Source organism: Cyprinus carpio, chromosome A9, assembly GCF_018340385.1.
Source record: "Cyprinus carpio isolate SPL01 chromosome A9, ASM1834038v1, whole genome shotgun sequence".
In the NCBI taxonomy this organism is placed as follows: domain Eukaryota; kingdom Metazoa; phylum Chordata; class Actinopteri; order Cypriniformes; family Cyprinidae; genus Cyprinus; species Cyprinus carpio.
Genome location: NC_056580.1, coordinates 17,252,059 through 17,313,528, shown reverse-complemented (window position 1 = coordinate 17,313,528; position 61,470 = coordinate 17,252,059). Strand labels below are relative to the sequence as shown.

Sequence of the window (61,470 nt, the reverse complement as noted above, 5' to 3'; positions counted from 1 at the left end):
AAGGGTCCTGAGCACCACTATCTGTTTGCTTCTTCCCTTTAACATTCTGTTGATGTCTTTGTCTTTTCTTCTGTCTGTCTCTCTGTGCATTTGTCTGTCTGTGCAGAGGCTCTCTGTTTTAGTACTTTTTTTTGGTCTTTTCTTCCTCTTCTTCTGTCACTTTCCTCACCCTCTTCCTCTTCCCCTTCCTCCTTCTCTTCCTTACCCTCTTCTTCTTGTTCTCCTTCCTCTTCACTAGTTTCTCTCTGTTTCCTCTCATTTTTCTCAGTTGTTATTTTTCTTTTCTTTCAGCTTTGTTTCTTCCTCCTCCTCTTCCTCTTCTTCTTGTTCTTATTCCTCATCGCTCCCATGTTTATCTTTTTTAGTATACTTGTCTTTATGTTCTGTTTCTTCCTCCTCCTCTTCATTACCTTCACCCTGTTCTTCTTTTTCTTCACTAGTTTCTCTCTGTTTCCTCCTGATTTTTTCTATTTTTATATTATTCTTTCTGCTCTATTTCTTCCTCCTCCTCTTCCTCACTCTCTTCTTTCTGTTCTTCTTCCTCTTCACTAGTTTCTCTCAGTCTCTTCCTGTTTTTCTGTTTTTACATTCTTTTCTTTCTGCTCTGTTTCTTCCTCCTCTTCTTCTACTTCTTCACCTTCCTTTTCTTCCTTATTAGTTTCTCTGTTTCCTCTGAATTCTCTCTGTCATTTTCCCTTGTTTTTCTCCATCCTCTTTGTTACGTACGCCGCGCTTCGTAATTTTTGTTTGTGCGTATGTTGTTGCATATGCTTGGCGTGTATGTTTGTGTACTTTATTTGTTTCAGGTGTGAAGCTCGATTGGAGCGTCCGCCTGTCAATCAGCTGACGTAGGATGCTGACGTCTGGGATCGCGCCACCAATCGCCTGTCGCCGGGTAGTTTTATGAATGGCTCTAACTTCAATGGCGGGGGGATGAAAACAGACTCTGGGTTGGGAAAAGAGTTGGCACACGCTGTGAAGACGGTTCTCTTGTTCGAGAGACCAGTCTGAGCGACTGACTATTGTTCGGGGCTCGCTGCTTTTGTGATCTTGCAGTTAGATCAGTTCTCTTTTGTTTGCGCTTGAAGGCGCACTGTGTTGCCCTTGGTAGACTACGTGTTTGCAGTGCCTGCTAAATGTTTGTTGCTGTCATGAAATCTTCATCTCAGTTCATCGTTTAACATTGTGTAGACTGATGGGAGAGGTTGTGAGCCAGGTAAGTAGGTCGCGACTTACATTTGCACACGTAGTTACGGAGATGTATTAGATGCCCTAGTGTTAGGAGTGGTGCTAATTATGTATGTTTTTGTTTTAGTTAGTATAGTTTAGTTATAGCGTCTTGTACGCTGAAGATGTTTCTTTCTACCTTTTTTGTTGATAGTTAGTTTAGTTCTTTAACTTTAGTTAAAGGGGCTTTTTGTTATATTCAGTTTTTTGATTTAAGCACCACTCTTTTGCTCCTTCCTCTTCCCCAGATTGTCTGTTGCTCTGGTTACTCTTGTTACGTTGTACTAATTGTAAATATTCACTACTTTATTATTCTTCATTATTATTTTTCCCTTTGTTACTACTTCACTTTATTGTAGTTGAAGAATTAAAATCTTTCAACTCAGTTATGGATGGTTGTCTGTTCCTTTCCAATAACAGATTCTCGTCACTATATTGACACACATGCAAAACTTTTGTTACGTCTAATAATATTCCTAGACAAATAACATCAAAGGGAACTTACTTGAGCATTATTTGGGGGCTCGTCCTAAACTTTTATATTGCTTATGTTTTGTGTGTGTGTGGTGCGGGGAACTGCGCTGGAAAGGAATTAGTGCATGTTGAAGTGAGTATGGTGGAATATTGGCAATGAGTACTTTTGATTTGCAATCATTTATTGCTGATCCAACTTTAGAAATCTTTGATCGATGTAGAAAAGACGATTTGTTGCAGATAGCTGAATACTATCGCATTCCTGTGGTGAGGCAATCTCTAAAGCACATTATTAAGAATGAAATTTGGAAACACTTGGTCGAATTAAAAGTATTTTTATTTCCAGATGCGGATAGTGAGAGGGCTGGCATGTCGGCTGTGGAAAAACGTTTGACTAGTGTGGGAAATGTGGCGGAAGCAGAAGATGAGAATGCTGAGGTGGAGGTTGAGGCCGAGCCCAAGGCTGGCTTACCCCCCTTCTACCCACTTTCTCCGCTTTCCGTTGGCTCTGGGGGTGATGCGCGACTGAGGGTCCGCCTAGCCAAAATCCAGATGGAAGCGCAGGAACGGGCTGAGACGCGCCAAGCTGAAATTAAGCTACGCCTAGAAATCCGTAAACTGGAAATTGAAGCTGAGACACAGGTGAAACTGCGACAGCTCGAGTTGGATTCAGCGACGGTTGTCTCGGGCCGAACTGTGCAGCCTAATCCTGTTGTTTCAGTAAATTCAGAAAATTCTGTGAGTGATGTTTCGACCACTACATTTGATGTTAGTAAACAGATCGCTTTAGTGCCTCACTTTAGAGAATCCGAAGTGGATGCGTATTTCGCTGCTTTTGAGCGTGTGGCTGCTGCACTTCGTTGGCCAAAAGAGGTTTGGTGTCTGTTACTACAATCTCGATTAGTTGGAAAAGCACAGGAAGTCTGTTCTGCACTAACCTTAGAAGAAAGCATGCAATACGATACCGTAAAGAACGCTGTTCTTCGTGCATATGAATTGGTGCCTGAGGCATATCGGCAACGTTTCAGGAACCATAAGAAGTCAGCTCAGACATTTGTGGAGTTTGCCCGTGAGAAGGGAATTCTTTTTGATAAATGGTTGTCTTCTAACAACGTGCAAGATTTGAGTTCGTTGAGAGAGTTAATGCTTTTAGAAGATTTTAAGAATTGTCTATCGGAACGAGTAGTCACGTACCTGAATGAGCAAAAGGTCACTATGTTATCACAAGCTGCGATTCTTGCAGATGAGTATGTGTTAACGCATAAGAGTGTGTTCGCTTTACCCCCGACCAGAGAAAATGGTGAGTTCGTTTTCAACTCAAAATTCAAGTACCCGTGCTAAAATCAGTTCACCACAGAATAAAGAAACACGAGAATGTTTTTATTGCCACAAGACGGGACACCTTATTTCTGATTGTTTAATGCTGAGACGTAAGACTCAGGCTCAGCAAGGACAGTTAAAGCCTGTTACTTTTGTGAAGACTGTGCGTCCTAAAGCGGTTTTAGAGAAAGATGCGATTGACTCAGGGTTTAAACCATTTTTGTTGAAGGGGTTAATCTCCGTAAATGGTAAACCTGGAGAGCAGAAAGAGGTACAAATCTTGAGGGATACAGGATCGATTCAATCTTTTGTAGTCTCTGATGCACTTCCTTTGTCGGACTAGACGTTTTGTGGGTCAAGTGTGTTAGTTCAAGGGATTGAGATGGGTGTTGTAAAGGTACCGCTGCACCGGATACACTTGCAATGTGACCTGGTCTCAGGTTTTGTTAAGGTGGGGATACGTTCTTCCTTTCCTGTGAAAGGGGTTGCATTCATTCTCGGGAACGATTTGGCGGGAGGTAAAGTGTCACCTGTGCTCGAAGTCGTTGATAAACCTGACTGTTTTATTCCTGTTGGTGATATATCTGATAATTTTTCGGAGGTATTTGCTGCTAATGTAGTTACGCGTGCTCAAAAACGCAGAATTGGAGATGACATTGTTTTGGCTGACACTTTTTTGTCACCTGTGTTCACCGAGGGAACTTTTTGGGTCAGGTCCAAAAGAATCTGAAAATGTTAGACATGACAGACATTCTGATACGGCAATAGCTGAGTCTGAATTGTTAGCTGAACCTATTTCTCATGAAGGAATTAAGACTGCACAAAGAGAAGATCTGTCGTTAACTAAATGTTTTTCTGCTGCGGAAAGTCCTCAACCTAATAAAGTCAACGCGGCTGAATACGTGATCGAAAATGGGTTGATGTTAAGGAAATGGCATCCTCACAGAGATGGGGAGAATGAGTGGGATGTTGTATGTCAAATTGTTTTACCTACTGTCTATCGAAAACAAGTGTTGAGCTTGGCACATGATCATGATTTAGCAGGTCATTTGGGGGTGACAAAAACTTACAACCGCATTCTCAAACATTTTTTTTGGGCCTGGCTTGAAGAGCGATGTGTCTCTAAGTATTGCCGCACATGTCATGAGTGTCAAGTGATGGGCAAGCCCAACCAAAAGATTCCACCAGCTCCATTAATTCCGATCCCTGTCATTTGCGAACCGTTTGAGCATATAATTTTGGATTGCGTTGGTCCCTTGCCGAAATCAAAAGCAGGCAATCAATTTTTGTTAACTATTATGTGTTCTGCGACACGATTTCCGGAGGCTGTTCCCTTGAGAAGAATAACTGCGCCTGTCATCATTAAAGCTTTGATAAAGTTTTTTTCCACGTTCGGATTGCCAAAAATCGTGCAGACAGACCAGGGTACGAATTTTCTTTCTAATGTTTTTAGACAAGTGTTGAAAACTTTGGGTATCTCACATCGGATCTCGAGCCCGTATCATCCTGAAAGCCAGGGTGCTATTGAACGATTTCACCAGACGCTGAAGTCAATGTTGAAAAAGTACTGTCTAAGCTCTGGTAAAGAATGGGACGATGGAGTACCATTAGTGTTGTTTGCAGTTCGTGAAGCAACTCAAGAATCTCTGGGGTTTAGTCCTGCAGATTTAGTCTTTGGTCACACCGTACGAGGGCCGCTGAAGGTGTTGAAAGACGGAATGTTGAATGACACTAAGTCATCTCAACAAAATGTGCTAGATTACGTCAGTCGGTTCCGAGAACGACTACATAATGCGTGCTCATTTGCACGAAAATCGTTGTCCACTGCTCAGGAGGGCATGAAGAAATGGTATGACAGGAAAGCTGTTGTGCGTGAAATTCAACCTGGTGACGAAGTTTTGGTACTGTTACCAGTACCAGGTTCAGTTTTGACTGCTCGTTTCTCTGGTCCGTACAAGGTATCAAAGAGATTGAGTGAGACTGATTTTGTAATCCACACGCCTGACCGCAAACGGAAGTTTCGTACATGCCATATTAACATGTTGAAATTATATTGTTCTCGAAAGGTGTCTGAGAAATCTGTGGAAGAGAAAAAAAAAAAGCTTGTTGCTGTTCCTACTGATGTTCTAGCTGCTGCTGTTGTTGCGGTGTCTGATCCTACGATAGTGAAGGACGAGGTGTTGCGGTTTTCTCTTGGTGAGTGTGATCCTGATGATGGTGTTACACTTCGTAATGATTTATCAATGTGTGGTAGACTTTCGAATTCTGAGATTTTAAAAAAATTGTCTGAAAACCTTGAGAATTTGCTTGAGTCACAGAAACGGGACGTTATGAGGCTAATTCAAGAATTTCCCATGCTGTTTAGTGATGTGCCGACTCAAACGCATGTATTGCAGCATGATATTCAAGTGACGTGTAATTCTCCCATCAAGCAACATGCTTATCGTGTGAATAGTTTGAAACGTTCTGTGATGAGGACTGAGGTTGATTATTTGTTGAGGAATGACCTAGCTGAACCTAGCTATAGTCCGTGGAGTTCTCCTTGTCTTCTTGTTCCAAAATCTGACGGTACATTCAGGTTTTGCACAGATTATCGAAAAGTAAATTCTGTGACTGTACCGGATAGCTATCCTCTTCCCAGGATGGAAGACTGCATCGATAACTTGGGTTCTGCTAGGTTTGTGACGAAATTAGATTTGCTGAAAGGGTATTGGCAAGTGCCATTGACCGCCCGAGCTGCGGATATTTCAGCTTTCGTTACTCCGGATAACTTCCTGCAGTACCGGGTTATGGCATTTGGGCTGCGAAACGCCCCAGCAACTTTTCAGCGCCTTGTAAACATTGTGTTGTCAGGAGTGAGAAATTGTAATGCCTACCTTGATGATTTAGTAATCTATTCTTTTGATTGGTCTGAGCATTTGACTGTTCTTCGGACAGTTTTTGAAAGATTGGCTGATGCTTCCCTGACAATTAATCTGGCTAAGTGCGAATTCGGTAAAGCAACGATCACCTATTTGGGCAAAGAAGTAGGTCAAGGTCAAGTTCGCCCTGTTAGTGCCAAAATTATCTGCTATTGCTGACTTTCCTATTCCAACGACAAGACGAGAGTTACGTCGTTTTTTAGGCATGGCTGGTTACTACAGAAGTTTCTGCCGAAATTTCTCCACTGTAGTACATCCTTTAACCAGTTTGTTAAGTCCAGCGAATGCTTTTATTTGGACTGATGCGTGTCAACAAGCTTTTGAAGGTGCAAAGTTGTTGTTGACTAGTGCACCTGTTCTTGCTGCTCCGGATTGTACACGTTGTTTTAAATTGGAAGTTGATGCTAGTGCTTTAGCCATGGGAGCTGTTCTTATTCAAGAGGATGATGTCGGTTTTGAGCATCCAATTTGTTACTTTTCTCGAAAATTCAACCGACATCAGCGAAATTATTCTACCATTGAGAAGGAAGCTTTGGGTCTAATTCTGGCTTTGCAATTCTTTGAGGTTTATGTGGGTTCATCTGTTCTGCCTGTTACTGTGTACACGGATCACAATCCGTTAGTGTTCTTGTCCAGAATGTACAATCACAATCAACGTCTTATGCGTTGGTCGTTGATTGTGCAAAATTATAACTTGATCATAAAGCATAAAAAAAAGGGTTCAGAGAATATCATTGCTGACACCTTATCTAGAGCGCGCTTACTAATTCATGTTTATTCTTAAGTTGTTGAGTGTTACGTACGCCGCGCTTCGTAATTTTTGTTTGTGCGTATGTTGTTGCATATGCTTGGCGTGTATGTTTGTGTACTTTATTTGTTTCAGGTGTGAAGCTCGATTGGAGCGTCCGCCTGTCAATCAGCTGACGTAGGATGCTGACGTCTGGGATCGCGCCACCAATCGCCTGTCGCCGGGTAGTTTATGAATGGCTCTAACTTCAATGGCGGGAGGATGAAAACAGACTCTGGGTTGGGAAAAGAGTTGGCACACGCTGTGAAGACGGTTCTCTTGTTCGAGAGACCAGTCTGAGCGACTGACTATTGTTCGGGGCTCGCTGCTTTTGTGATCTTGCAGTTAGATCAGTTCTCTTTTGTTTGCGCTTGAAGGCGCACTGTGTTGCCCTTGGTAGCTTACGTGTTTGCAGTGCCTGCTAAATGTTTGTTGCTGTCATGAAATCTTCATCTCAGTTCATCGTTTAACATTGTGTAGACTGATGGGAGAGGTTGTGAGCCAGGTAAGTAGGTCGCGACTTACATTTGCACACGTAGTTACGGAGATGTATTAGATGCCCTAGTGTTAGGAGTGGTGCTAATTATGTATGTTTTTGTTTTAGTTAGTATAGTTTAGTTATAGCGTCTTGTACGCTGAAGATGTTTCTTTCTACCTTTTTTGTTGATAGTTAGTTTAAGTTCTTTAACTTTAGTTAAAGGGGCTTTTTGTTATATTCAGTTTTTTGATTTAAGCACCACTCTTTTGCTCCTTCCTCTTCCCCAGATTGTCTGTTGCTCTGGTTACTCTTGTTACGTTGTACTAATTGTAAATATTCATTACTTTATTATTCCATTATTATTATTTCTTTTCCCTTTGTTACTACTTCACTTTATTGTAGTTGAAGAATTAAAAACCTTTCAACTCAGTTATGGATGGTTGTCTGTTCCTTTCCAATAACAGATTCTCGTCACTATATTGACACACATGCAAAACTTTTGTTACGTCTAATAATATTCCTAGACAAATAACATCTAAATAACGAGGGACGTAACACTCTTCCTCAATCTGTTCTTTCCATTCTTGTTTTTCTCTACAAGATGTCTCTCACATTTTTTCCTCATCTTCAGCTTCTTCTCTTTCAGTCTCATCTCCACTTTCTTCTCCTTTACTCATCTCTCCATTACTTTTGCTGCTGTGTCCGCTATTGCTGTTGTCCTCTTCTTCTGCCTCCTCTTCTTCACTGTCCTCCTCTCTCTGTTGAGCGCTCTCTCTTTCTTCTTCATCTTCAACAGCACTGTTCTCCTGTTCATGCTCAACACCCTAACTTTCATCTTCTTCCTCAGCGAGACTCTCTTCTTCACCTCCCTCTTCCTTCCTTTCTTTCTGTCTCACTATCCTTCACATGTTCCTCTTCCTCTATTTTTCCATCACCACACAACCACTCACTGTTTTCATTTGAAAGCTTGTTTTGTACATCTTGTGCACTCTGCTGTTTGATTATCTGTTTCCTCGATTGCTGATATGTGCTGAACTGTGCTGTCCTGGTCCACTTCCGGTTCTAGCAAGATATTGCTTCCTGTTGTGTCCGGTTCTAGCAAGATATTGCTTCCTGTTGTGTCCTTGGACACTGATGCATGCAAGGACACCTCACTACTTGATTCTGGTGAGGCTTGAGAAGGAACTTCAGTTGCTTTTATCAGTAGAAGTGAAGCACTTGCTATAGCCAGGCCTGGTAGTGATGAAACTACACTACCCATAATGCTCTGCTCAGTCTGAAGCTTCCTGTCTGGCTTTCCAGGTTCAGCTGTTTTTCTGGCTAATTTATTTTCTTTTAGTGGTGACTGCTTGTGTTGTGGTGATGAACTTGATGGACTTAATTTACCAGATGATGATTCAGTTTCTTTTGTGGCAGAAGATTTATTGGTTGCTGATTGGTTATTGGACCATACACTGGAAAATGAGTGGCCTCTTTCTGGAGCTAAGCTTTTAATAGATGGAAATTCATGTTTCTGTTCAGTAAGCACTTTATCAGTGGGCGACTGACTATCGTTATGATCAGACTGCAAGTTGGAAGCTGATTGGAAGTTTGTGTTCTCAGACTCCACAGGATTTCCCTTATTTGCTTCAGATATTCGTGTGGGTATGGAAACTGATAGAGGGTCGCGTGTTTTGGTTGCTGTTTCTGACATAGGGGCTCTTTCCACATCTGATATCTTATTTTTTGCTTTCTTTGGTGTAAGTTCACTTGGGCTTTCTTCTGTGTCTACATCATTCTTTTCTTCACCTTTTTTTTGGGGTGCTTTAGCTGGAATTTTGACTGGTGTTGGGTTTCCCTGTTCTTGTGTGATGAACAGTGTTGATCTGACCTCTTGAGCATTTCCAAGGGATGGCTTGATGTCTCTTTGAGCATCTGCCTGAAGTGTGGATTCATCTTTGCTATCCTCTATGGCACTGGAGGGCACGTCTTGAACCTTGACTGGTGACTTGACCCTTTTTGTAAACCCCACTTTTTGATTTTGGGAGATTTGACCTTTTGAACTTTTGTGGGCGTTGTTCTAACTTGTTCAACTTCCTGAACTGTAGAACTTCTGGAGAAAGTCTTTTGAATTTCAGTTGGACTTGACTTGACCTCTGGAATCTGCGTATTGAACTTTACCATATTTGTCTGCTTTTACAATCTTGTCCCTTGGATCCCTTGGATATTAGTGCTTCATGTTTCACTGCTTCAATCTTTTTCCTTAGCTGACATTCTGTCTGAAGATAATCTCTGCTGCTTGACTTTTAGAGTTATTATTTGTGCTCTGGACAGGTTTTTTGTATGTTTTGGATTGCATTTTGCTTTGTGATGCTGTAGCAGAAGAATGTTCCTCCACCATGGCAGAATTCTTTGGATCTCCGGACCTTGGCTTCTTGTGTTTTAGATTACTTGGTGATGGAGATTCTGTCATTGATGAATGAGAAACAGAACTGTGTTCACAAGAAAGACGGCTGGTCAATACTGACAATCGGAAGTGTTTGTTTTTTGCTTGTGTTTTTGGGTCATTTAGAATGACTTTTTTGATATACTATTTCACTATACTACATACAGTAATTGCGGTAAGAGGTATTTGAATCATAGATAGACAGATAATAGACTGATGGAGAGGGAGGACTTGGAAGAACATAGAAAATTAGAAAAATATGAAAATATTTACATGGAGATGTCCTGGCTGGCAGTGTGATTGAGGTAAAAGCAGATTCCACAGAGGTATCAGTTTTGAAGCGTTTAGGAGTGTCTGTCAGAGATCTGGGTTGTAGGATGTTGCCTGTCAGGGCTAATGCAATAAAGCCAGTTGTAGGAGGAGGAAAATTGCAAAAACTCTGCACAAAACCTCTCATAAAACACACACACAAACACACACACACACACACACACACACACACACACACAAAACATATTTTTACATTCTCTTTTCTATTACGAATATATCACACACAATTATATAATAATTTCATACTTTTGCACAAATAATTCAATCATTTAAATATACAGCTTGATTGGAAATGACACATAAAAGTGTTTTCATTACACATCACATTTCTCATATTTCATCATGCTCCTTGAAAAAAAAGGTACACTAATTATTTGGAAATAACTTTATTTGAAGTAAATTTGTGTGGTGTAGTGAAAATGGAAAAACTGTGAGTGAGACAGCTTTATTATATATATATATATATATATACATATATATATATATATATATATATAGATATATATATATATATATAATATATATATATATATATATATATATATATATATATATATATATATATATATATATATACATATATATATATATATATACGTGTGTGTGTGTATTTTCACAATAAAATATTTCACTATTTGTTTAGCTAATCATAGTTTTAAAAATAATTAATATTTTATAATAATTTTATACTCTGGTCAGAGACAAGGATAAAAGAATTAAAAAATATATTAAAATATTATAATATATTACAACATAAAATATATATTCATAAATGGCAAATGGCAGGTGTAACACCTGTCCAGGTAAGAGTAGGTAACATCTTCATCCTCTAAACAAACTTCTTTCATTTCCTTTTGCTGTGGCTATGCGGACACCAGCATGTGGCCAGAACCACATGCCACCTACAGCACAAATATAATAATAAACATAGCACTTTCCTTAGTTCAGCATACAGAGGAAAACATGAACATGATAAGGAAGTATTAGAGAATTTACAGTCATGACAGAGTAATCAAAAAACCTCTGGACTGAACTGATTGGTGAAGTTCTTATCTCCAAGGCCCAACTTCTCATGACGGCCATCTCCAAATGTGTAGAGAACACCACTATCTGAAGCAAAAAACAGAGACTGTGTACATTTAAATACTATATGAAAAGTGTAAATACCATATATATATATATGTATATAAACCATAAGTATATGTGACCCGGGACCACAAAACCAGTCATAAGGGTCAATTTCTCGAAATGTAGATTTGTACATCACCTGAAAGCTGAATAAATAAGTTTTCCATTGATGTATGGTTTGTTTGGATTGGACAAAATGTGGCCAAGATACAACTATTTGAAAATCTGGAATCTGAGGGTGCAAAAAAATAAAAAATACTGAGAAAATTACCTTTGAAGTTGTCCAAATTAAGTCCTTAGCAATTAGGTTTTGATAAATTTACGGTAGGATGATCTTTACTTAATATCCTAATGATTTTTGGCAAAAAAGAAAAATCAATAATTTTGACCCATACAATGTTTTTTTGGCTATTGCTAAAAATATACATATATTAAACATAATAATATATACACATATATTAATGTTTAAAAACTGTTAAATATGAAGTAAAATAATAGAATGTGTATGTAATTACTATAATTAACACATTTATCTAATGTGTCTAGTTGTTTCATTCTGTTAAAGACAGATCTGAATAAGAACACCACAATCATGGGTAAAACACAAATCAAGGAAATGTATCCTTTGCATTTAAATATTATAATGAGAGGAGTCGTTCTGGATAAAAGTGGCATGTGTAAATGTAATGTACGTTCAGTACATGTTTGATAGTAAATGACAAAGAAAAACCTTCTTTGGTTTATAATAAATAAATAAATATTTATATATTAAAATAAATAATAAATTGATGTATTTGTAGTTAAAATCTATTCCGACCTTTAATAAAAGTTATTTGCAGTCGTCTTTGAAAATCCACTCACAAGTGAAACACAATGTCAGTGGTTCAAACATTAATGAGAAGAAAATATATATATATATTTAAATGCAAATTTCAGCAAATACAATACTTCAGATTAATCACTTTAACAACCAAAATCAATTAATTGACCCCAACCCCAAATGCCCAAACTCCCCATGGCCAAAAGAATATAACTCATCCTCATGTTTTACTTTCTCAGAAACATCATTAACATATAAGATAAATAATGAGAGAAAAAAGGAAAAGAAAGATAATTGTAAGTGTATGATATTATATGGTGTGCATTCAGTGTATTTGGAAAAGTATTTGCATTTGTCACTGCAGTAGATAACATCATATCAAAGTTTCAATTTCAGTTTTTAAATGCCACTTGGTTTGATATTTTGTTATCTAATGGATAATATAAAGGAATTTTAATGGATTTGCATTCCTGCAGTTGAAGTTTCCAAATGTTTTTAGGACACTGTTGTGTATATTTCCATCACATTTGTAATTTGTTAATTTGTTTTCATAATTTTAATCTGTTTTGCCCTCCCTGGCCACCATACTATATAAATGAATAAGAAGGTAAATAAGAAAACCGAACATGATCTTCATAAAACAACATGCATCTCACCTTTAACACAGATTGGTTTATTTACTGGTCCTTTGGTTTGTAGACCAAGCTGACCTCTGTTATTATTTCCAAACGCAAACATATGGCCCCGCTCTGGAAAGAGATAATTAAAGAGACATTTATTTCAAAATATAGCTACAGTTACAAAATTACAGGGTGAATATAGAGAGATTACAACCTGTTACAAAGACTGAGTGCGACTGTCCACATGAGATGTGCACAGGTAGCCAGAACCTGCTGGGTGCATTGTTTGCTATAATTTTTCTAAAGGTGAATACAGCACCTGTTTCTGCAGTAAGGAAACATACGTTCAGTACAACATTTCCCCTCAGTCACAGTTGTTCACATGGAGAAAAGATCAAACCTCCACACAAGCTCAGCAATACGGTCCATTAAAAATCCTTAGAAAGCTTCCAGCTTCCCAGAATAGTCTGAGTCTTAAAAGAACTAGCATCTAAAATACACAAATATAGATACACACACTGTGAGTCTTACAAGAACGTGCTTGTAAAATACACATAGATAGATAGATAGATAGATAGATAGATAGATAGATAGATAGATAGATAGATAGATAGATAGATAGATAGATAGATAAAAAGGCACAGCTTACTGGTATTTCTGTGTTTGTTTCTCCTGTCATCACCTCCTAAAAAAAGAAAAATCAGTTTGCTTTTTGTTGTAACTTTACAGTTATTTGATTATTAAAGAATAGAAACATGTTTTATATTGATGGAATATTTTAAGGTGTGGAGAGTGAGAGATAGAGAGGGAGAGAGTTTCTCATACGATGGCCAGGGTCTGTGGAAGCGGGTGGGATGAAAGAGTACGTGCATGAGAGCTGTCACTCACCACGCACAGTTACTTGTCCCGCCCCCTTTTCATCCCGCTAGTTACGCCCTCAATGCTGCATGACAGCTAGCGCGTGGACATGATTTGATTTGGTTGTGCTGCTTTGAGCTCTGTATACATCAGTAGAATGTTTGCTTTCAAAAACAGAATATATCATAGTCTGAAATTTGCAAAATGTTGCCAAAGCAAGAATTTTCGGTGAGTCGGAAATTTTGCCATAAAAGTTTGCTGCTGTCTAAAATTTTGAGTGACATTGTATAATAACTTTCATTACCGATATTAATTATTACGTTGCATTATGCTTAACAGAGAATTAATTAATTACATAGTCCTGAATGAAATTAAAGTTACAAGCTGGTCAGTTAAGTATAAAAAATTGGACTTTCAGTTAATACTAATTAATAAAAGAGTAGTTGGCTAATAACATGGACATTTTTAACATAACAACACACAACATTTAACATTTTTGTTCAATTTCTATTTTGTAATTAGGGAACATGTATTCTTTAGACTCTGTTTTTCTTTTTTTCTTCTTTTTTAAAGTTTTTAACCATCTTAAATAATCTTTGTGCTTGAAAAATATTTGTAATATATACTATATTCTTTCAGTTTATAAAGTCATAAAATCTGCTTTTAGAAAAATTTAAAAATGTTGTTTAAAATGTTATTTTATTGACTATTTTTATAAAGTGTATTTATTTATTTAGCACAATTAATAATAACTATCTATCTGTATCGTGTATTTCATGTCCACAGAGTGGGAAAGGCAGCTTTGGACAGTGTTAAGCTGAAGGGCCGCAGCTTTCTAACACTGAAGGATTTTAATGCAGAGGAAATTAAACATATCCTGTGGGTTTCTGCTGACCTTAAGAATCGAATAAAGCACAGGAGCGAGGTACTGCAAAATATACTTTAACTAAGTTACTGATCAATAATCTTCCCACTTTCAGGACTTATATTATAAACAATGTTCATTTATTCCTCTTTTATTTACAGTATGTCCCATTACTTCAAGGCAAATCTATTGCCATGATATTTGAGAAGCGGAGCACTAGGACCCGCATGTCCACTGAAACAGGTGCCATTCAAAGTTTGAGCCTGTGAAAGGGCTTAAATTTATCAGTGCGGTCTCTGAACAAAATGAATGAATAGGGACGGGTACAGAACAAAAGATTTGACACATAGACAGTTTCTCTCTCTCTCTCTCTCTCTCTCTCTCTCTCTCTTTTAGGATTTTCTCTGTTGGGTGGCCATCCATGTTTTCTCACACCCCAGGATATTCATCTAGGAGTCAATGAGAGCACCACAGACACGGCCAGGTGTGAATTCACACACATTGCAAATACTGTGTGAACTCAATTCACTGAGGCCTTGACATGGTCTGATATGTGGGTGCGTTTGTATGGCAGGGTGCTCTCTGGTTTGGCAGATATTGTGTTAGCTCGGGTTTATAGTCACTCATCCCTGGAGCACCTGGACAAAGATGCTTCTATACCAATCATCAATGGCCTGTCTGACCTCTACCATCCTATACAGATTCTGGCTGACCTACTGACACTACAGGTACTCACTCACTGACACATTCGTACACATAAACCCATGTACATGCACTCATGTGTTCTTTTTCACTCTTACAGGAGCACTATGGCTCATTAAAAGGCCTTACTTTAGCTTGGATAGGTGATGGAAACAACGTTCTTCACTCCTTTATGATGTCATTGGCTAAACTAGGTGTCAATCTAAAAGTGGCCACACCCAAGGTTCGCCTCTTTCAGATCTGTTTTATATATGCATACACAACTATTCAAATGTTTTTTTTAAAGAGATTAATACTTTTTTTTCAACAAGGAACATTAATTTTATTGAAAGTGAAAGATATTTATGTTACAACAGATTTCTACTGTATATGAAAGTTTATTTAAATTGTAATAATATTTCACAATATTACTGTTTCCCTTAATTTTTGATCAAATAAATGCAGCCTTGGTGAGCATAAGAGATTTCTTAATAATAACAAAAGTAAAACATTTAAAAATCTTACAGACACCAACATTTTGAATGGTAGCATACATATCTAATCTAATCTAATCTAATCTAATCTAATCTAATCTAATCTAATCTAATCTAATCTAATATTTATTTATTTAACTTTGCCCCACTCGAAAATGTTGTTCATTTCAAGATTTTACTTAAATTAACCTTTTGTCTTTAGGGTTATGAGCCAGATGCTAATGTCACTCAAGAGGCTCAGCTTCTGTCTAAGCAGGTATAGACTGAGAAGTCATGATCAGCTTTACTCATAAGATCTACAATATAATTAAGCATTTTGTTTGCTTTAACTACCATGCATTTGCATTATATGTTTGACTATGTATGTTAAATGACTCATCTTTAATGATTGTCTTTAACAACACAATAAATTTTGACATCATTTTATTTTATTTTTTTATGATCACTAGCTCGTTTACAGTATACAATGTTAACCTAATTATGATATTCATGCTGTAGTTTGGTACCAAGTTGCAATTCCTGACAGATCCAATGGAGGCAGCACGGGACAGTAATGTGCTGGTTACTGACACTTGGGTAAGCATGGGCCAAGAGGAGGAGAAGAAGAGGAGACTAAAAGATTTCCATGGTTACCAGATCACCATGCAGGTAGAGAAATGTCCATCAACTTTTTTTCTGGTCTGATCCGGTCTATTTTTGTAAATAGACAGACTTTTAATTCCATTTTGGAAGGTTTTATGTTTCTGGTGACTGGTTGACAGACAGGAAGTGTGGCTGCACCAGACTGGACATTTCTGCACTGTCTCCCACGTAAAGCAGAGGAAGTAGATGATGAAGTTTTCTACTCGCCACGTTCCCTTGTGTTCACAGAGGCTGAGAACCGCAAGTGGACAATTATGGTAAAGTGTATGTGTAAACATGTGAGTATCATTAATGCATTTATGTTTGTAAAGTAATAGTTTCTGTATGTTTTCTCCAGGGTTTGATGGTGTGCATCCTGACAGACTATACGCCACAAATTCCCAAACTCAAATTTTAAAAAAATTTGGGGGAAAAACACTAACAACAGAATACTGTCATCTACCTGCTTTTGTATGATAAAATTGTAATTTTTCATATTTAGCACTCTTGGCCAATGGGGGGTTTAAGAAAGAAATAAGAAACACAGAAATAAACAATTGTATTAAATTCATGAATCCTTTGATTTAATGTGTGAAAAATACTTTAAATATTTAAATATTTCAGTGATGCAAAAAAAATCTTTAAGACCTATAGAGGGTGCTGTGACATTGTAAGAAATACATATGGTATCATATTTGATATATTCAGATTTCTCTAAATTACAAGGGGTTGGATGGACACTGCATTAAGTTTTCACAACAGAAATAGGTTGCAAAATGCACTCAGCAAAAACAACAACAATACAATTAATTTTCAGTCTCTATATAACTGTCACTTTGTCTCTTACAGTTTCTATGTATTTATGGGATTTGGCATTTTTGTCACCTCAAATCACTTATAAACATTTTACATAACAGATAACTCTTTAAGTCATCCCTTGCATGTCTAACTCTGCAGGGCAACAATACAGTCCAGCAGTGCAAGGTGATTTAGAGTGAATAGGTGGATATGTTTAGGCTGGGAAGTTTTTAGACTGTGAGTGAAACTATCAACAATTGAATTAGGTGAAGGCACACTGCAAGAAAAAGAGACAATGTTACAAAGAAATCACTTTTGCAAAGCGTACATTTAAATGGTAAAAGAGAACAAGTCATTCTCAGGGTGAGGCAGAGAAGAACCTAGAAAAAGGGTGGAGATTAAAAGAGTAGAAGAACAGGTTTCTAAACCATCCGAGACATTCTCGTCATTGCAAAGGTGTTTCGGCTTCCCTTTCTTTGACTTGGTATGTAAAATGATTTAAACTAAAACCTTGCTGTGATCTTATCTCCTCTAAACATTGTTTGACCCTCTTCAGCTGTGTCCTTATTTGGCCTGTTTGTTTTCATTTTTGTACATATTGAATTGGGTTTCAGACGTGATTGCAAGATAGATAGACAAATAAGAAATGAAACATTGTACATTTTTATCTATCATAACTATGACGTTAGTAGTAGATAATTGGCGTCCTAATTGTTGGAAATTTGCATCTGAATACTTATTTGCGTCCTCTTGTGTTGATATGTTGAATTGGACCAAACAAATCCCCTCTGGGCATTTAGATTAATTCAACAAGCCAGAAGGGACAGTTTCAGAGCATTTTACATAAGCACTTCAAAGATTTGAGTAAAAGATTTAAATCCATAAAAGAGAGTTCAGAAACATGCCCCTAAAACCCATTTGAAGGAATAAATAAACATCTTGTCAACTTTTCAACTGTATCAATAGGCACATAAGTTTGGCGCTCAGACCACTGAGTTTATCAAAATATATACAGCTTGGATTTTTTTAAGAGGAAAATGGTCTTTATTTTAGGAGTCTTAAATGAGATCTCATTTAATTTCTTTTTACAATTCCTTTAAGTATTAGCTTTGCTTAGCTTTGTCTCAGCTTTTAGATCTTCCTTCTGAAAACACAAAGCAATTTCTGACCAGTGTTGGGGGTAACGCGTTACAAGTAACATGAATTATGTAATCAGATTACTTTTTTCAAGTAAGTAAAGTAATGCATTACTTTTTACTTTACAAGAAAATATCTGAGCTACTTTTTCAAATAAGTAATGCCAGTTACTTTTTTCCCATTTATTGATTGAAAGATCTCCTGTCCCCTTGATGAGAAATCGAGAGCAAGATGTTACTTTAGTTCTATAATAAATGTGAACATGCATTAATTTATCTCACATACTCACGCACAAAAAAATTTAGTTTTCCTCAAAATTAATAAAAACACTTAAAAGCAACTCAAAATATGACTCAAAGCTGCAATTATTAAATGTTAAATAATACAAATATCCTTTATGTATTTAATCCCATTTTATTAACCAATTTGCTGCTGACCTTCGATGATCCGCTTCAGTCATACTAATAAGCAAAAACTGAACAAGATAAACTAACATTTTTATTTCTTTTTTTATTGCTGAAGAGTATTTAACTTCTGTGTTACTGTACAGACGTGAATTTACATTTCCTTCAGCCTGAGGCTTTCAAAAATAAAACTCTTTTAAAATTAAAAAAAATAAAACCTAGCCAAAATAAAAGAAAAAAAAAAAACCAACACAAAAATTGAAAAGTAACACAAAAGTAACGTAATGTATTACTTTCAATAAAAAGTTACTAAGTAACGTAATTAGTTACTTTTTTAGAAAGTAACACAATACTGTAATGCATTACTTTTAACTAAAAAGTAACTTCCCCAACACTGTTGCTGACAGAGTAAGAATATCAAAAACTATAAAATGTATGTGGTTCATGGCACAGCTCGAATCATTCCATGTCAGAAATATCTGATGAGAAATGTATGAAAAGTTCATTTTGAAACCTTTTAATGTTGAGACTTCAGATTTGGTATCTTAGAAAATCTGAGGAAAGCTCGAGATGTTAATCTCCTTTAAAACAGAAGAGTCTTTATGAGGAGAAATCTGTAACAAGTTGGAGAGTTAAACAAAAGTCCAATTTTCCTCTGTATTTGATCTCATTGTCACCTGGAAGAAACAACTGAGATATAATCTTATATCTCATTTGTGATGAAAACACTGAAAGTCTTCCCTGAAGGGTTCATTCATATTTTGCTTATGTGGCATGATAATGACTTTAAACATTAAAAGGCCTGTTCAAAACTAAAGCATGCAACTTTTGGCCTCAATGTTACTAATCAGAAAATAATTTAAAGATTACATTTTGTGAACAAGAGACAAATGTTATTTATTCAAGTCAAAATCATTTACCCTTTTAATCTTTAATCTTTCTATCATTAGCCTATGACCTACACTTCATTTACATAGCCATAATACATAGACATATAAGCAGTACTATATTTCGTCAGGAGTCAAAATTATTTGAAAATCAAAGTCGTATGTCGTGCTTTTCAAGGTTTTTTTATTATTATTATTATTATTATTATTATTATTATTGTTTAAGTTTCAGTGTAATGTAAAATATTATGCAACCAAGCGATTTAATGACCGTTTGCGCCGCTCCCCGCGTTTCTATGGGCCGTGCAGAGGTTTGTGTGTTGGAGTTGGAATCTTGTTGTTGCCGACCTGACATCCCAGACCGGACCAACAAGTTTCGGTCACGCCCAGGAGCAAAAAAGTCAGGTATAAATTAAACGTAAGGAATGCAGACCAACAGAAGGAAACTAAGCGCACGAGAGACAAACATTTACTCTCGAATTTATCCTCATAAAACCACCAAAATGCAGATGTCCGAACCCCTCAGCCAGAAGAACTCTCTCTTCACGGCAATGAACCGCTTCATCGGCGCCGTCAACAACATGGATCAGACGGTCATGGTGCCGAGTCTGCTGAGAGATGTGCCGCTGGACCAAGAGAAAGAGCAGCAGAAGCTAACCAACGACACGGGTAGCTATCTGCGGGATGCTGAAGGCGACATGTACAGCTATTACAGCCAGCTCAAGTCCATCCGGAACAACATCGAGTGGGGCGTCATGCGCGCAGAGGAGCAGAGGCGCAAGAAAGACGCTACAACGCCGGAGCCAGTGCGCACAGAGCCGGACAGCGACATTGATCTGGAGCAGCTCCTGCAGTACCATCTGAAGGGCTTGCATGGGGTGCTGTCCAAACTGACAAGCCAAGCCAACAACCTGACCAACCGATACAAGCAGGAGATTGGCATTGCTGGCTGGGGACAGTGACCCGTATCATGATCTATTGGGATATGATGAACTATTCTGATCTAATAGGATCTGTTTTGCCTTTGTGGAAGAGCCTCCCAAAGGGACTGCCCAAACAGAAGTTAAACTGTCAAAAGTTAAAATGCAAGGCGAACCGAATGGGAAAATGGATTTGTTGTAGTATTGGTTTTGGTGTTGATCACTGACGTATTATAAGGGCTGGTTCTTGTCTTATGGCATTTTATTTGCACTGAGTTTCCCCTTTTTAAAAAACAAAATCTCCGTTCAAATGGCTGGTTGCCATGCCTTATCTTGGTATTTAAAACTATTTATGTGTTATGTATAATTGAAAGCTTTAATTTTTCCATTCTTTTTTTTTTTTTTTTTTTTGAGAGGAAGGTTGTTGTCCTGTGATGTTGCTGTGTGTTCCAGAGGACTGATGACTTTAAGAACTGAGTGTATGATAGTTTGTATAGTGAGAACTCCTATAGATGAAGCAGAAACCCTGTAGAAAATTCTTGGAATGTTCCCTGCTAATGACCTGAAACTATCTGTGAATCATCCTGTGAATCAATGATGTGGATGGCTCTGAAATCACTGTATGTGTCATGATGAGCTCCATGAGATTCTGTGTTAAATTGTGCCTAAAGGCCAGTGTGATTCTTAAAAACATTTGCTATCTTTTGTACTGAATTGTTTTTTTACTACAAAATAAAATTTTGTAATTTGAAAACACCTAATGTGTGGTTGTTTATTATTCATCATGCTCAACAATGTATACACACACCCTGTGCCTGTTTTACAATTTAGCTTCACAATACTCTTCATTCCTTAGTGCTTATAAAAAAAAATCCCTAATTTAAATAACTTGAATTTCTGAGACTCCCATTCAATTCCCATTTATCCATTATCAATTCCTATTTAGCATGCGCATAAAAGAATGCATGCAATGCATATAGAATGGCCAAGGGTCAGTAACCTGATCTGGCAGTCCAAACCCTAAGTCATAGAGACTTGAAACTTGAAGGGATGGTATAGTATACTCACACTGACTATAACAGCGGTCTCCAGATTTGGTCCTGGAGGACCGGTGTCCTGCAGAGTTTAGCTCCAACCCGAATCAAACACACCTGAATCAGTTAATCAAGGTCATATTCGGCATACTAGAAACTTCCAGGCAGGTGTGTTGAGGCAAGTTGGAGCTAAACTCTGCAGGACACCAGCCCTCCAGGACCAAGTCTGGAGACCCCTGGTCTTCAACATCACCAAGTCCCGCCCCAATCGGCCTGAAGGGGGGCGCTATAGCAATCAAAAATACGAAATCGGTCATAACTCCTAAACCGTTAGTCGCAGGCTCAAGTGCCTTATGTCATTCGAACCCTTGGCTCATGACAGACAAAACACATTTCAAACACATTTCAAATCAAAATTTTCTGGTATTTTGGATTTTTTTTAAAACATACTTTTGAGAACTACTCCTAGGTTTTTAACTCAAAATCAATACAAATCAGTACAGTCCAATTCTCTGGACTCTCTAGATCAATAATTATCAAAAGAAAATTTGAACTTTACCCTTTGGGTAGCTAAATTGCGTTCATTTAGAAAAAGGGGTGTGGTCAAGTGCATGCTAAAGCCTATATTTCCGAAAAGAAAACTCTGAACTTTAAAAAAAATAGGTTAACATGCAACATGATGCTAAACAAGCATTCAAACTTTAATGAAAATTGGACCATAGGTGGTACTATAACAGTTAAAAGATGAAAAAAAAAAACATAATTAGAATTATTGTCTGTATTGACTGTAAATGGTCTTGTCCAGCTATGATATAAGTGGTTACATGCTTGACAAATAAAACCTTACTCCTTTTTATGCATGTGCCTAAAGGTATTAAGCGCTGCTTTCAGCTATATTTATATTTGGATGCTGCAGATCCACCTACTACAGTAGATGTAATTTACCCTGGTGGTGGTTGAGGAGAGACCCCTGATATGATTGTAAAGCGCTTAGGGTGTACAGCAATACATAATAAAGCGCTATATAAATTTCTCATTCATTCATTATTATTGCACAGTGCTTTATTGTTCAAAGATATGTTTGTCCGTTAAACAAACATTTTGACAAAAGGTGTGAACTGTCACACCATGTTCCTTGGATGAAACTAAATCACCTCGCCTTCATGTTTCTTGCCATATTATGAAAACTCAAGATGCACATAACACTACATTTAAAAAATAAATAAAAACACATCAAAACAGTAAAATCTGATTTAAAGTAGTCTATAATAACATTTCCTAATTTATCTCAGAACAATATAAATTGAAATAAATATAAACAATAAAAAATAATTATGGGAGATGAGGACCCACTCCAGGTTAACAACACTAGCAGTTCCCACTGTACTTTCTTCAACGCAGCGCCCGACGACTATCGATTTGTAAGTATAAACGTGTTTTAAAAACTACTGTAATGCTAATTTATTAGCACTCATGTTAATCACAACATGACATCATCCTTTCCAGGGATGATGTTTACCAGTACTTTTACTGATAGTAAGTCATGAAATTAAGAAAGTATGGAGTGGTTTACAATAAATTTCAGTTAAACATTTAAACATTTTTTGTGGGAAATTCGTAAGATGAGTCAAAGTGAGATAAGTCAGTAGAAAATAATTATTTATTGATCTTTGGTCATTGTTTTTTGTTTTGTTTTGTTTTTTTAAAGAAATAAATGCTGTAATCTTTAATGTATTAAAAGTGACAATAAAAACTTTCACACTGTTACACAAAACTAAAGGAATCAAAATAATTCAATTATTAATTTGTTCATTTTAACAGTTCTTCACATCAAAGAAAGCAAATCTAAACACTGACAATAATGAGAAATGTTTCTTAAACAAATCAGCGTATTAGAATGATTTCTGAAGGATCATGTGACACTGAAGAGTGGAGTAATTGCTGCTGAAATATGAGTAAATTATAATTTAACATATATTTAAACAGAAAACTGTTCTTTTTAAATTCTAACAGTATTTCACAACATTACTGTTCTTATGTATTTCTGATCAAATAAAGGCAGCCATGATGAGCAAAAATATTATAGACCCCAAACTAGTAGTGTAATTTCTGTAATTCTAACCTATAATTGTCAAATACAGTCATATTGTTGATTAGTGTGAATTATTTGGAGGAATATTGAATCTTTGTTTAGTCTGCCTTTTTTTCTTTTGTTTTTCAGAAAATTATATTTAGTCTGACAGTAGCTGCATTTTTTGACAGTGTTGCTTATGTCATGGTGAGTTGCACTGATTCATTTATGTGTGTGTGAGAGAGAGAGACATGTTTAGAGAGTAATTATCCAAGCTAATGTATGTTGGAGAAAGGGAAATGTTTTCTCCCTTTTTAATACATTTATTTCATCGCATCTTTTGCTTTCTTCTCATCTGCAGGGAGAGTCTCATCCAGAGCGATCTCTGTGTAATTTTCAAGCCTGGTGGCTCACCTAATTTGGTAAATTTGTCAACTGATTTAAAGATGTGTGTTTATATGTGCATTGTTGTGTATATGTAAAGTCACAAAACAGTTCTGACATGGGATAGTAAGAGGATTTATTTTTGGCTTTGATGTAAATAGCAGGAGACATTTGAATACATAAAATGCAATGTGATACTTCTGAAAAATTAATTTCAGATTTAGTGCATCAAAATAGAAAGATGACATCCTGTATAGACGAAGTGTCATGATAAACTGCTGTTGCTAGAGTTGTTATCGATTTTGGCTATTTGTTTCAGACTGGACTGCGCTGATGTGGGTTTTTCTTATTACTTTTAATCTGTACCTGAACCTGGTGCGAGAAATTAGAACTGAACATTATGAGATGTGAGTCAATAGGCACACACATGGATAAACACTTTAAGTTTTGATTACATACAGATAGAGTGCTCCTAACATCTGGATGTGTTTCCCAGACCATACCATGTGGTGGAGTGGGGGTTCCTCTGCTCATGTCCACCCTCCCCCTGATGGCTGGATACTACGGTCCTGCTGGAGCCTGGTGCATGACTTTTGACTTTTGATATATTCTTAGTTGCAATCGTATCACTAACAGTGATCATCAGTCTTTTTTGTCTCATTCTTTTCCTGCAGTTGGATCACAGATAATCATGTTGAGTGGAGGTTTGGCATGTAAGTTTGAAATGTTCAGCATGCGTGTGAGTGTTTGCGGAAATGCATGCTGTGTCTAGGAATGAATCTGTGTTGGATAAATGAAACTATGTTGTAAGTTGCATCATTTTTTTCGAGGCTCACGTAGCTCATGCTGTTTGAATCTCAGGAATTTCCGTTCCCATTCTGACAGGTTGTTGTGCATGCTGGAGATCCTTAGAACATTTTTCACTCTAATTATGTCCAGTTATGGTTATTGGTGTGTTAAAGAATGTTTACACTGGCAACAAATCTATTTGGACACCTAAAATGCATGAATGTTGTTACATTACATAACAAAACATCAGATAAAATAATATTTATATGAATGCACAAGATACCTGTACTGTATCAGTTATTGGGCAATATTTAATCGATCAGTATTGGTCAATATTTAATATTTATTCATTTCCCTTATTTTTACATTTAGATTACATTTGCTGTCATCCAACTATCACTTAAAAGTAATCTTTAAAGACGTATTAACACAGTTAAATGAAAAAAAGATTATTCATTTATAATTATGACTCATTACAAATATAATAGTTACTGTATATGATTAATACATTAAATTATATGTTAGAATATTGACCTTTTATAAGTTCGTGGCTATAAAATGAGAATAATCATTGCCCTCAGTTATCAGCCAGAGTTTTAATATTGGTGCATCCCTAGGTATTTCTTTTACAGAAGGATAGTACAAGTTAACAACACTATCAAGCATCTAAATACTTTTTGAGGCCTCTGTTTGTGTTTTGTCTTGTTTGAGGTGTAAAGTATTGTTTATTTGCAGATGGTATGGTCCTTTGTTTAGCCTGATTATCCTCATGATCTGCTGTTATGCTCGAATCATCTGTGTGGCCAACCGGAGGGTGAGTGAATGTGATTCACAAACATCTGCTAAATGGTCTCACTACTTCCTAAATTTGATTTCATGGCAACCTGCTGTCTAACTTAGGTGTGTAATTCAAATTCATTATAAACGAAAAGCTTTATCTCCTCCCTGTTCTCTGTTAATGCTGACTTACCACAGTGTGGCTGAAAGTGACATTCCACATTCCAGAACATTTTGCACGTCTGGCAGTTTCTGACACACACTGACGCAGTCAGCCCATATATGCTCAGACACCTGTGTGCTCTACAGAAGTCTTACAGTGGTACACTCAGCTGTGTACATTAAAATATTACTTACGAGATGCTGGAATTTGTGCAGGAGCAGTGCTGATGAGCCATACAAAACATAATGATCCATGCATAAGGAGTATAAATGCATGTCTAAAAAATTTATTTATTTCAGATGCATTCCTGCTTAGGCACCTTTAACCCTGAAAGAGAGAGGAGGAAGGGATGTGTGTGTGTGTGTGTGTGTGTGTGTGTGTGTGTGTGTGTGTGTGTGTGTGTGTGTGTGTGTGTGTGTGTGTGTGTGTGTGTGTGTGTGCATGCGCAGATGTAACAATGCTGCCATCTACTGGTTCATACATCATTAACGTACATATTATTAGTTCTTCCTGCAGATCTCTCTAACTGAAGAGATCAGACCATTGAAGTGGTATCACTTTGTCTATCTGCTTGTCTCTATCTTCCCCCTCATTAATCGGTAACTTTGCATTTTCTCACCACATCTTTCAGGGATGTAATTTATACATACATATATATATATATCAGTGGCGGCTACTGGTCTGTCAGAGAGGGGAAGCTCATTTTCGGCCTACATCATAAAATTGTCAATTTATTTAAAAGTAAATTCTGCCCTACGTTCCTTTTCAAGAAAATGGTCTGTGACCCTGTCGTACCAACTAGGAGTCTTTTCAAGTGGCTTGACCAGTGTCCTCTCAATGGCCAGCAGAGCTAGGCTGCTTAAACTGCCTTGGCCCATTGTGTTTCGGGTGTAGGACTTGAGTCGCTTTAAACAGGAGAAGCTCCTTTCTACACCTGCAGATGTAGCTCCAATTGTTGCCACTAATGAGAACAGTTTGTAAAGCTGCCATCGTGCGCAGTTTCACCCACGACGCTAGCCTAGCCTACTAACGTTATATGAATGAATGAATGAATGAATGAATGAACGATCTAAAAAAAAAATATTAAACTCTGTAAAACTGAAACAAGGAATGTGTAATTGTGTTAAATGTATGATTCAAGCAATTTCGCCAAAAATATCAAAAAATAGGTTTTGCAGCAGTTTTTATTTCGACTGAAACTTGAGAAATCCGCGATGGGACTGAGCGCGAATAGCTTCAGTGATTCCTTATAGTACAGAATCGCTGTCAGTCAAAAGGAGATGCAGTCTTTCGACAGCCCCTCCAATCATCACGCAGAAGCTCGGAGTCCGGGCCAGCCCACCCCCCATTCACCCCCAGAGACGCTGAGCGTCCGTGGGCGGGACATAATCGCAGCGTTTATCCAATGACCGTCTAGTTTTCGAAGCGCTGAAAAAAAACGTTCAAAGCAGCCCCATTGAAGTCAATGGACGCTGGGCTTCAATAGGGAAATGCATGTGACGCTGCGGGAATGTATGAGAAGGAAATCGAATCAGCCGACCTGCTATATGTAACTGATTCTGAACGAACTCGTCTTTGAGATGAACGTTTTTTAACGCATTTTTAGTCAATAAAATGTTAATACAATAGTACATATTTGACCATTAATTTTGTGTGACATTATAAGGGAAGCCGAGCTTCCCTTGCAGTCTTAAAGAAATCGCCACTGATATATATATATATATATATATATATATATATATATATATATATATATATATATATATATATATATATACACACAAACACACAGATTAACATGTAGTTTGACCTGAAGTCTGAATTTGTATTGGAGAATTGTTTATAAATCAGTCAACAAAAGTGGAGCTTCAAGGTATCTCAGCAGTTTTACACATAAATAAATGTTTTGTAATTTAACAATAGAAAGTCATTAAGACAACTATCAATATTAGTATTGTGTGTGTGTGTGTGTGTGTGTGTGTGTGTGTGTGTGTGTGTGTGTGTGTGTCTGATCTGTACGTGTATTTCTACAGACTTCATAATGCTGTTTACCCAGAGTACCCTGTGTTTTCTCTGACGTTACTGCACGTGCTCAGTGCACCCTTGCATGGGCTTGGGAATGCTCTTGTCTTTAGTAAGGACACCTGGAGTCAACTTAGTGCAACGGGAATAAAGGTTAAGCTGTGGTTAGTCACCTTACATACACACTCGTCACCTTAGCATGTATGGTTACATGCTGTTTGGTTTCAATTTCTTGTTCATGTAACATGTTTTCTTCAGATGGCTATTCAGTCTCGACTGTGTGACAGCACAAGGATTGGAGAGTACCATGCTGCAAATGTGAGATACACACATGACCTCGATACACACTCCGATTCTGACGACGAGGACAACAACATCCTATTTTACAGCCCGGACATGATCTTAAAAGATAGGGGACCCTGGGAGAATGTTTAAAAAAGATGTGTGTGTGTGTGTGTAGGTAGGTGTGTGTGTGTGTGTGTGTGCGCATGTGCATATTTTTACACTCTTTGCCTTTATAGAATTTCATTCAGTGTTTCCGTGTTGCAGCTTTCATATTGACACTTTAATTATAACATTTATTATTATAGGTGGAAAACAGGAAAGAGATTGGTTGATAGTATATCTTTCTTTGCCGTTAATGAAGGCAGAAGCAAAACATTTTGTGTACCGTATTAATGTGGAAAAGGTTTCAATCAAGATGTTTACAGCCTCTAAATAATGTTTTGTTGTATATAATGGAATTAAAGATTGCCTTTTCTCATTTCGTTCAGCTTAATATTTCAAACAAACAGCTGAGCATGTTTTACCATTGTATTTATGAAAATGTACGCTATATTTTTGTATTGTTTGCAGATTCAACAAATTTTAAATACAAATCTAATAACATTTATATTGTGTTTTTGTGTCTTTTATCTAGTAGAAAGAGCTGGCACTCTTAACTTTTGTCAGTCAGCTAATTAACTTTGATTTCAAGTTAATTAAGTCTAGATACTGAGTCTCTCTTAAGTCAGGAAGATTAATGAGAAGGCCCCGTGGAATAAGACACGTTTCCCATGAACTGCTTCAGAAGAGGGTTATAAAAGGGATAAATCAGTGATATAAACTTCAAACTGGTGACTGTTTGTGTAACTTAGCCTTACGGAAGCCAAGCCACTATAAACAATACTGACACTGTGTGAACACACCAAGGCTTTATGTAATTTTAAAATAAATATAATTGTATATTTTATATTTATTTTAAATGTATTTAAATATTATTTAAAATGTTTTATAAAATATTAACAAAAGGGGAACTGGTTTTTATTTATTTATTTATTTATTGGTTGTATTTTCCTGATTGGCCGTGTTGTGTTATATCATCTCAGCGCGTTTAATAACGATTGGCGAATAACTCATCATAAGTGGCAAAGAAGCCAATCAATGACAAGTACGTTGTAATGTTGATGAGAAATGCTACAGTAACCCATACCATACGTAATACATTTTCATAACAGCAGCTGACCAAACTACTACTTCAACAGGCAGGGCGAGTCCGGGACATTAACATATCATTCATATCCTGTAAACAACGCTTGTGTTTTCAAGGCAAACTACTGGGTACGAAACAGATACAGTAGAAACTGTACGATCTGTAGCCTACACCATGGTGTGACTTCTGATAAAAGGTAAGATTTACTAGTTCTTTAAAGTCTTTTACGTTAAAACAAAATATTCAAACCTTTTAGTTTCTGTTTACAAGATAAAACAGTACAATAAATATAACAATGCTCCACGTTATTATCACTGATGTATATTATATTCAGGTGTATTTCAATGTATTTTTAGACAACAACAATTTACGAAATTTTGACAGTGCTGTGTAAAAACCATGATTATTCATTACCATGGTTAATTTCAAAGTACTAACTTACACCATCTGATACGATCACCACACTGCATTTAGATAAAAAAAAGTTTATAATGAAAGAATTTCTTATTCTTTTTTATTTTAATGAACGAATTGTGCTTTATATGATCACATAGTGTAATAGTGATTTTTGTTTTGTGTATTTTAATGATGACTTGCAAAATTTCCCCTTCAGCCAGCTCCTACGTGGTGCGCAAGATCCGCTCTGCCATTAAACAGGGAGAGCAATCAGAGCAACCTGTGCTTACACCATGTAGTCTGGCAAAAGGTCGGTTATCTCTCTCTCTCTCTCTCTCTCTCTCTCTCTCTCTCACACACACACACACACACACACACACACACACACACTCACGGAAAGACCAGAAACATAAATAAAGTACATAGGGTGAAAGTGTATGACAGGTTTTTATTACTGTAGCCTTACCTGAATGAGGCAAAGTACATAAGTACGTTAGAGTGAATCAGTGTTCATTCCACATTGCACAGATGTGGAATGTACAGATGGTGTTAAGACGTCACATAAGAGTCGTCTGACGTGTTTGTGTTTCCAGGTAAAAAGGAGAGCTATGCATCAGACGCAGCATTAATGCCAGCTCCGGAGCCAGAGGGTGCTGCTGGGTCATCTGCATCTACAGGGAGTGCTGTAAAGAAATGTGGTTCCTGAGGTTAAAGGTCACGCAAAAGCAAATCTGGGCATGACAGAGGCTGAAAAAAACGTCATTGCTGGACACCAGCACATGTTGTGTTTCGGATGCTGGTGTGCTGGTGTTCCAACAAGGCCATCTAAGCAGGTCTTTGAAGAAGAGATTTTAGAAGCGGAAAGCAGATTGTGATAAAGATCTGACATCAGTCCAGTTTTGCTCTGCGTGACCTTTTGTTCTTTCGTTGTCTTTTTCTCTTTTTCTGTTACCCATCAGTTGTAGTTTGTGAAGGTCTGTTCATCAACCTCTGCCTCAGGGGCGGTTCAGATCTGATGTTTACCTGCAGCTTTTGTATTTATACTCACCAACTAACTGACTGTACACTGACTAAAGACATATCACTGTCAGTGAAATAACAACTGATGCTGTTTATAAGATTGTGTCATTTTTGTAATGACAAAAATAACTAATAAATGGTCCAGTCTTTGTTCTCTTGTTTTTTTTTTTCTAAAAAAACTCAACATTAAATTAGCATTGTTCTGTAATCTCTGGTACATATATATTAACTTGTCCTATCTAGGAAGGTATATTCTTTGATCAGATAAACACATTTCTGTATTTTTATGATGACATCATATTGATGACATCATTCCTCGACAAGGTTAGAGATGATCTCTACAATTAAAGGATTTACTTAACATGTTTCTTTGAAAATGTAAATGTAAAAAAATATGTATTTTATCATATATTTTATCCAAATAGATTAGTTCAGGAATAAAAGTGGGATTTAGATAAATACTCAGGGTGTTATAGTGATCAGCACAGCATGAGATTATTGCAGAAAAAAAAATAATGATTGGAAATTATTTCCAGTATATAATATAATAAATAAGTCTATGTAATTTGTATATATACAGTATTATGGTGCATCAAAAAATCTAATGTATAAAGACAGCAAATGTGCAAAATATGAAAAAAAAAAAAAAAAAGATAATAATAATATCTACTGGGTCCACATGTGATCCAAAATATTGTTACAAGGTCGCTAATCAGCATACAAGTTTAAACAGAACAAAAATAATAAAAACCAGTTTCTGGCACTGTTGGATCATTTTTGATCATTTTTTCTTTATGTTTCTTTACTTATAAGTGATGAAATGACGTGTAGGCCAAGTAGTTATGGCTACGGAAGAAATGCCTTTAGATTTACATGAGCTCCAGCTATGACTGGGATACTGGTCAGATAATAAAGGTCATTTTTTAAAGCATCCAGTTAAAATGTTTTGGGAAATTACTGGGGATAGGAACGATCACAGGTGAAGAGCTTTGGATGAATAGAATAGAAAAGCAAACTCAGCAAATAGGTATTAATAATGTTAATAATATTAGTCCTGTAGCGTTGCCAGTATCTCCGCTCTTCAGATATTTAAAACTATAAAGGATAAACAAAATCAAGTTCCTAAAACGACATTAGTGCAGCAGCATCTCGAGAGTGAATATTTTACATTTTTATAATAGTTGCGCTGAAGGTTAAGGAGACCTGTGATGCTTTTGTTCTTCTTTTCCTGAATCACTTGCTCACCTATTCTTTTACTGTGAGGTTACTTCTAAATTCTGGTTTGATATTCATCGCTGGTTATCAGTAAAATAGTAAAAAAAATGTTTAAATAAATGAGAGTTCGTTTACTTTTGGCCATGTATTTATTTAACCTTAGTGAAAATAAAAGCTTACGCTAGTTTATATATTTCACTAGGCATGACGCTAGATGGCGCACACTACCTTGCGAGATTACGCTCTTCCCAAGAAGAAGAGCATCCGACTTCCTGTGAGTGGCGGAAGTTTTTAACCGAGGAATATAATCCCCAATATTTATGTGCTCATTTTCTGTTCATCAGCTGAAGTATCTTGATTTACCATGTTCTTTACATGTTATACAGTTTAAACTGACTCCGGGACTTAAAAAAGGTGTAGTATACACAAACTGAAACCAGATGAAGGTACAATAGGACATTATATTTATTTACAGATCAGTTAGGAACACTTTTAATGTGCATTTCTGTTAGTGTTGATTGTTTTACTGCATTGACAGATGCGAACAGTTATATTTAGCGGATAATGTAACATATTTTGATTCAGGCTATTAGTTAAAATCATCTAATGATGTAATGCATCTTACTCAGCTCTTCTAGGACTGGTTACAATAGTACATTTTAGGTTCTGATCCTGTCCTGTCTTTGCTGATATCTGGGATCTCAAACATCTGTTTGCAGAATGCCACATGAAAAAACCCGTGACGGCCTTCTCTCTGACTCCTGTAAGTTTGCCCTGGACCGGAGGAGAGCTCTGACCCTTTCACCTGAGATCAGACGTGACAGCTGTCAGGTAAGTCAATGCATGAAATTACATGACATATGGAATAGTGGTGTGTTTACAGTGTTTTTACTTAAATCCAAGAGATTAAAAAAAAACATCTTTTAATGTGTTCCAGTCTGAAAGTCCTCTTAAGATCCCCAGGAGAGTTTCCACAGCTGAGGATGAGTGTGTGGATACAGAGATGTCAAAAGATTGGAAAAAGAGCCACTCCAAGGTGACTATGAGACGGACAGGAAGTGATGCGTGATTTAAACATGATGTTGTGCATCTGTTGACAAATTCTTTTTAAGTTCTAGTAAAGAACTACATTTAAACCACAAAGGCATTATTTTGCCAGAACAGAACATCTATTATTATTGTTCTTTTGTGCCTTATTGCATTTATAAATCAATGCATACAGCAATATGATAAAATACACCAGTGTTCAATGAAAAGCTATGCTTATTATTAATAGTAATCAGAATAAACAATTCTTTAACCAAGTTATATAGTTTATTAGCCTAACTATGCAGTCCCCAGGCACTGAATTAATTTGGCATGTTAATATAGAATGTGTGTTTATCTGTTTTTAGATTTTTTATTGATCTAGTGAACTATTTGACTATTTAAAACCACTGTCAACAATTCGATCTGAGCTCTCTTAATGTTTTGGTAGTTTCTAATTGGCTTTGTTTACTTTTGTATTGTTAGATCCACTGGACACAATTGGCCTCAAATGGTACATCCTCGCAGTCAGATCCAAAATCACAAAAAAACTTTGATCAATGGAAGGAAATCTACAGGTAACGTGCTAACCATATTATCTGTCAGATTCTGAAGGCAAAGCCTGTTCTTCATCACTTGTAGTAAAGTACAAATTCAAGAACTTGAACTTGTAGTAAATGTTAGGTTATGTAGTTGTATGAACATGTTATGTACCAAAGTACAATATTGTTTACTTTGCCTTGCAGTACATGAAATATGTAGTTTTGAATTATGCAGATATTAGCCAAATGACTTACTATCAATTGCATATGTGATATTTTATGTGAAGACTCTCAACATGTATTTAGAAAAAAAAAAAATGCAGATTTCAGAGGTTTGTAACTGAATTCTTTTCACATACCTGATGATCCACCACCTGTTTCCTGACAGAGGAAGTGATGCATCTAGCATAATTTGAATACTTCAACATGACTGCAGTGTTTCAAGCAAGTTATTTTTAGGATACCATACAAAAACTATAATGACTTAAAAATTTTTTTATTGTAATGGAATTTTTTTATTGGAATTTCTAACATAAATAGACAACGATTTTATTCTGAGATGTGTTTAACTGATGTATTTAAAAAAGTATCACCTGAATGTATTTTAGATTTTTTTGTCAAGTATTAACCTTAAATGTCTTGTATAGCTTCCACTGATCTATATAATGACTGGATCGCTCATTGCGTTCTAAACTGCCATTCGGCTGGTGAACCCACCGGAAGTGTTTGAACCGCCCTCTTGCTATTCCCTACCGGCAGCATCATTGAGAGCATCATCAATGAGAGCATCATTGACTGACAATGAAAATCCCCCAAGCATATCAATCACACAGTATTAGTTTTTATGATATGTGTATGTGAATTAATTGATACTTCAGATGTTTTCTACAATGTTTATGGTCTTTTCAGGCAGGATAAGCAATATATTGAAATCATATAGCAGGTGGATGTGTCTGCTGCGCACTTGCCGACACAGGTAACTGAACCAACACAAAATATATTTATGTGTGTAATTAAGCAGGAAATATTAAACATGAATACATATCTGGCAAAGTCCATACCGTATGTAGTCAGTGTTATTTCTGTGAATAAGTTCTGTGTATATTTTTAATGTCCTGATTGAGCTACATCTATTTCAGACCCTCCAAGATTGTGCTAATTCTATTTTACTAGCAGTATATGTCGAATTAATCATTAATTTAACCAACGTTTAAAATATTCCCTGCTTCAAAATGAATGCTGTTAATGAAATCATTTTAGAAACATTTTTGCAGTCAAGTAATAAAATGAATAAAAACACTATAATAAAATTACATTAAGAGTGAAATAACTGTACAAGGCGAATTTAGGTATATGTGTATACAAAGCAGAAATCTTTATTCAGATTTCAGAATGAGCACTTTGTCATTTGTAATGCATATGTTGAACGTCGGATTTCCATCATGTTCATCTGATATTCACTGCTGTAATGTATATGAACATAACTTTTTAATACGCAGGGGAAATTCCTAACATTAAACATAACCGCTTACATGCTTAGGACGTTTGTATTGAAAAAAATCACGGGAATACTTTAGATATAAAAACGCTGACTTGTTAGGTGATGTTTTCTCATTAAAATCATACGATTTTCCTATTAATTCAGTAGAATGTATGGGAATACTGGGGAATACCAATGTGGCGGCGAGGCGGCTTCACTTTTATGACATCACGAGCAATCCAGTTCTCTATTATAGATCCGTGATAGCTTGTTAATTGTATGAGTTTTTTTTATTTATTCTGTTTCCGCCACAAATATAGCCTTGTGCTGACATGGTGTTCAAAAAATAAATAATTAAAATAAATAAATAAATAAATAAGGTACCATACGGCAGTACTGCCAGAACTGAAGTGGTTTCTCTTATTTGGCTTTAACAAATTCATATGAAAACAGGCTCCTTTGGGCAGTTTTTGTATTATTTTCACTTTTTGTACTTATTTTGTATTATGTCCACTTACAGTTTAAGTCAAGTCAGTTTTAGTAATTTTTCACTCTTTCTGATCCTTAAAAGAGGCTTGCTGGGTAAAGTACTAAAGTTGCTGAATACTGTGTTGATGTGTTATGCTTATAATTGTTGGCCATTTTTGCTGCTTAGTTTCATTAAACAATCTGGGTGAACTGGGGAGGGTGTTTTGCCTGCTAAGTGTTAGAATATATATTTATATAGTTATATTTATTAAGTTTCTATCAGACTCTTATTTCAAAATAGCAGAGGGAAATCTTGTTTTGCATGATATGCCACACGTCTACACTCCCCAACTTAACACTTTTGCTTATCATTCATGCACCATCTGTGCATGTTGACCGTCTCGTTCCATGTCCACACAACCAGTACTTAAAAATGGTTGCTGTGCCACTAGTTCACAAGATAAGTCAATAAACAGCTGTGGAGAATGTACCGAATGTGTTTAAACTATCTGCCTAGTAGTTATGGATCTGCAAGTAAAGTAAGTATGTTCGAGGAGCTATAGTGTTTGTTAATCTTAATGTTAATTAAGTTGATTTTATGTGGCAGTCGTTATTTTTAATGTGTGTATGTTTGAGAAATATTAATTAAATTTTTTTTTTACTTATTTCCTACAGCCGTCAAGTCATGGTGGTCTTAGAAGATGTCCTTCAGACAGAGATTGGGCAGAGATTGCTGAGATGTGGTGGGCAGAGTTGCCAAAAGACGAACCATTCAGAGAGCAAAAGGCAGAGTGATCACACCTCAACAGCTGCACTCAAAGACAAGAGGAGAACCAGTCTAACAAAAAGAGAAGAGAAAGACTCTGCTGGACCAAAAGCCACTTCACCATCCCATAATCAGACTGAATCATCTGCTGAAAATGAATCACGTCTACACAAAGAAATCCAAATTCCAAAATCCAAACAACTGAACTCATCACTGAAACTATTAGAGGCATCTGAAGTATCAGGTAACTCTTGTTCACCCAGAGAAAGTGACTCACCACAGGCTAAACAGACCAAACCATCTACTTTTGAAGAGAATGAAGTATTACTTCTTGAAGGATCTCCACAGCATGAGGAAGCACTTTCCTCTGGATGTGAATTTATATGCAGCCCCTCATCACTGTTAGCAACGCGGGGTAGTCTGAAAGAGGAAAAATCAGGTAGCGAGGTAAGAACTGTACACCTTGGCAAAAATCAAAGAATCCTGAAAAAGTGTATCACAGATGGTTTTCAAAATTGACAATAATAAGAAACGTGTCTTGAGAACCAAATCAGCATGTTAGAATGATTTCTGAAGGATCATATGGCATATGAAAATTCAGCTTTGCCATCACAAGATTAAATTATATTTAAAAAAAGAAATGCATTGTTAATTAATTTAAATTAATATGATAGGTTTATCAAAGCAAACTATAAAGTACGACCTGGAACCTGCTTAAGTTCTGTTTAGTATTCTAACATTATTAGTATTTATTGTAGATCGTCATCTTTGATTCTACATATGATTCTACAGCATCTAGCCAATAAGAAAGAAAGGAGAGAAACACAAGAGAGCCCAAAATATGCTTCAGAAAATAAGGAAAATCACTTGCTCAGGAATGGAGAGGTGGTGCAGGAAGTGGATGGAATGAGAGGAAGTGTGTTACGCCTCTCAGTCGGGGTTGATGGGGAGATCCCGGTCAAAAGATGTCGTATGGGCAGCCTTTCAGGTGAACATGTTCCCAACTCAGACCCTGCCTCTGGGAGAACAGAGGGGTGGAGCTTCATCATAGAGTCCTCTAAGATCAGCCCATTTGAATCTAGTAAGTGATTAGTGCTCAGTATTCAGCATTCATTAATATGCACTGATATAACAGTACGTAGTAATAACAGTTTTTAGCAACATTTGTTCACAATGTTCTAGAAGGGAAATGAGGATTTTCTGGTCAACAGTGTCAAATGCTGCACTCAAATCTAATAACACAAGAATGCATGATCACCTGAGTGCACAGTTAAAATAATGTCATTTAAAACTTTCAGCAAAGCAGACTTTGTGCTATGATATTTCCTAAAACCTGACTGAAATGTTTCAAAGACATTATTTTCGTTCAAATGACTCTGTAATTGTTGAAGAACTATCTTCTCTATGATTTTCAAAATAAAATGTCGTTTAGAAATTGGTCTAAAATTTGACAAATTCCTAGGATCGGGATTAGGTTTCTTAATATGAGGTTGAACAACAGCGTGTTTCAAACACTGGCATATTCCCTGTGGTAAGGCATTTATTAACTATAGAGCATAAACTAGGTCCGACAGTAACCAACTAGGGATTTTGTCCTGATGCGAGGTGGTAGTTATTAACTGACTGGCCACTTCTAAGAGGGTTTCAAAAGAAATGGGTTCAAACTGAAATAGAGCACTGGAACAAATAACTAAATCAGACGGATCACACAAGGGAGGCTGAATATGCAATCTAATATTTGCAATCTGGTTCATAAGAAATGTAAGTAGAAAACAGAAGTTTTGGCCTATGACAATTTTTTGTAATGTTCTCTGGAAAATATTTGGCTTTAGCAGTTTTACTGCTTTTTGAAATCTTGATAGTGAATCTCTTAAAATTTTGTACGACACCTGGAACTTGTCTTTTTTCCACCTCCATTCTGCTCTTCTACAGATCTGTCTTCATTTACATTAAGTCATTTAGTCATTTAGAACAAAATCTAATCAAAAACGACAAAAAAATAAGAAAAAAAAAACAAAAAAAAATCAACAAGAGAGCAAAGATATACAAATGTCTAAAAGAGCGTATACTATCATTTAACAAAGGCTCTGATTTTGGTCGCACAGTTTTAAGTTTTAAGAGAGCAATATCATCCATAATCTTTATACAGGAAGAATTAAATAGAGTAAAATGGTCTTCAACACTAAATTCCTCAATGGGACATTCTAAAAAGCCTCAATTAAGGCTGCAGAAAAAACTGCCCGGTATCAGAGCTAATTTTCAGAGACCATTTTATGGAGGTCTGGGAGTTTACAGATGGACAACAAAGGGAAGTAGTAAATATTTCAAGTTTTTCATCTGAAAAAACTAACATCACAAATCTCGATATCCCAATATGTGACCATGGGTCTGTGTAGGGCCTTTCAAAAGTTGATTAAATCCAAAAGAGTCGATAAGATTTAAAAAGTCCTTTGCTAAAGAGTTCGAGGAACAACATACATGTGTATTAAAATCACTTAAAATGAAAACAGTTATTTCAGTTCAGAATAATGTTTCACAATATTACTGTTTCCACTTTTTTGATCAAATAAGTACAGCCCTAGTGAGCATAAGAGACTTCTTAAAACATTTTAAAAAATCGTACCCACCCCAAACTTTTGAACAGAAGTGTGTGTAATTGATAAATGTAATTTCACTAATAAATCTCAAACATTTGCTTTTTACATGCCAAAAAACATCTCTTTTTTTTAATGTTTTTTACATCATCATATACATCTATATATAAATTCTAACTGTGTATGATTGTTATTTGAAGCCAATAAATCTGTTGTTGCTTTGCTTAGTTGTTCTGTCCAGTGAAGAGGAAGAGGAAGAGGAAGGAGAGGAAAGAAAAGAGTTGAATGCCTCTGCCCCAAATATCCAGCCACTGGAGGGTGCAAAAGACATGAATATAGTAGATAAATCGGTAAGGGTTTACAAGAAGAACAAAACACACATACAGTAGGTGGGTATGATGATCCACCTACTGGACTAAAATAATTCCTTTTATTTACTTAATTACTAAATAGTATAGTATATAGCTGATTTTATGGTGTCTCATAATAGCTTATCTTAATGTAAAAAACATCAAGTTTAACAGGGGGCTGTTGCAATGTGGCCCTGGCACTGATGTGTGATGTGTGTGTGTGTGTGTGTGTGTGTGTGTGTGTGTGTGTGTGTGTGTGTGTGTGTGTGTGTGTGTGTGTGTGTGTATTGATTGTCAAGAGTTCTGCTGAGATGGAGCTGCAGCTGTCTTCCCTTCACATGGGTGGAGTTAGTGCCCCTTGTGAGAGTATGAAGGTGAGAGTGATATGTTGATCTGATGGGTTGGAGTGATCAAATATATCTGAATAATTCCGATCCTGATTCAAGCTATGATTTACATGAAAATAGTGTAACAGGTGAACGAAGAATGCTTATGAATCTCTCTCGATTTGATTTTTAATAAACCATTTTCAGATCACTACAGACAAGATCACCTTTTCATTTAAAGGTAAACATGTTTTAAAAACAAACATTATTATTAGAAATATTCTGGTGAAGTGTACATTAAGCATTTGCTGTGTTTTCTTTTGTAGATTATTTAACAGCAAAATAACTCTATAACCTTTATTACTCCAAACATTTTTATATTCTGATTTGTATAAGATATAGATTATATCTATGTCTAATCTTTTTAAAACTGTTTTCTTTTTGTTTGTTCAGATTCTTCAGTGAACATTTCTGTGTTGACGGCTAGTGTGTGTAAATACAGTGTATGGGAGGAGCCTGTACTGAAGGGGTGTGGCCTGGTTAAGGAAAACGAGGTCCCACCCCCTTATCTGGTCTTCCTTTGGCTGTCTGAAGCCCAGGCACACCAATTACACAATGACCTGTCCGTCATCCTGCCAGGCACATGTCCAGGTCAGCCACCTGTCTATTCTCTTTATTACTTTGTTGAAACTGTAAAATAGTTTTATATAGTTACTATTATTGTTAATATTTTTGAAAGCAATGACAATACTATCTATATTTTTTCTCTTTTTACATATATGGTTTGTTGTGTATCTACAGCTGAAAGCAGTAGGTGTGTGTTGCTGTGTTTGGATAAACCTGTAACTGGTGTTGAAAGTGCTGTCTTGGCCTCTTTAATGGACATAGTGGGTTTGAACCAGAACAGCTCTGAACTCCACTCCCCCCTCACACAGCCAGAAAGCCTGAAACTGCTTCAGAGCTCCCAGGAAACACACCTTCTTCAACTGCTGATGCCTGAAACTGATCCTCAGACCAGTACTGCTGCACATGCAGCTGGATCTGCTGTGAAGGTTCAGACAAAATATTGCATCGTTGTATCTTGCGTGCTTGCTTTTTTTCTTGTTTGCAAGTTAATGTCTTTCCTGTAGTTAACTTTTAATGTTAGTTACAAAATTTTAGGCTAAAAAATCCATTTTATGGATTGAATGTGTTTTCAGTCTCAGGATTCTGAAATTCAGTCAATGCCATATTACACGCTGTGCCACAGAAGAGCTCAGGGTTCATACAGTGTTACATTGGCACCTACACTTGGGGCAGAATGGACACCGTACCGACACTGTGGTTCAGCACGCAGGTAAAAACGTTTTTAATGTTTTTGACAGAAATCTCTAATGCTCATCAAAGCTGCATTTAATACAGTAAAAGCAGTAATATTGGAAAATATTGTTACAATTAAAAAAACTTTTATGTTTTAAACCATTTTAAAATATAATTTATTCTGTAATATCAAAGCAAAATTTTCAGCATCATTACTCTAGTTGTTAGTATCTCATGATCCTTCAGAATTCATTCAAAGGTAGTGATTTGTTGCTCAAGAAACATTCTTTATTTATCATCGTCATGTTGTAAACAGCTTAATATTCTTGTGGGAACCGTGATGCATTTTTTCAGGATTTTTTTGATGAACAGCAAGTTTAAATTTATTTTAAGCAGAAATAGTTTGTAACATTATAAATGTCTTTACTTTCCCTTTGATTAATTTAATCTGTCCTTACTGAATAAGTGTTAATTAAAAAATAAAAAAAAATAAAAAATTAAATAGTGTTTAAACTCTCCTTGGCCTCAAAGGGTTTACACAACCCTGTTTTTACACACATTGTCTGAACCTCAGTCCTAATTTACTTTCATTCAACTCTGTTTAGATTGATTCAGTTCCCTCCTCCACCCTCAAAGGGAGCCATCACCGTGACGACAGAGGACCTGGAGTGTTTAGACAGTGGCGAGTTTCTTAATGATGTCATTATCGACTTCTACCTCAAGTAAGACAACCAAGGATGGGTTTTATACACAACGTATCCTTGGGAAGAGTTGAATTAGATCCAGTCACTCCTTCACAGCTGTTTGGGAAGAAGGCACTGGGGGTTTTGACTATCAGCATGAAGTTTGATCCAATTTGCAACTTGTTCTGCTCAAGAACTGCCTATAGGAACACTCTGATGTAAAAAAAAAAAACTAAACATTGCCTGTTTTTTTTTTTTTTTTTCTTACATTACCATTCAAATCTTTGGGTCAAAAAGTCTTATTATAATGATTAAATATTAGAATGATTTCTTTAGGATGATGTCACACTGTAGACTAGAGTGATGGCTGCTAAAAATTCAGCTTTGCCATATTTTATAATATATTGCAATAGTGTGATTTTTATTTTTGAACAGATGCCAAATGCAGCCTTGGTGTTCATAAGAAGTGTTTTACAAAAACATTAAAAATTCTTACTGACTGCAGACTTTTGAACTGTAGTGTATGTTTTTAGGTGCTTAAATCTGAAATCACCGTAACCCTAAATATGTCTACCCTATTTACTTGCTACCAAGTGTCTCAAACACTCCTCTTTGAGTCCTCATTGACTGCAAACTTCCCAACTGATGTTGCATTTTGTATGCATGTTTTTCAGGTATCTTCTGGTGCAAAGGGCCCCGCAAGCATCTGTAGACAGATCTCATGTTTTCAGCAGTTTTTTTTATAAACAGCTCACACGCAGAGACAACGCTAATGAGGACAGTACAAGCACACCGTGAGTATTTGTTAGACAGCACACAAATATTCATATATAGTGCTTGTGCAATACTGATATAAACTTTCCTTTGATAATGCGTATACAAATGGTCTTTATTTTTACAACTTTGGTTGTCCATCAGAGCTCAGGTCAGAAGACATCAGCGTGTGAGGACATGGACGCGCCATGTAGACATCTTCGACAAAGACTTCCTGTTTGTGCCTGTCAATCAAGAGTGAGTATTAGCAATATAAATACAGTTTTTGGACACTTAAGCCATAGCTACCTTTGAGGGCCAGTGTTTTTACAGCTGTGTTTGCTTTTTAATTACATGATTCTTTTTTTTTTTCTTGTATTTTCATTCGCTAATTTGTGCTCTTTATAGACATTATAAAACATTTGAGCTTTCATGTGCCTTGAATGTACCAGTGTAAATCATATCGTGCTTATAAGTGTCTTATATCATGTCTGGTGTTTGTTTCAGAGCTCACTGGTACCTCGTGGTGATCTGTTTCCCTGGATTAGAAGAGCCACAGTATGTGAAGAGGGATGGCAGTGGCTTTGTACAGGGACGGTCTGAGGGTGAGATCCATGGAGAGAATAGATCCAGCAGTGATGAGGACAAAGGTAAGATGTGTCAGTTTTGAAAAATTTGAATTAGAATGCTTTACTACTAATTTACTGAAGCTTACTACTTTTAAGTATCGTTTGATGATTTTAGACAAACTTTTGTTCTTAATCTAGATGACAGTCATATAAAGTCAAGCACGTCTGTTCACCTTCCCGTAAGTCAAAAATAAAAGTTAATAACTGTCAGGTCTTGCTAGTCAGAAATCTTTCATTTGAAAATTTGAATTGCTGGATAGCATTTGATTTGATATAATGTTATGTGGACAGATAATTTGCACATGCACAGTAATAGCAGAACCTTGTCCCTCTGTAGGACTGTACGGAAAATACCTGCAAGAGACAAATTGTGTGTAAAAGGTATGTGTGTATTTTTAAATACTCAAATGTATTTTTTTGTCATAAAGTAGAGAATTTAGTGTGGGAAAAGATAATAATTTATAAATATAAATAACTTTGTACTGCATACATTACGATAACATTATAATAGTACTATATACCAACAATGGCATGTAGGGGGATAATCGTTGGCACACGAGCAATAGGGAAAACTGCATATTGACATACATTTTGAGGTAATAACTTCTTATAGTCACACAGCCTGTTAGGAGCTATAAATACTATTAAAGTGTGAGAATTAAGTTGCGCTAGTCTACAGATGCGCGCGCGACCACTGCACATACTGGCGCTTCAGATCAAAGCCTTAGCGGTCTAACAGCGCTCATCAATGTCAAAATGACTGAGATGGCCAAACAAATCAAAGTAGGCGGGGTTTACATAAGCAAAACGTTAGTGTCAGTTTAATGCTAAAGAGAACGAGGTAAGATGAAGCTGCAAATCATTTAATACTATTCAACTTTTAACGATAAGTTTTACGATAGAAAATGACAGACAGCTATATCCAGTGGTGCAAACTAGGCAAGGCAAGGCAAGTTTATTTATATAGCACATTTCGTACACAATGGTAATTCAAAGTGCTAATAATTAAAAATAAAAAAAAAACAAGCAATTTTAAAACTTTGAAAATGATTTAAAAATTGACTTGATGAATGAATTTAAAACAGTTAAAATAGAAAATGATTTTACAAAAAATACAGTGAATACGTAAGATACAGTGCAAAACTACTCGATTTCTTTTTCTCAAATATGGCCATTTTGAGAGGGAGAGAGAGATATATATGTGTAAATTGTCTTTATCTGTTTCTCTCTCTACAAACAATGAAAATGAGTTTAGTTACTTTAAAAAACAGCGATTTTACCCCCCCATTGGTGAGAAATATAATGTAGCGATTCGGTATCAATTAATAAAAGTCGCGTGACAGCACCGAGACAAGTTTATGAGCTTCTGAATGTTACTTTTGGCATCTCAGATCTCTTGTGCGAGTGTTGGGTGGGTGTGTGTGTGTGTGTGTGTGTGTGTGTGTGTGTGTGTGTGTGTGTGTGTGTGTGTGTGTGTGCGCGTGCACGTTGTTGGCACAGTGGTTAACCAGAAAAATTAAAAATGGCACATCATGCTGAAAAGGTTGCCGAACCCTGTCTCTGATATAATAGATATTAAGTATTGTCTATTGTTATTTTTATTATAAAAGTTAAAATAATGTGTTTTTGATTTTCTATAATTTAATTGCTTTTTATTTATATATAATTTTATTATGCAGTTATGGAGGCTTTCAGAAAACTTTTTTTTATTTTTATCTTTTGCCTTTTAATGGGCAGAACAGTCTAACAGAGTTAACATTTTTTTAACCCAGAATTTTAAGAATTATTTTAACTCTATTTTTTTTCAGACCATGTATTCTCATCATGGATTCCCTGAAGTTGTCTGTTCACGAACGTATCTTCAAACTCTTGCGAGAGTGAGTGTTTGCACACTTGCTATAGTCCAACTTAATCTAACATTCATGTTAAGAGTTGTTGTTGTTGCTATTTTTATTATTTGTTTACTAGTATTAAGTAAATTATACTAGTGTAATAAGATAATTTTGCCTGTAGTTTCAGTCTTTATCTATAAGTTTTTATATATATATATATAATATATATGTGTGTGTATAATGAAATTTCTTTACATGACATGATTCATTTTAAGTTTTTTTTAGATACCTTCAGGTGGAGTGGGTGACAAAAAGAGGTGGTTACCGTGACTTTAGTGTTGACAACATGATAGGTTCCAACTGTAGAGTCCCCCTACAGGACAACAGCAGTGACTGTGGCCTTTACCTGCTACAATATGCAGAAAGTTTTTTGCAGGTAGAATTACACCCATTCTTTATTCAAGATTTTCAAATAGAAAAATCTGTGTAAGAGTCTAATTTCACAGCAATGCTATTTGTATATCTCTCAGGACCCTGTGTTACACTTTGACTTGCCATTGAGATTGGATCACTGGTTTTCACGGCAAAAGGTGCGAGGTAAACGGGAGGAGATTCGAGACTTGATCCTACACCTGTACAGATTTCAGCAAGGCTCTCTGGGAAATGAAGCTCTAGAAGATAGGACAGATTATGGAATTAATGTCATTCAGTGATGTAAAGCTTTTAGATTCACATGATTATTTTACGCTATATATTTATATTTTAACTGTTTTTGGACCTTTTATATTAATTTTAGGCCTTTGTATACATTGCTGGAAAAACTTTAGAAAGAAATAAATGCAGATAAAATGATGAAAACTTGTTTTGCTCTTTTTAATCTCAAATTTCTCTGTATGTCTGAGTATTTTTGTTGAGGTAAGTAGCACAAATTTTCTTTAAAGTGGTCATTTGCAAAAAAATCAATTTCCTTGATCTTTCAAACAACCAAATTTGAAGACCCTTTTAAAAATGAACATTTGTACTATGTTAATGCTCTGTCTTAACAGTGGTTTTGGTTGTGATGAATGAATGTTGGAGAAGCCAGCCTGGAAATCACATGATTGAATAAGCAGTCAGGTGTGGCATGAGTCCGTGTTCTGATTGGCTAATTCATTAGTAGTGGTCAAGTAGAGCATCAAAAGGCCAGGTGCGTGCAGGGATAGTCTAGGTTTAACACTAATCAGACAGTTAGAGATTAGACTGATTTACAGACCACCCACCTTCTTCCAGTAATCCCAGCATTTCAGTCTTGTGCAGTTTGTCTGTTTATTTGCTTACAAAAAAAAAATCAATAAATAAAAAAAAAATTATCTAGTATATAGCTGGTAAATGGTTATTCTTAATACCTGGGGAAAGCTATATGTTAGCATTTCCTAACAAAGTTTGAGCCTTTGAGCCAGGCCACAGGATGGCTATTTTTCGAAACCATGCTACCATACTATTACTATTTCTGCTATATTTGTCTTATGCACACTTGACCTTCCATTTCCAATGTGATGAATGATTTGTAAATATCAAGTATTGAACCGTTTTTGTCTATACAATCTGGCTGTTGACTGAATATTTGATCAGACTGACAAAGGTCTTTAGAGGGCAGGGTTTTCGAAAAAGGGTGCATGTTTGCAGGTCTGTTTCAGTGGCTACAGTTGTTAGCCACGGTTCCCAGATGTAAATCTGTATTATAAATATAAGTGTAGGCACTTGGTTTTGTCTAGCGACGGTTTCAGAGTACTGGAATGACAATACAATAACTATAGAAATGGCTGATCCAAGCAAAATAACTAACATGGCTATAACAACTTTAAAGTTGTCATGAAAATTGACTTTATTGTGAATAATTCATCCATGTATATGTTTCACTTCATACTTTTTTTTTGGACTTCGTAATGTTTAATCAAATGTATTAACTCAGTCTTCCAGTAAATAAGACAGGCTTCTCTCTGGTGATATATGCCAGACTTATCCAATCTGTGTAAACCCTTCCCCTTTCTTAAAATCAACTGCAAGCTCTCGTTCAGACCTGCCTCCATCCAATCAATAACAGATTAAACAGATGGAAGTCCCCGTCTTACGTTGTTGTTTTATTTATTTTTTTGAAAACCCGTTTCATTTGGATGTATGTCACAATATGGAAGAAAAGATCTGTCACTACTTCCATTTCATTGCAGCTTTAAGTAGTTGCATAGTTCTGGTCATGTAGTTTACTTGTTTATTACCTTGTAACCTAACTTGTAAAATCATGTGTTTTGGTGAGAAGTGATTACATAAGTGTTAAATTAGTATGCCTCCACTGAGAACTTTATATTGGGTTCAGATTTTTTTGGTTTATGGAGATCTGGCAAATCACCTTTTCCTCATTTTCTCCTTCACTCCTCATTCCCTGCACGTGTCTTTTTGGTTAGCGCACTTGATTAACTCCAGTTCTTCCAGTTACTTCTTAATTAGCTGCTCTACAGGATTACTAAACAAGATTAGAAGGAAAAAAAAAAGGAAAATCCCTTCCATCTGCCTACCTGCCAGAGGATTGCCACAGTTATACACCTGCGCTCATCTTTGGCAATCTGGATAGCACTTTATAACAACAATATACCATTGCAGCTATTAGTGGATACTGTGTAACAGGTATGCACAGGTGTGGGAAGGTTTGGTCACATCGTCCGAAGTGAAGCAGTGACTATTTTACAACAGCTTAATTTTCAAGCCACAGGAAGTCACTATGTGGAAGCTCATATGGACCGGCATCCTGTGTTGTTTAGGCTGTATTTTTGCAATAGACCAGCTGGATATTTCTGCAGGTATGTATATTTGTGTATGTTTATATGTATTAGGTGGGAGTGTGATGGATGATGGCTATCACAAGTCATTTGTTTGTGTATTTCTTTTTCGGGGGAAGTTGACTGGATTCCCATGCTTGAAAATCCAGAGAAGCGCACACAAAGATTGTTTCAAATGTTTATGGAAAAGCCTGGAGACCATGGACTCTTGCCAAGGCATAAGCGTAATGATTTTCTGTCCAGTGGAGTACGCCACTGCAGCCAAGAAACAATGCAGCAAGAAATCACTAACCACCTCAATTACTACCAGCTCAGAGGTGAGACACTATTACTATTTGTTATTTATATTTTAATAATACAAATTATTAATAGTAATAGCAAAGTAAATTATTACTTGCACATGTATTAATAGAATATATTTATATCAAATTCAGTGTCAATGAACTCAAAGTAGCTTTTATATCTGCTGCGTCCCTTTTGGAACATTCTAAAATCACAAACTTTAGAGTTTCTTAAATATATAATTAAAGATTACATAATTCAAGATATTAAGATAACACAGTTTTGTCACAAAATCACAATAAAAAGGATACGGTTGAATTTCAAATATTTTCACTACTCTGGTTTGAATCAATTTTTATGTCACGTATGTCACGTCACTTAGAATTTTTACAATCCTGTTAGTCGTTTTGGTAATCGCCCTTTAACTAACAGAAGATAGACACTTAAAGACATCATTCTACAAAGATTTATATAATTTTAGTTGGAAAACAACAGCATAAACATGAACCATTTTTTGCTCTGGAATTGTTGATTTGCCTCATGCTATTTTTGCCTCAAGCTATAATTAATCAAGTTTAAATGCCTGAGCTCAACCAGATCATATTTCTGAGAGTCTGATAATACACTTTTATAGTCATTCTTCCTCGTGTTACAACAAAGCATGTTCATTTTTAACAGTTACAGAACTCAAAAGATACTGCATAACAGGAATGGCCCAAGTACTCAAAGCCAAGGAGTGAATCTGGACTCGTAGCTAATGAAATACTGGCTGAAAAAGTGTTCTGACAGCTAGAAGAAATGAGACAAGGCTCACTACTGTAAACCGGCCAAGAAATAACTAGTGCCTCAACAAGGAGATGGGTGAAGAAGAATTTTAGGATTTTAATTATAGGTAAGAGCAAGGTGGCAGAAAGTTATACCGTATATATTGCTAGATATATTAAAAACCATGGTGAATCATTAAGTTCTTGCAGATTCTCTTCTTGTTATAATAATCATCACCATTAGCACATTGTAAAAAAAAAAAACTACATTATAGACCATAACCCAAAACCCAGACCAAATCTTGATCCAAGCAACACGAATCAAAACCATATTTATGTGAAGACCTCAACATCATCCAATCCACAAAAGTTTCCATTATTATTATATATTATATTTTAATCAACTAGTGCAAGCTGTTCTGTACAGCTGGCAGCTGAGCATGTAACTATGAGATCTCATTAGCGTTTGGCAGTCAGATCCACTCAGAGGTCTCAGGTTAGTGTTAAAAGACCTCAAGGCAATCTTTCACAGTTCATGTGTGGTTTCTACCTTAACAAATTAAAAGGCAGTATGGTGGGGTTAAAAGTCAGCTAACACATTGGAATGGGGCCAATAAGGTCAACTGTAACACTGGTAGCTGAACTTGAAAGACATGTTCATTTATTTAGACAAGAACATTTATGTTACAGAAAAAAACGCAGTGTGATTGTATTACTTACTGTTCTGATTGTGTTTTGTTGCACTAATACAATGTTGTTGTTGTTTTTACATAGTGTGTCAGGAAATTGTGTGGGAGGCTTTCAAAATCTTCTTGGACCGCCTCCCCAATCAAGAAGAATACAAGAGGTGGATGAGCCAGTGCCAGACTGAAAGAGTCTCCATACAGGAGATTGGCGCTGCCTTTAGCCAATCAGAAGAGCACTTAGCACTTATCCACAGAGTATGTATAGCATAAGACCTGTATCATTAACATTGTACTAATTATGTTAGTTGATACTTTTGGTATGGATAGAGTATTATGGCTGACTTGGTTCATGTGCATGTCAGATTGTCTGACTTTTGTCTTTTGAATCTTTGTGGTCCATTGCAGAGACTTGCGCAGACGAGACTGAAAAGGTACAATAATATTTTAAAAACCTGTTTTCATCTTCAACCCATCCTTTTACAAATACCCCCTTCTCCCCAGCCGTGTATTGTAAATTAATAGATGAGTTACTGAATCTGTTTTTCTCCTCACCTTTTGTTTTCCTCTTTCTTCTCAGTAAGACACCGACATACTCAGTATGCAGGTATATACCCTTTATACCTGTTCTTTATTTTTTCATTAAATGGGCTGTTCATTAGAAAACTTGTGTGTGGTTGAATAGGTAACTGTTACTTTTGAAGGTCTTTGCGTAATTTATGGCTGGGTTTTTTTTTTGTTTTTTTTTTAATACAGTCCTGAGGAGTCTAACCAGGAGCAAGACCATGTGCCACCAGGTCTGTCTATTATGATTGTTTCTTATATAAAATGTATAAAAACCCTTACAAAATCCTCTTGGCATAATCTCAAGAAAACTCTGAAGAACATGCCTGCATCATATTTGATATTTTGATTTTCAGAATCATAATCAGGAAAAGCTTAATTGCCAATTAATGTTTTTTATTATTATTATTATTATTTATTTGTTTGTTTGTTTGTTTTTTGGTAATGAAGCTTCCAAAAAGAAGATTATATATATATAGACTATTCAGGTTTTTTTGTTGTTGTTGGTTTTTTTTGCATTGAACATTAATTTACACAACAATTAATATTGTATTAATTAATTTTGTATTATTAAATATTAAAATATTAATTTGTAAAATTAGTTTGGCAACTAGCTGCTGTTAAAAGCTGCTGATGCACATTTATTGTGGCAAAATATAAATTTAAATGTTTTTAATAAAAAGGATAAGATACTTTGCTTGTAGGACTTGGTTTGCATTTCTTTTGAAACCACTGAATCTTAACTAGAATATTTCTGGAAAAAAATGCTACTGATGATAACTAGACTAAGATTGTGGTCTGAAACCATTAATGCTTATAAATTTTCTGTGATGTTCTGCAGAGTTATTTTGATGTAAACTTGTGTGCAAACATATGCAATTCAGATTCAAATGTTGTAATCAGAAATGGCAAGAAATAAACCTCCAAGAGACAAATAAACATCTTCAAAACTTGGTAGGTGATGAGCTTCAAGCAGTGACCACAGCGGTTCCAGATGAGGTTATCTCAGAGAGCATGAAAGAAGTTACTGCAGAAGCACCATCTGCTGTCATGATAATGGAAATGGATACTGAGGTAGGTGTTTGACAGGCTGAAACATAATGTTCATACTGATATAAAGTAAAGTCTGGTTCAAATCTGATGCACTCATGAGTCATAATATACATAAGACATATAACCAATTATGAATACTGAAAACCTGCTAAACAAAGTTTGTGTGTGTATTATCTATGGTAGATCACTAATGAGATTGAGCAGGAAGCAGCTGCTTTGCCTTCAGGTCCTCAGGTTGAGCAGAGGGTGGAGTTGGCTATGTTATTGACTGGAGAACCATGGAGTGAAGAGCTGTTCAATTCCACCAGCAGTAAACATGGCAGACTCACTCAGAAGATCACAGAGAAGGTACAACGTACACACACACACAAACACATACACACACACTTGCTATATTTTTGACACTAATGTTATATATAACGTTTGTTCTGTTCCAACCTTTTAAGTTACTATATTGTTTTGGTTTTGTGTTGTCATTAAGTGTTTGTCATTTCTTACAGATTTCAGCTGCTTTGGAGGAACTGAAAGAATTCAAGAGTGTATCAGTATTGAACATCAGGTGTGCTAGAGCATGTTTAATTTTGTTAGGTATAGTTGCTAAAGAGTGGCTCCAAAGAGTATTAAGACACTTAATTAACACTTTAAAATTGAATGAATATCATTGCATTTGATTTACATTAAAGGAAAACAAGCATTTTAAAAATTGACAGATCAAGTATACATTTCAAGCAAAATGTTTGTTTGTTTTTTAACAGAAAGTATTGTTTTAGCTTTTAAATGACAACACAATACATGCACTCTATAAAATGTACAAGAATTTAAATGGTGGTAGTTGTGCTAAAAATTTTTAATTTATCTTTCCTGTAGGCCACAGATGGATCCCTCAAGGTAAATTAGACTTAACTGCATGCATGAATGCAGGTTTGTAGGTGATAGAACGTATTTGTTGCAGTCTTTCTTTGAGCAAGACTGGGAAAGCGATAATTATGTTTGTAGTCTTGCAATTACAATGGAAATATATGGGGCAAGACATTATTCTGATATAAACCCCTTAAAATAGTTTAAAAATATAGCCACAAGACTTAAACATTACAACTGATAATCTAAGACTATTGTGATCAAGTCATTTGCAAACTTTATCTGTGCAAAGTTATATCCAATCCAAACCTGTAAACATTCATTGTAAGTGCAAATGTTGTTTTCTTTCTGCAGTGGTGATGAGGCAGTATTGGTGGAATATGTTGTGTCCCTCCAGACCAGCAGTGAAGAGCTCAGCAGTGAGACACTGGACTTCATTCATCTTCAATCCAACATGGTAGAGGGCACCTTTAGTTACTCAGAGGGGCCCACTGTTCAGTACACCATTATTGACCTCCACCCTGACATCACTGAGGCTCTGCGTGGTACTGCTCTATCATCTGCTTGTAGCTATTAGTCCTCTGCAGTACATCTCAGCAGTCTGTAATGGTGTAATGTTCTCTTGTCAGTGGAAATCTCTCCAGAGGAAACCCATTCTGCAGAAGAATCTCTAGACCCTGACCACAAGGTGAATCACATTTCTGTCAAGGTGGCAGTGATGTCACAGTACAACAACAAGATATTTACATATATACTCAACAAGGTGCACAATTTGAGACATTATTCTTGAGACACAGAAAAAGTAATGCAGACGAGTTACATACAGTACCAAATTTAATAATTGGGATTAGGATTACAACTAAACCGTAACTCTAAGAATGGAATAGCAGGAGCAGTTATATTGATGACTACCCTAGCAGGCACTACTAATAACTTCAGCAAAGTCTGGGAATCAGCGGTTTTATTTTGTATATTTTCTAGGATTATATTTTAGCTGTAGAAAAACCATCTGAGCTGCCTGGAGAGATGGCGAAGGAAGTCTTTACTGTTGGTGACCTTTTGGATTCTACTATGACAGAAGAGGAAGGTATGATGACGGCACACCACCCCTTATAGACCATTCTAGCTGTAGTTTCTCAGAGGATAAGAATCAATATTCACATGTACAATGATTTACAGCAGGGTTGTACAATTCTGATCCTGAAGGGCCAGCATCTTGCAGAATTTTGAAGGGCCAGCCTTCCAACACACTGGATTTTTTAAAATTCTGCTGGACAGTGGCCCTCCAGGAGCAGGATTGGACACTACTCATTTACACCAACATGGTGGTGAAAGTCTCAAGTCAAGATGCTTTTTATTCCTACTTTCAGACCTTCAAGACAAGGACTTGGTGTCACCGTTTCCTCCCAACCAGACTCTTGCTGTGGAAGGTGACGCTGTAGGTCCCTTTATTGACTCCAAGCAAGACATTGACTTGACAATGGATGGCTTTGATCCCGCTTCTGGATCTGGTGCAGAAGACGATTGGATAACTGTTCTTACTATGGCTCCAGAGCCAGTTGGAGAGACAGAGGGTGAGGAAGAGGTTTTAATTGATGTAGACACACCACAGATAGAGGACTATAAATTCTACACAATTACAACAGTGGTTGAAGAGGACCAGATCTTGCCTGAGGAAACTCCTGAACTGATTACTGTTAAAGCTGGAGAAGATGGAAACCTACATGTTGGTAGCAGTTTGCCCACAATGCCACCAGTCAAAGTGGCTGAGGCAGAATCTACCCTAAAACCTGAGGAGGACCTCATGCTACCTGAAGACAACAAGGAGGAAACTGTTTTAACAGAAACGCAGAAGGATGGGGAAACTGAGGTTGCTTTCACCACAAAGGAGCAATCAGAAAAGGTTGAAGAGGAGGAATGGGAAAAATCTATTGACAGTACCACAATGGCACAGCAGAATGATTTTGTACTAACAGATGTTTCAGCTATACAGTTTTCAGAGGAAGTTCTAACAGAGGATGAGATCCTATTGGTCACAAGTGAACCAGCAAGTCCAATCTACCCAACACCTCTTTCACCTGAGAAAGAACCACCCTTCTCCCTCAGCCCCATGATGACCCCAGCAGAGGTTGAGCTGGTGCATACCTTAAATTCAGAAGCCATGACTACATTTCTAGATGTGATCCATTACAAAGAAGAAGAGGGTAGTGGCGTCCCTGGTGTCATCCAGAGCGATGAGGTTTCCAGCATTGCCTTGCCAACTAACCCTGGGCGGTCTTTGATGGTGTTTTTCAGTCTTCGTGTAACTAATATGATATTCTCTGAGGATCTGTTCAATAAGAGCTCTGCAGAGTACAAAGCCTTGGAGCAACAGTTCCTTGAACTGGTAGTGTACCTCCTCTGAAGTATGTTTGCTCCTACTGTTTTCCATTTCCTTATCGCAGAGGTCTTTGACCCTGCTCCTGGAGACCCACTGTCCTGCAGAGTTTATTTCCAACCTGCTTCAGCACACCTGCCTATGTATTTTCAAGTGATCCTGAAAAGCTTAATTAGTTGGTTAAGGTGTGTTTGATTAGGGGCGGTGGGTACCCAGGAGCAGAGTTGAAGACCTCTGCTGTTATTCCTCTTCAACCATATTTCCTGTCAAACCTCCACTCATCAATCCAAATCAGAAATGTCCTGCCCCTGGAGGGCCACCTTCCACCATAGTTTAGCTCAAGCCACAACTAAACACACCTGAACTAGCTAACCAAGGTCTTCAAGATTACTAGAAACTTACAGGCAGATGTGTTGGAGCTAAACTCTGCTGGAAGGTGACCCTCCAAAAGCAGAAATTGACATCCATGATCCAGATTAAATAATTCACTAATTCAGGGGTTCTCATCTCTGGCCCTCAAGGTCCACTTTCCTCCAGAGTTTAGCTCCAGTCTTAATCAAACTAGAAAGTGGACCTTGAGGGCCAGAGTTGAGAACCCCAAGAACCCATACAATAATTTATATTATATGCCAGTGGTTCCCAACACTGGTCATGGAGTATTCCCAACTCTGCACTTTTTTTATGATTCCATAATCAAACTCACCCTAAAATCATGCATCAGCTAATTAGTAGAGACTCCAAGACCTGAAATTGGTGCATAATATAAGAGTGACATGAAAAATTGTTGGGTGGTATTCCAGGTCCAAGTTTGGGAACCACTTTTATATACAAGGGCTCTTCAACTCCAGTCCTGTTGGCCCAAACACACCCAAACAAGATAATCAAGGTGTCCAGAATCGCTTGCAAGTTATAGACGGGTAGGTTAGATTGGGATTGTTGCTATAGTCTGCAGGGCACTGACCCTCCAGGACTGGAACTGAATAGCTCTATTATATACCATTTGTGGTTTATGAACTCATTATTGGGATTGTATGTCCCTCAGCTGGTGCCATATTTGCAGTCAAACCTCAGTCACTTCAAGAACCTGGAGATCTTGAACTTCAGGAATGGAAGCATTGTGGTGAACAGCCGTATGAAGTTTGGGAAGCCTGTTCCTCGTGGAGTCATTACTGCTGTTTACCTCATTCTAGAGGACTTCTGCAACACAGCTTACCAGACCATGAACCTCGCCATTGACAAATATTCATTGGATGTTGAATCAGGTAAGACAAGATCATTCACTTTGGTCCTAAAGCCTGTATATTATGTATAATGTACCTCATCACATGCCACATTAATGCTGTGGCTAATCTATGTGGGTATGTTTGTTTTAGGGAAACAAGCAGACCCGTGCAGGTTTCAGGCATGTAATGAGTTTGCTGAATGTACAGTGAACCAGTGGTCAGGTGAAGCTGAATGTGTGTGTAATGCTGGTTACTTCAGCGTGGACGGACTACCCTGCCAGAGCATCTGTGACCTTCAACATGACTTCTGCTTGAATAATGGGAAATGCGATGTCATTCCAGGCCAAGGAGCCATCTGCAGGTTTGTATATTTGAATATATGACACTCAAGAAATTTTGAATGCAAATGAGTACATTTGAAAAAATTAATTGCAGATACACTGTACAGTTAGGTCTGTACTACCTGTAGAACAGCACTCTCATTCATCTTAAATTATGTAGCTGCAAGACTGGCATTGTCTTGAGGATTTTAAGTTTGTTTGTATATTTGTCTGCTCTATAGATGCCGTGTTGGGGAAAACTGGTGTTTCAGAGGAGAACATTGTGAAGAGTATGTTTCTGAGCCACTCGTAGTTAGCATTGCCATAGCATCTGTTGCCGGGTTCCTTCTGGTGGCGTCAGGAGTAATCTTCTTCCTAGCAAGAACTCTGAGAGACCAGTATGACAAGGATGAAACGGAGGACCCAGTACGGTAAGAGTCAATCTGGTAAATCACTGCTTCAACCCAACTCGCATGCTTTTACTGTGCATTATAATATTCTTTCTAATAAGGACTTTGTCTTATGTAAGGGAACTCCAGTTCATGAAAACTTTACCTCAGAAGTCTGAGCCTTTAGAGGCGATCACCTGACACAGACACTTGATTAGAGTTTGACCTTGAGTAAAGCCTACTTGAGCTAGTGGAAAAGTGCTATATGACTAAAACCTATAAAAATTAGAATGAAAGCATGATATTTCACTAAAAGAAAAATTAAACCATTAAATCAACAGTGATGAATGAGAACATGCAAATTGTTCAGTGAAAACAAGTTTTAAAAATAAAACTAATGTTAAGATTACCCAGCAAACAACAAACTATTGAATTATTATAGTATATATAACTATCTTGCCTGAGTAGCTTTGGCATGTAAATAATTGTTAGAACAAATCTTTGTAAGAACTGTCACTTATGAATGAGTAAGTTACATTTTCATTAAATGCTCTTTTCTTACTTAAATCTCTTTAAATCTACTGCATGTGCAGCACCTAGATAGAAGCCTACATCTCCAGTAATTCCATCATGAGATTTGCATTAATTCGTCAACATGGCTGATCTTTGATCCCTTGACCCTCTTTAAGTCATGACTTCTTAACCTTGTGGATGTAATAATGGCTGTTGCGACCTCTTTTGTGTGTGTATACATGTTTGTATGCAGGAGAGAGGACAACCCGCCATTTCTAGACGGGGCCACTAAGTATAACCCCATGTTCGAGAGTGATTTAACTACAGGTTACAGCCATTACTACCAGCAGTACCCCAGGCCCCTAGTCCACAGGAGCGCCAGTGCTGAGGCATCCACAGAGTTCAGCAGCGAAGAGATACAGCATATTTATGAGAACAGTGATCTCACCAAGGAGGTACGGGGCTGTGAATGCATGTTTACAACAAATTACTTTGTATACAGCACTTTAGAGAAGCAAGTGAAATTTTCTGCGAAATATGTAAGCAAGTGTGTAATACATGTTTCTGGGAATTTCTCTTCCTGTCTGTTCCATAGGATATTCAAGATCGCATCCGCATTCTTGAACGCTACACAAGAGATCGTCATTTTGCAGATTTTTTGAAGCAGCATCAAATGTGAGTATTTTTTACTTTTTTTGAAGATGCCTTATTAATAACCTATAGCTTTGCTTATTTTCACCCCTCATGTCATTTTATTTTTATTTTATCAGAGCGATGGATAATCAAAGAGAAAGTTCTTCCAATAGTCAATAGCTGTCCAATGTCCAATAGCCTGCTGAGTGCAAAAGAATGAAGGTTAGTAAACAGTGTCATGAGAACAACATGTTATAGTGTAACAATATGTTCTGTGTCTCCAGTGTTTCATCTAGTGTAAACATCAGTGGATCTTTAGGGTTTTTCAGACTTAATTTTTTTTGTTTTTTGTATTTTTAAATTATTTTAAATACAGTGTTTGTATTGATTTGTTTCATGTGTTCCTCTTCCAGAAACTTGCATTGTCTTTTGGGAAATGGCATCTTAGTGATTCCAGAACAATTTCTCTTCAGCCTCTCTGAGATTTTGCCATCACAAATTAAAATGGCTACCTATGAATACTTCTTAAAATAAGATTCGAGAAATTTTGTCAGGTTTTTTTATTTCTTAATTTTTTCTATAGTTAAAGACAATTTTCTGTCACAGAACAGGAACTTGGTCACAGACAATATCCTTGTCATTCATTGAAATGTTTTGTTAGTGCCTTCTAATCTTATAGCTGTGGCCCATCTCTCAGACAATCAATCTTTAGAGTTAAAAGAAAAAGATCCTTGATGCATTTATCCTGAAAGTTACTTGAATCACAGACCATTAATCTTGTATTACCCTTTTAGTACATTACCTTTTATAGTTTCACTGCTTGTCAGAGATTAAGCTGTTGTGTATCAAGTCAAATCAGGCTCCCAATTTTAATTATTTTTAAGACAAGTTTACTTGTGGCCATATTAGAAGCATCCAGGCAGCTATTTTCTATGTAGGTAAAAGTTATACAAGTACAGCTTCTATATACTTGAAGATTGACCAAAACCCCCAAGACATTTCAAATAAGTAGGAAGATCTGACAGCAGTGGTATCATAGATCTGCTTTATATTCTCAAATCACAGGGGAAAAACAATACCTCTATCAAAAAGGTGATTGGCTCTTTAACTGAAAGTAGGGACTTCCATTCCTACAGTTGCCATTTTGAGTGTTGCATTTCCTCCTATTTATTTTTTGAGTGCCCCGTCCCCTCCTTGCAATAATGGACATTTGTATTATTTTATTTTTTTCATTATTTACTGTATTTACAATTGTAGTAGTAAAGGGGATAGTTCACCTACTGTAAATCTAATACTGTCATCATTTACTTGCGTCATTATGTAAGAGAGTAAATGATTTGGCAGAGTTGTCATATTTGTGTGACTGATGCCTTTGTCTTTTTGTGAGAATTAAATAAAACTTGGTTATCCTGGAGACTTTTATTTACACCTATTTTTACATTTTGAGGAATGGTTGACAGTATGTATGGTCTGTATTGCATGTTTGCCTGCAGATTCTGAGCGTTACAGTGTGCTTTGGGCTGATGGTCTTCCACGTATCAGAGCTAATTTAGGAGAATAGAGAGCTTGCTACAATTAGTCAAAGAAGAGATTACAGCCCAGATTACAGATTTATTTTCCAGTTTATAGCATGAAAATGTAAATGGCTCTAATATGTGTTATACTACATAGCGAGGTCCAAAAGTCTTGAGACAGACTCAATATGTGCAAAACTATGTCTTGTGGGTTTGGAATGACATGAGGGTGATTAAACCATGATAGCTTCAGGTTTGGGTGTATTGATCATTTAATGAAAAGATCTCCAGTCACATACTTCATTTTGTTGATATAATGAGAAACAAATCGAGACCAATGTGGTAATATGTAACACACAAAAGACACAATTATCCATTATTTGTTTGCTAGTGTTTCAAGAACAAGCTTGTGTTTCAAGAGAGCATGAGAAAGGACTATAATCAGAACCAGGCTGAGTGCCTGAGCCACAAAGAGGGGTGTTTTTCTCTCTAAAATGTCAGTAGTGAAAGAACTGATGGTCCAATGATTTTGTCGACATTTGAAGTGTAACTGAATAACCTGTTGTATTTACACTTCACATTTGAACCTCTAGGGAGCGGTATCTGTGTTTTTAATATTTCAAAGTGTGATCAATGCATCACACAATAGATTAGGCGTTGTCAACTCTGGCCCTCGATGTCTACTTTCCTTCAGAGTTTAGCTCCAACCTCGATCCAACTCTCCTTTCAGTAACTTTCTAGTAATCCTGAAAACCTTGATAAGCTTGTTCAGGTGTGTTTGATAAGGGTTAGAGCTAAACTCTGCAGGAAAGTGGAAATCGAGCCCAAGAGTTGAGAACCCCTGGAATAGGCTAGATCAATGGTTCCCAATCCTGGTCCTGGAGAACCCCCAACACTGCAAATTTTAGATGTCTCCCTATTCAAACACACCTGATTCAACTCATTAGTGAAGACTCCAAGACCTCAAATGTGTGTGTCAGATAAGAGAGACGCCAAAGACGTGCAGTGTTGGGGGTTCTCCAGGACCAGAATTGGGAACCACTGGGCTAGATGAACAAATGGCTGGTGTAAAATCCTCATGGTGCTCTATTTATTGCATTGGCTATGGGGCAGTGTTTGGATTCTGTAGACATTGCACGCTCGAACACCTACTGGTCAAGATACTGTAAATACAACGGAACACAGCGCAAAGTGTAATCTATTAAATGTAATCTACAAATAATACAATTAAATATAAAATGCATGTATCATTTGTTTTATTTTATTTTATTAACATGTAGTGCTTGTTTTGTGTTCTTAGGCAGGACTTGGTAAACGAGGCCAATTACAAACATTTAACTGCTATTTTTCTTTTTATAGCCTACTATAAACATACATTTATTAAAATTCATGAAAACTGAACCGAGATAAGTTAAGTCAAAACCATTTGACAGTAGTTCAGGGGTTCACCAGATTCAGTTCAGCTGATTTTCGAAACTTTTTAAAATGTTTTTATTGAATATCAAGTATCCTACATGAACTATATCATTAAATTTCGAAACGTTTTGAAACCAATGCTCCGTTTTCTGCAATGACGTGGGGAATTTGATACACACGTGCTCCGAGGTTTTGAAAAGTTTTCAAAGCTTCAGAAAGCAGTGTTTCGAAAGTGATTTTCACCACTGTTTTATTCATTCTGAATAGTTTTTTTGAAACCCTTAGAGAATTTTTGTAAATGGTATATTGTTTGATATTTAAGCTTAAAAAAAGAATGCTAAGCATCCAAAATTAGGGATGTAACGAGTCACTCAACTCACTATTCAATCCGATTCACGATTTTGATTTCACGATTTGATTTTCTCACAATTTTTTCTTAATAAAATGAGATTGACAAACCCCAAAATCAAACAAGTTTACACAAATAAAATAAATCTCTTAATATGAACAAACTAAGGCTTTGTCTGTGCTCTTTCAATTTTTAAAACTAGAGGCAACCACTCATGATCAAAAGATGCAGCATACTGTACATGCATCATGTCGTTTTTAATCTAAATTAGACGTTAATCCAATTGTATCGCGATTTGTTTGGCATCTCAACCGATTTGAATCGTCACATACATAAGTATTGGAACAGTAAAGACAAAACTGCTTTCTCTGCTGTGGAGTCAAGACATTTGCAAATATGATTAAAAGATGAATATGTGACAAAACTACAGAATGTCACATTTTATTTTTAGGACTTTCAACACACATGTTTTACCAAATAAAAAGGACAGCACTTTTAGAGTTTATCCCACTATTTGATGTGAGCATAAGTACAGTTGAACAGTTGAATTTAAGGCAGATGTAAAATATTAAAAGCTAATATTTAGTTGCAGATCCCTTGGGTTCAATCAGAGCAGTGAGTCTGCAACCCATAGACATCACCAGACTCTTGGTCTTATGCTTTGAAATGCTTTGCCCCAGCCTTTAATGCAGCCAATTCCAACTGTTGCTTGTTTTGGGGAGTTTCTGTCTTTAGTCTCCGCTTCAGCTGGTGAAATTAATGTTCAATCTGATTTAAATCTGGAGATTGATTTGGGCAGTCTAAGACTTTACATTTCTTTGCCCTGATTAAGTCCTTGACTGAACTGGCAGGGTGTTTTGGGTCATTGTCCTGATCCAATATGAAGTGCTTTCTAATGAGTTTGGTGGCATTTTCTTGAATATTGATAGTCAAGATGATTTTGTACCCTTCCAAATTCATTCTGCTACTGCCATCATACATTAAGTCATCATTAAAATTAAGAGGTCCTGAGACAGCCATGCATGCCCATGCCATGACACCACCTCCACCAAGCTTTACAGATGAGGTTGTATGCTTAGGATCATTTGCAGTTCCCTTTATTCTCTCCACACTTTTGCTTTCCAATCTCTTAGATAAAGGTTAATCTTTGTCTCGTCAGTCCATCAACTCAGTTCCAAAACTCTACTGGCTCACATTTGTGAAGAATCTTGGCTTTCTATTTTTGGTGCTGATCAGAGGTTTGCATCTTTCTGTGTAGCTTCTGTAATTCTGTTTCAAATTCTCCTGCAGACTGTAGATTGACAGAACATCACCCCAGCTTTCTGGAGGTTGTTGGTGATTTTACAGACATGTATTTTAGGGTTAATTTTCACAGCTTTTATGATTTGTCTGTCATCAACTACTGTTGTTTTTCTCAGCCGATCAGGTCGTTGT

The 61,470-nt window shown here is 36.6% G+C and overlaps 4 protein-coding genes and 1 long non-coding RNA gene across 14 annotated transcripts; all 5 read left to right on the top strand.

Annotated features, from left to right (window-relative positions):
* Positions 1-13,491: 13,491 nt before the first annotated feature.
* Positions 13,492-16,591, top strand: otc (ornithine transcarbamylase). Its single transcript, XM_042764529.1, has 10 exons — positions 13,492-13,616; positions 14,175-14,313; positions 14,415-14,496; positions 14,650-14,737; positions 14,828-14,981; positions 15,056-15,178; positions 15,631-15,684; positions 15,927-16,076; positions 16,190-16,327; positions 16,408-16,591. Exons 1-10 carry the CDS (start codon positions 13,546-13,548, stop codon positions 16,465-16,467), a joined length of 1,059 nt encoding a protein of 352 aa, XP_042620463.1. The 5' UTR covers positions 13,492-13,545; the 3' UTR covers positions 16,468-16,591.
* A 3,094-nt stretch (positions 16,592-19,685) lies between these two features.
* LOC122146134 (mid1-interacting protein 1A-like) lies at positions 19,686-20,951 on the top strand. The gene has a single exon (XM_042763828.1). The coding sequence runs from the start codon at positions 19,701-19,703 to the stop codon at positions 20,235-20,237; it is 537 nt and encodes a 178-aa protein (XP_042619762.1). The 5' UTR covers positions 19,686-19,700; the 3' UTR covers positions 20,238-20,951.
* Positions 20,952-28,788: 7,837 nt separating this feature from the next.
* On the top strand, positions 28,789-29,614 carry LOC122146133. The gene is made up of 2 exons (XR_006160835.1): positions 28,789-29,102; positions 29,520-29,614. It is a non-coding gene; the product is annotated as an uncharacterized LOC122146133 (long non-coding RNA).
* A 2,170-nt stretch (positions 29,615-31,784) lies between these two features.
* LOC109095977 (sentrin-specific protease 7-like) lies at positions 31,785-45,143 on the top strand. 9 transcript variants are annotated; one of them, XM_042763823.1, is made up of 21 exons: positions 31,789-31,951; positions 32,257-32,368; positions 32,475-32,573; positions 33,050-33,141; positions 35,729-36,266; positions 36,612-36,900; positions 38,642-38,763; positions 39,063-39,137; positions 39,297-39,330; positions 39,543-39,740; positions 39,891-40,141; positions 40,289-40,425; positions 40,994-41,110; positions 41,746-41,865; positions 41,990-42,082; positions 42,332-42,474; positions 42,592-42,632; positions 42,791-42,834; positions 44,262-44,330; positions 44,571-44,721; positions 44,816-45,143. In XM_042763823.1, the coding sequence occupies exons 2-21, from the start codon at positions 32,258-32,260 to the stop codon at positions 44,996-44,998; spliced, it is 2,907 nt and encodes a 968-aa protein (XP_042619757.1). In that variant the 5' UTR covers positions 31,789-31,951; position 32,257; the 3' UTR covers positions 44,999-45,143. The 9 variants fall into 9 exon arrangements, 5 of the variants coding, with proteins under 5 accessions (XP_042619760.1, XP_042619757.1, XP_042619758.1 ...); XM_042763824.1 differs by having other exon boundaries at positions 31,789-31,983; XM_042763825.1 differs by lacking the exon at positions 31,789-31,951 and adding an exon at positions 34,015-34,081.
* Positions 45,144-45,282: 139 nt separating this feature from the next.
* On the top strand, positions 45,283-58,171 carry LOC109073527 (interphotoreceptor matrix proteoglycan 2-like). Of its 2 annotated transcripts, none has more exons than XM_042763820.1 (21): positions 45,283-47,119; positions 47,218-47,415; positions 48,919-49,085; positions 49,236-49,261; positions 49,408-49,434; positions 49,584-49,624; positions 50,350-50,465; positions 50,628-50,792; positions 50,945-51,003; positions 51,312-51,332; positions 51,657-51,847; positions 51,932-51,990; positions 52,284-52,389; positions 52,673-53,688; positions 54,722-54,941; positions 55,053-55,263; positions 55,465-55,653; positions 56,378-56,579; positions 56,720-56,799; positions 56,895-56,979; positions 57,171-58,171. In XM_042763820.1, the coding sequence occupies exons 1-20, from the start codon at positions 47,041-47,043 to the stop codon at positions 56,935-56,937; spliced, it is 3,216 nt and encodes a 1,071-aa protein (XP_042619754.1). In that variant the 5' UTR covers positions 45,283-47,040; the 3' UTR covers positions 56,938-56,979; positions 57,171-58,171. The 2 variants fall into 2 exon arrangements, with proteins under 2 accessions (XP_042619754.1, XP_042619755.1); XM_042763821.1 differs by adding an exon at positions 48,059-48,272 and having other exon boundaries at positions 45,283-47,415.
* The last annotated feature ends 3,299 nt before the right edge of the window (positions 58,172-61,470 follow it).

Coding starts and splice junctions, on each gene's coding strand:
- otc (XM_042764529.1), top strand. CDS start 13,546: ATGTTTGCTTTCAAAAACAGAATATATCATAGTCTGAAATTTGCAAAA. Junction 14,982..15,055: donor CTGACCTACTGACACTACAG/GTACTCACTCAC, acceptor TCACTCTTACAG/GAGCACTATGGCTCATTAAA. Junction 16,328..16,407: donor ACCGCAAGTGGACAATTATG/GTAAAGTGTATG, acceptor TGTTTTCTCCAG/GGTTTGATGGTGTGCATCCT.
- LOC122146134 (XM_042763828.1), top strand. CDS start 19,701: ATGCAGACCAACAGAAGGAAACTAAGCGCACGAGAGACAAACATTTAC.
- LOC109095977 (XM_042763823.1), top strand. CDS start 32,258: ATGCCACATGAAAAAACCCGTGACGGCCTTCTCTCTGACTCCTGTAAG. Junction 40,142..40,288: donor CAGCTGGATCTGCTGTGAAG/GTTCAGACAAAA, acceptor ATGTGTTTTCAG/TCTCAGGATTCTGAAATTCA. Junction 42,633..42,790: donor GCACGTCTGTTCACCTTCCC/GTAAGTCAAAAA, acceptor GTCCCTCTGTAG/GACTGTACGGAAAATACCTG.
- LOC109073527 (XM_042763820.1), top strand. CDS start 47,041: ATGTGGAAGCTCATATGGACCGGCATCCTGTGTTGTTTAGGCTGTATT. Junction 47,120..47,217: donor CCAGCTGGATATTTCTGCAG/GTATGTATATTT, acceptor TTTCGGGGGAAG/TTGACTGGATTCCCATGCTT. Junction 55,264..55,464: donor GGCCAAGGAGCCATCTGCAG/GTTTGTATATTT, acceptor TCTGCTCTATAG/ATGCCGTGTTGGGGAAAACT.